The sequence below is a fragment of the Musca vetustissima genome, unplaced genomic scaffold, assembly GCF_032173495.1.
Source record: "Musca vetustissima isolate MV318-11 ecotype Yass unplaced genomic scaffold, APGP_CSIRO_Mvet_v1 utg22990, whole genome shotgun sequence".
NCBI lineage: Eukaryota > Metazoa > Arthropoda > Insecta > Diptera > Muscidae > Musca > Musca vetustissima.
The window spans coordinates 125849-197937 of NW_026883958.1; the positions used below are offsets into that span (position 1 = coordinate 125849).

The 72089-nt window shown below is 34.6% G+C and overlaps 1 protein-coding gene across 1 annotated transcript; it reads right to left on the reverse strand.

Annotated features, from left to right (window-relative positions):
• Positions 1 to 33946: 33946 nt before the first annotated feature.
• On the reverse strand, positions 33947 to 56165 carry LOC133330948 (WD repeat-containing protein DDB_G0292056). The gene is made up of 7 exons (XM_061539346.1): positions 55982 to 56165; positions 40755 to 40950; positions 37651 to 37909; positions 37369 to 37580; positions 37081 to 37305; positions 36143 to 36294; positions 33947 to 36073 (listed from the first exon to the last, which is right to left on the reverse strand). The coding sequence occupies exons 1-7, from the start codon at positions 56114 to 56116 to the stop codon at positions 33947 to 33949; spliced, it is 3306 nt and encodes a 1101-aa protein (XP_061395330.1). The 5' UTR covers positions 56117 to 56165.
• Between the last annotated feature and the right edge of the window lie 15924 nt (positions 56166 to 72089).

Consider the following 72089-nt stretch of genomic DNA (forward strand, 5'->3'; position numbering starts at 1 on the left):
TTTGCGCTTGTCCTTTCGTTCCTATTTTTTTGTAACACATACACATATGTGTGTGTCCTTTTTTGAGCGTGTGTTTATGTGTGTGTGTTTTATATATGATTTTTTTGTTTGAACATTTTTGCCTAATTTCTGCATATTTTCAGGTGATAATTGTTCAGCAAACATATGAGCTGCATACTAAATTTAATTTATTATTATTATAATTCATTTGTATTTTTGTTTTGTTTTGCCTATATGCTTGTGTGTGTGTAGATAATTGTATTTTGTTGGCAAATATCTTAACGGGAATATATATTATACATATGTGTATTTGTACTTTTTTTCTATTGCAATTTTCAGACGGCGTTTTTGTAATAAAGTTTTTTTTTGTTTTTGCATCATTTAAAAATCAAATTGCGATGAAAATGATATCAAGGTTATATGAGTATAACATCGAGTTGGAAATTTTATATACAAACTATATCAACCGACTTCAATTAATGTTTACACGTGTCAATCGGGTAGATTTAGGGCTTTGAAGTTTCATTTACATATAAATTTTTATAAAATTATATATGAGAGCTATGTATAAATCAGGATCGATTAAAAGCAAACTTGGCACACGTCTTTTGCAAATTACAGCACAACCCGCCATGAAAAAAATGTATCCCTCCCATCTAAATAGAGTGATAATGTTTTTGTAATTTTTCACACATAATTTTGGGCTAATTTTACATACTAAATATATTGACGACATTGGTTACAACCGAACCTACATGCAAAATGTCGGGACGATTAATCAATAACTGCTGTCTGTACTTGACGACGGAAAATGTTTAAGTATAGCTACATCATCTTTAAATACTGTACTCTAACCTCTTGTTGAGAACTATGTCAAAACATGGTCACATAATTAAAATATACCTGATCATAAAGCAGGCATGAATATTTTTTGCCTGATTCGCTTTTTCCATTTATTTTCCTAAAAACAAATCATATATGTTTCGTTAATTTTCCCTAATCGGAACTTAAGTTTAATTCCATGATCACATGGACAGATTCACGAATGTCCAGGCGCACATAGTATCTCGATTACATTTCGACTTTTTTTACAATTTTATTGATAGACTTTTGTTGTTACATATTTTAAGGGACATATCACAGATGGCGCCCAACGTGGTATAACTTCTTGGCACAATTTTGACTATTTAGGATTTTATTGAGATACTTTTTCCTTTGCAATTTTAAAAGTATAATGTAGACATTCATTCAGAAATACTTTCTGTATTTTGGAATCTTTAAGGATACGTGGCGCCCAAAGTTGTGCACATACATTTCGACTTCTTGTCTTTAATTTTCGTTCTTAGAATAATTAAAGTATTATACAGCTATTAATGATTACTTTTGTAATGTCAGCTGATTTTATTTTATGATCTCATCGCATTAGATTCATTTTACAGTGATTGAAATTATTTTTTTTTTAATAATGGCGCCCGACGTTTCGAACTGATATTTTTCAATGTCTTGCAATTTTTATAGAGTTTTCAACAAAACCACATTCATGGACCTAGAAGTCTATGCTTTCAAAAAATGTTATCTACCCAATCTATGCTGGCTATTCAAAAAATATTCTTTACCAGTGAGCGGAACAGTATAGTCGGACAGGGTCGACAATATCGCTCATTTGCTGCAAGACAGGCATAACTAAAAAAAAAAGATTTTGCAGAAAATGCATTTTAAATTTTTAATTTAATTACACTTTATATGGAACAGAGGAACTTTTACAGCTTCTCAATTGGGGTATGTATGAGATATTCATATGAATTTTTTACACAACATGAGGTCTTTTGTAGCGAACAATCGTGCATCATTAACTCGAAAATCACGTTTTTTGAGTTATGCCTCTCTTGCAGCAAATGAGCGACCAATTACTAGTTCAGATTCCCTTCACCGTGGCTTGTGTTGTGATGTTCGGCGTTCAATTGTGGAGTATAGATATCCTCCGCAGGTGAACTAATTACAACGCGGAACAAATCAGATAACTATTTTAATATAAAAAGGGGGTTATATGGGGACTACCCCTAAAAGGGGGTGAATATTAATAATTTTTGGTAGGGAGATTTGTTACCATGTACGACTACAAAATACCAAATTTCAGTGAATTCGGTTGAAAATCGAGCTCAAGAACCTCAAAATACTGAAATTTGGGGGTACCCTTATATCGGGGCTACCAGAAAAAAAGGACTTATATTTATAATTTCTAGTGGAGATATTTGGTACCCAATAAAAATCCAATGTACCAAATTTCAGCGAATTCGGTTGAAAAACGCGCTCAAGAACCCAAAAATACCAAAATCTGGGGGGTAACCTTATATGGGAGCTATCAGAAAAAATGGAGTTATATTTATAATTTTTAGTGGAGATATTTGTTACCCAACCGAAATTTGGGAGCTATGCCTAAAAGTTGACCGGTAAAGTCCATCTTCAAACTTGACCTGCCTGCACACAAAAGACGACTCCATGCTAAATTTTGGCGATCTATCTCAATTCGTTTAGAGGCTAGAGTGATTACAACTGACAGACGGACATGGCTATATCGTCACAGAATTACGCTGATCAAGAATATATATACTTTATAGGGTCGGAAATGATTATTTCGATGAGTTACAAACGAAAAAACAAAATTAATATACCCTCCATACTATGGTGGAGGGTATAAAAATGAGGATTTCGGTCCACCTCATACCAATATTAATATCTGAACATCACCGAAAATTATATGCGTTGTCCTTGATCATACCTGGATCCTCATGGATCAAAGCGATCAGCGCTATATTTCCGCCCTTTAGTGCGGTAATGGGTTACTAAATAATATCTGAATTTGTAAGCACCTGTAAATATTTAATTGTATCTCCCACATCCGAGTAAAAACGACAATATAATTGGTATCAATTTAAAGGCCAACCACTCCACTTTAAGTGACTGTCCTTCAGGAGTAAATATATACGCTATAGAATTCAAATTTTGTCATTTTTCACACAAAAGTTAGGGTCTATTTTACCCGCTAAATATTGACCGATCTTTGTCAAAACAGACATGCTTTGGCCCGATCCCCTTCTCCATGTTAATTTGTTCGGACCATAATTGGTCCATTTTATCCCCTAAATATTTTCCGATCTTTACCAAAAACAATAGGAGTCTTCACTGGCCAGAACCCATCCTACATTCGCGAAGATTGGCCCATAACTGTGGCCTGTATCGAGCTTACAAATTATAATGGACAGACGGACGGAGACACATGTCTAGATCGACTCAGCTAGTCGAGATATGACGATCGGTGTACTTAAAGGTGGGTGTACGACCAATATTTCGCGGCGTTACAAACTTTTGGGGCTGCACAAAGCTATAATACCCTGACAACCATTTTTTTTAAACATCAATCGCATACTCCATATTCGATATTTTGAAGTTTTAGAGAATTTGTTGTTTCTCTCATTCATATAATATACTTTTATGAATCTTGTAAAGATACAGTGTAAATCTTAGACTTCAAAATCATTTTTTAAAATAATAATAATATTAATAATTAAAAAAAATCTTTGATTTTCTGCTGAGTCTGCGGGTTATCGAAAAAATATTCGCAAATATTCCTTTAATACCTACTCCTTTAAAGAAAGACTTTTGAAGAGTTCTGAAAAATTATTTAAAAAATCAAAATGTGTCCTCGTTTATTTATTTATTTTTTATAGAAATTCATAAATTAGATCTCAGTTCAAGAAAATATTTCCAATAATAATAAATATGTACCAATCAATATTCCTAAATATTGCAATAATAAATGCAAATGAAAAAATATTTATTTTTAAAAAAATATATATGTACATAAATCGTTAGTTATGTTAATATGCCGAATTTCCAATAAATAACGAGCCGGAATAAATGATTTCTTTCGACAACAGATTAGGAATATCCCGTCCATGTAAAATTTTCCCTAAAAATATGGATTTGGTAAAAAGAAGACATTGATTGACTTGTTTCCTCTAAGGCAAATAGCAAACAAGGACTACGGCAGAAAAAAAAACGGAAGTCTTTTGGTGTGTCCAATACTCTCACCAGTAAACGATGGCCATCAGCAAATATTTGTTATTCTGATTGACACAAATAGATTGCCGGATAAGGAAATTAGTCATTGACATATTTACATTTTTTTCGACACAACGAAGGAAAATCGAAATCAAAATCGATGAATGTGTGTTTTGAGCAAACAAATACTAGTATTTGTTGAATTAGTAGTAGTTGTTGTAACACAAAATCTCAAATCCTCATCGAGTCATTTTTGTTTGTTAAAACATTTGTTTATGGTTTACAAGGATTTACAAGGAGGATATTTTGCCCAAACTAGGGCAACATGACAACAGAAAAACCACAAAGTCATGGTTGCTACAGTCAATCAGCTAAAACCCCACAAAACCGGTGGTGTATTTATCGTTTAATGAGCCCAAGGATTTACAACAGTTCGACAAACCGTAAATTTAACATTGATGCAAGCAACCCGAGCATATGTTGATGCCACATTAGATAAACATCGGTTAGCTTGCTGGCTAAGCTAAATACACACACCGTGAAAATTAATAGCTCACACCATTCAACAACCCACTTTTGAATTTGTATCTCTTACCCCCAACCCTCTTCTCCTTTGCTTGATTGCAATCAGCATTTAAGACCTGTCATTGTTTTTTGTGGCATCCAACAGGATTCAAATCAGATTCAGAAACATACGGCCCAACAAAACACAGTCGGTATTTAACACACATATGGTAACATTTTTTGTTGTTTTTGGTGTGTTCTTGTTGTTAGCCTCACTCGAAATAGTTTTTCGCCATTAACAAAGTGGAATTTCAAATCAGAAACTCGATTGTGGTTTGATTATAATTACCCGAGCACAAAAACCATACGATAAGCATGTTAGCATCCTTAATCATCCCTTGTTACTTATCGCCGTGGTAGAAAAGTTAACCATTCCGATCAGAAGATCTGCCATGGATGGTTGAATGTTGCATGTTTAACAAACAATGAATTGTTTTTGTTGTTTTGTTTTTTCTTTTTTTCGGCAATGTTTTCTTCTTTTGATGACAGAATATGCACAGATGTCCTGCCATTGTCCTGGATGTGGTGCATACGGAATATTTTTTGAAGTACTACTGCTGGTGGCGGTGGTGATGGTGCTGTTAATAGAGCTGCATTCAACCTCCTTCCATTAAAGGGTAGTTTTGATTACAACAACATTGTTCCTTGAAGGAAAACAACAACAACAAGGACGTCAAAACGATAATAAAACGTTTTAGTATTTAAGGCACAGTGGGCAACTTTTAAAATAATATTGTTTCAAGATAAAAATATTTTTTTAAGGACCAGACAAAGGAATGGATTTTTATACCCTACACAACTAGGTTATCAGGGTATTATAGCTTGTGCAGCCCCAAAAGTTTGTAACGCCGTGAAATATTGGTTCTAGACCCACCTTCAAGTACACCGATCGTCATATCTCGACTAGCTGAGTCGATCTGGACATGTGTGTCCGTCCGTCCATTATAATTTGTAAACACGATACAGGCCACAGTTATGGACCAATCTTCACGAAATTTTGCATGTAGGATGGGTTCTGGCCAATGAAGACCCCTATTGTAAAGATCGGTTAATATTTAGGGGATGAAATGGACCAAATACTTAATTTTTGTCAGTTTTTCTGGTCGCTCCAGAGGCCGCAATTATAGCCCAAACATCTCGAATTTTTACATGGAGAAGGGGAATGGGCCAAAAATTATTCTTTAAAGAATAATTTTTGGCGGAACAGGGACCAGAACAGGGCGTGGCTCCTTTAAAGAATATTTTTCAAGGGCCAGAACAAGGCGTGGCTTCTTTAAAGAATATTTTTCAAGGGCCAGAACAATGCGTGGCTTCTTTAAAGAATATTTTCAAAGGCCAGAACAAGGCGTGGCATCTTTAAAGAATGTTTTTCAAGGACCATAACAAGCCTTGGATTTTTTATAGCCGTATATTTTTTCAAAGACCAGAACAAGGCGTCGATTTTTTATAGGCGTATTTTTTTTCAAGGACCAGAACAAGGCGTGGATTTGTTATGGGCGTATATTTTTTCAAGAGCATGAACAGGCGTGGATTTTTAAATGATATTTAGTTAATATTATTTTCTCTTTTATCCCACTGTAACAGAAATAAAAACACACCAAAAACATCTGAAATTGAAAAAAATATTCCACAATAAACAAGATGGTCAAATAACAATGAGACAAAAGTTCTAATAAGATTTTCATGAGACCTGCTGATCTGATCGGTATGCATAGGGGCGGGCATTCATTCATTCCGTTCCAAGTCGAGTTCCTACTCATGTTACACAAAAGGCTCGTAAATGGAATTGTACAATATGTACATTCAGCGCTCTTGGGCGAGGAACACTTCAATTGTTTATCCGTCCGTCCGTTCATCCGCTGAGGGATTTCGCATTTAGCGACTGCATCATTTACACGCCAAAAACGTATTGTCAAGCTATTTACAAGGGTTGATTATGACTTACTTCGGGTGATAGATTGATTGTTAAGCGCGAGGATAAAACAAGGTGGTGGAAAAAGGTAGATACTGACATGAGGTTAACACTACATTGTCACACTGTGAGGGAACATTAAAGAGAATTCCTTATTCTGAACTTTGTTGAAAGCCTCTGCTGCCCTGTGTAGGGTATTCGCCTTTTCATGAATAGACGATTTAATACCCCGTAAACAGCTAGACAGAACATACGGTACGCTGACATTCCCCCCGTTTGTCAAGTGCAACAATGCCGGAGAGAATTCAATCGTCATTATTGTCGAGTATGCTCAGCAATATGCCGATTTTCTATTCCCTTCGTTTTTTGTTGATTATTTCTGTTCATTTCTGGCCACCGCAAAACCACCACAACATTAAGTGCGACCAATTATCTACGTATGCTCGAAAAACACCAAATTCAGGATATTTTTCTAACAATGCAATTGCAAGGATAACAACACCAGAAGATGGAAACAGGTTCTTTACTTAATTGTGAAGAATGTTTGAGGAAGGAGGGAGAGATGGCTTTTCAATTTCATCTATGTAAATATCGTTTTGACTTGTATTGAGGATTTGCTCCATAAATTATTTTAACTCTCTCCCTTACCTGTCCATACCATGCCCCCCCTTCCTCTCGTCTTCCGTACTCATAAATATTCACCTTCTTGGCATTTAGGAAACAAATTTACATTTGCACTGAAAAGGTGTGAAAAATCATTTAAACGGATATGACTTCAAGCGGAAACAAACCAGATAAGACACAGATCGACATTAATGTCGTTAGTCCTTGGCGCCAAGGTTTCATTTTATTTTTCCATTTGAGAATTGCTATTGTAATCCCATTTTGCAAATTGAACATTGATAGATTTCATTGGTGCGAAAGTAGGTAGATTTTGTTTTTTGTTTCTTCTTCTTCGATATTCGTTTATTAATAAAATACTTAAATGTGGAACGAAAATGGGATTACATTTCAATTGTGAAGATATCAATTGAAAACCTTGAAAAATATTCAACGGGAAATTTTGTTTTCAAGGACTAACAAGGAGTAGATTTTGAAAACAATATTTTTATGAAGGACCAAACAAGAATAGCTTTTTAAATTATTATGTTTTGGAATAAACAGCACAAGATTGAAGTTCAGAATATTTATACCCATTACCACTCTGTGGTATTATGTCTTTGTGCATATGTTTGTAACAGGCAAAAGGAAAAGAGATAGACACATGGTTCCTTTTGAGAATATGCATAGAATCACTTTCTGAGTCGATTTATGCATGTCCGTCCGTCCGTACGCCTATCCGTCTGTAGATGTTAAATTGTAAACAAAGTACAGGTCGCATTTATGATCCGATTTGGATAACATTTGGCAGAAGTCGCTTATTTGGCCCAAGGACGAACCCTATTGAAATTGGAAAAAATCGGTTCAGATTTAGATATAGCTCCCGAAGATTCGTATAGATTCGTCCGATTTAAGGTAAATGGGGCACAAAAGTCCCTATATATCGTTCGATTTGCACAACATTTGGCATAGAGTACTGAATTAGGTCCAGACTGATGTATAATAAGTTTCGTGAAAATCGGTTCAGATTTAGATATAGCTCCCATATATATTTTCGTCCGATTTTATGTAAATGGTGCAACAAAGTCCTTATATATCTTTCGATTTGTACGAAATTCAGCACAGGACACTCAATTGTGTGTAGAATGATGTGTGCCAAGTGTCATGAAAATCGGTTCAGATTTAGATATAGCTTCCACATATATCTTCGTCAGATTTTATGTAAATGGTTCACCAAAGTCCTTATATATCTTTCGATTTGCACGAAATTTGGCACAGCGCACCTAATTGAGTTTAGAATTATGTGTGCTAAGTTTCGTAAAAATCGGTTCCCATATATATTTTCGTCTGATATAACGGGATAGATTTTTTCATAGATTTCAGAATGGTATGGTTCAAATATCTATGTAAATCCCACATTTAATTTCACTCGATTCCATTTCACATGATATTGTGTATAGTATCATATAGTCGGCTCAATCCGACTTTAGATTCGATTTTTTCAATAATATTTTTCAAAGTCAATCAGAGCGCAAATTTCGAAAATAATATTTGCAGTTGAAGGTCGCGGATTTTTAAAATAATTTTTTTCCAGGGTCCTTCATTGCGTGAATTTTTAAAAGAATATTTTTTTCATGTCAATCAGAGGGTAAATTATTTCAGGCCCATCAGATGGTAAATTAGTCGATATACATCCAAGCACAGGTTTAAAAAAGAAATATTTGTGTATCAAGGTGTAGATTTTTCCAGGGCCATTTTCCTTGGCCTATCGGAGGGCCAATTTTTCTATGGTTCATCAGTGCTTGGATTTCAAAAAAAAAAAAAAAAAAAGAAAACATTAAAGAAAAATATTTTTCAAGGCCTATCAGAAGATAAAATAAAATTGTTCCATATGAGAGAATATTTTAAAAAGATTTTTTTCAGGACCATCACAACGTGGACTAAAATAATATTTTTTCGAAGTTCATCAGTATGGGATTTTTTAAATAATATTTTTCAGGTCCATAGGTCCATAAGGGCATACATTTTCAAAAGAATATTTTTCCATGACCCATAAGAGTGTAGATTTCGAAGAGAATAACGGATCGTGTATATTCCCGGTGCATTAGAACTTGGATTTTTAAAGAATTTTTTTCAAGGTCCATTACAGCGTGGGTTTTAAAAGAATATATTTGAAGGTCCATCAGAGTGTAGATTTTTAAAAGAATATTTTTTGAAGGTCCATAAGAGCGTACATTTTTAAAAGAATATTATATGAAGGTCAATAAGAGCGTGGATTTTTATGAGACTTTTTTCGAGTTCCATCAGAGCGTACATTTTTAACAGAATCTTTTTCGAAGGTCCATAAGAGCGTAGATTTTTAAACGAATATTTTTTGACACATTTTTAAAAGAATATTTTTTGATGGTCCATCAGAGCCTATATTTTTAAAAGTATATTATTTGAAGGTCCATAAGAACGTAGATTTTTAAAAGACTATTATTTGAAGGTCCATAAGAGCCTGGATTTTTATAAGAATATTTTTAAGGGTCCATCAGATCGTAGATTTTTAAAAAAGAAATGTTTTCAAGGTCCATAAGAGTGTGGGATTTTAAAACAATATTTGTTTCAATGTCCATTTTTTATTATAAGATTATTTTTTCAGGGTCCATCAGAAAAAAAATATTTTTTTAAGGTCCATCAGAAAAAGTATATTTTTGAAGGTCCATCAGAAAAGGCATATTTTTTGAAGGTCCATTATAGCGTAAATTTCTAAAAGAATATTTTTTGAAGGTCCATTAAAGCGTAAATTTTTAGAGGAATATTTTTTGATGTTATGGACCTTCAGACTTTCTACGCTCTATAAGAGCGTCTCTTTTTACTACCTGAGTCTGTATGTTGGCAGCAATTTTTTATGGCTTTGCCTTCATTATTATTTTGGTATGAACTATATGACTTCATTTAACATGCTTCGGAATGTCCGATTTGCGCCAAATATGCACCTTTTTGTTGTATGATTTGTTGCCATTTTAAAGGTAACTTCATAAAGTCTTTCCCATAGGAGTCCTGCTCTTTATTTGTAAAATCCTCCCTAAATATAAATTTTATCATTAAAGAAATTTTGCAATGCAAGAAAATAATGATAATCGCTTGGTGTCAAGTCCGAAGTGTACGTCGGATGCATTAAAACTTCCCAACGAAGCTTCCGAAGTTTCTGGTGAGTCACTGTAGATGTGTGTGGCCTAGCGTTGTCCTGGTGGAACACCGCACTTCTCTTGTTGGCCAATTCTGGTCGTCAATTGCTATGTTGTGAAATGGTTTAAAACTGTTTTATGGTCCATTTTTAGCTCCTGGGCAATGTTACGACTGCTAACATGCCGGTCAACTTCGATCATTTCTCCGATTTTAGCGACTTTCCGACGACCGGTCTACCTGTGCGAGGTGCTTCTTTAACATTAAAAATTCCTGAACGGAATCTGGGAAACAAAAAATGACACATAATTGGCTGTTACAGTATCGGAACCATAAACACCATTCACAATTTTAGCTGATATATCGATTTTTTGTAATTCCATTTTTAACACTCACAACTGAATGCTCCAAACAAAAAGCAGCAAAATAATATTTTTTTTCACTGCGAAATGTCACCCTTCCAACGAGCATAAATCTGAAATTGTTTGATCGATACTTTACGAGAATTCTATCAGTATTGCCGTCTGCCGTAAAAATAATGGATTTCTTAATCCCCAATCTAATATATTAAAGTACCGGCTGATTTTAGGTATTTTGAAAACCCACCTCATGTTGGAGAGCCGAACTTAATGGCATTAAAAATCCAGTGAGCGGAGTAGTATAGTCGGACGGTGCCGACCATATGATACCCTACACAACTTCTAACTTTATGTAGTTCTATATTCTGCACATGGGCAATATTTCACGGTATTTGCACCCTCTTGACCGACTAGAGCCCTTCTAATTACTTGTCCAGATTCCATTCACTGTGAGTTGTGTTGTGATTTTCGGCTTTCAGTCGAGTCGAAAAAAAAAAACAAAAAATTAGTTATCGTTCCACTTTATACCAATATTGTTATCTGATCATCACCGAACATTATAGGCGTCGTCCTTGACCATACCTGGGTCCGCATGGAAAATTTCAAAGTGATCAGTGATCTAGTGTGGTAATGGGTTACTTAATAATATCTCAGTACGCAAGCACCTGTAAATATTTATGTGTAACTCGCACATCTGAGTACTTACGACCATATAAATGGTATCAATTTAAAGGTCAACCACTCCTCTTGGATATACTATGCACTTTCGGGTGCAGGCCATTCAGGGGTAAATACATATGCCACAGAATACAAATTTTGTAATTTTCCACACAAAAGTCAGAGTGCATTTGACCCATCCTACATGCAAAATTTCGTGAAGATTGGTACATAACTGTGGCCTGTATCGTGTTTACAAATTATAATGGACGGACGGACGGACGGAAGGTTGGTCTACGACCAATTTTTCGCGGGACTGCACATAGCTATAATACCCTGACAACATTGTTGGGTAAGGTATATATTTTATTCAATCATCAACAGTGTGAAGATATTTCAAGGATCTACATGATTTTTTTCGTACCAATGTTAATCGAAAACTGTCGATATAGCCCCAACGAGTACTCGGTGTAATAATTTACAGGGAGTAATAACCTGCCAAAAATTGATAAATTTCAAACAGGTTTATTAAACAAATTGCTTGGGATTAAGGTCTTTCAGGGAAAATATTAATTTTCTATTGACAGATTTTTCTGATTTACCAAAAACTAATGAGAAATTTAATGCAAAAGACAACTAAGAAAAGACAACTATTTATTTTCTATTCCCAATCCTTAAATTTTCCCAATCAAAAACGTAGCCAATATGTGTGCTGGCAGCATGAATGTCATTCAATCAATTGTGGTAAGAAGAAGATGGAGGGGTAGTCAATCAAACATCAGTGACAGTTGTCAAAGGCGAACAGGCGTGAAATTACTTTTGTGTCAACTGATGATGATGATAGTTTGCGTGCAGACTCATTCCAAGATGTTGTCGTTGTTGTAACATCCTTACACAAGACAAGACCTTGCCCTAACAAGGCAAATCCTTAAAGACAACGATGTTGCTGAATAATAATTATGAGAAAACTCGTAAAACACTACAACCACACACATTAAAAATAACAACATTTATGATGCCACTGAAAAAAGGAAAACGTAAATAATGAGAAACTAGAAACTAGATTCCTCACCACCACCACCATTAAATGTGAAATAAAAACCGCTTATAATAAATGTTGTCATATTTAAGGAAATATCTTATGGCCGTAAAGTCTTAATTAGTTTGGGTAGTAGTACATTACGTTAACGCACTTATTTTTTACCCCATCCCCATCCATTTCATTTTCATCTTTTACTTCATTCAAGGATAATGACTGTTGCCACGGAAACGTACATTTGGAATCAATTACACAATGCCAAGATAAGACACTGGGAAACATTATGCAAATGTGATTTCCTAACGTCGCGTTTCATTTCGTTTCGTTTTTAACATTCGGTTTTGATAAGAAACATCTTTGAACGGTTGTTACCACCAACAAAAAATAAAATAATAGATTCCCTTGGAATTTTTGTCTATTTTTGTAATGTAAATTATTTTATTCGCCAACATTTATATTCTGTTCGGTTTCGCTTCTTTTTAAATAACGATATCTAATACAACTGATTGTACTGGCTGACTGGTAATATGAGTAGGACGTGTACTTGAAGTATTGTCTATCATAAAGTTGGTATCCTTTGCATATCTTTATGACTACATAAAATATGTGTGAGTGTATTGATTTTCATTTAGCCTCGTTATGTGATTGGAAGTGTTATAATATGATCCAATTATTATTATTTCCTTCTTTCTGCTTTATGTTTTTTGCATATGGTGGAAAGAAAAGATAAAAATGGCAAATGGAATATTTATTTTTTCAAATCGTTGCGATATGTTAATTTTTTCCATTTCGTTCTCTTTACTATAACTCTTATTTATGTCGATCAGTAAATAAGGAAATCATTATGCACCCATACCCATAAAAGGTTTGGTTAAAAATTTTAAGTTTTTTATAGACCTGTAGAGAAATATTTTGAAACAAATCATGTTTTATGTAGACCCCTAGAGAAATACTGTTCAAACATCCATGCCTCTTGTACATCATTAGATACATGTTTTAAAAAATGTATGTAGATGCCAAGAAAAACATTTTTAAGTCAGTAAGGAAAGTAGTAAAGTCGGACTGGGTTGACTAAATGATATACCCTTCAGCACCTTGGGTATATTGTACATATGCATCCTTACAATTGTATTTTAATGTTCCCTCGAATGATCATACTTGTTCCATGGTATGCAGACGACTCTGCACATGGAAAACGATGTATAGCTAAATTGATACAAGCTATTCGGTACGCCGCACTGTTAAAAATTTCATTTCAATCAGACACCTGTTCGAAATACATATGGAAACTATGACTGCATCTGCATCAGCAAAACCCAATAACGTCACTCAAGTCTTAATTTGATACGTTGTGCTAAATTTCGTGTTAGGAGTTTGGTGCAGAATTTAGGTAAAATCGGACGAAAATATATATGGGAGCTATATCAAAATCTGAACGAATCCAGACTCAATTCAGTACGACATGCCAAATTTCGGTATTTGATACACCATTAACATTAAATCGAACGAAAATATATATGGGAGCTATATCTAAATCTGAACCGATTTTCACGAAACTTAGCATACATCATTCTAGGCTTAATTCAGTACGCTGTGACAAATTTCGTGCAAATCGAAAGATATTTAGGGACTTTGGTGCACCATTTACCTTAAATCGAACGAAAATATATATGGGAGCTATATCTAAATCTGAACCTATTTTCACGAAACTTAGCACATATCATTTTAGGCTTAATTCTGTACGCTGTGCCAAATTTCGTGCAAATCTGAGGATATTTAGGGTCTTTTGTGGTCCATTTATCCCATTCTCGGTTTCAAAAAAATTTCATTTTGTATTTTGATTTAATTTGAACCTATGCTAATTCAAGAATGTTCCTATAAATTTTCAAGTGAAAGAATGTCCCTATAAAATGTCCATTAAATAGTGCCGATTTATTATGTTAGCATCCAGTGACAGCAAGAGGGCTTCTCAAACTTTTAACTCGTTTTTCTCCAAACCGTGTTTTTGCGAATGGCGGGCACGAGAACTCAAAAGCTAATAACCCAATCGATTTCAAATCTTGGGACGTTTCTCTGTGAGTGTATAGCTATCGTATGAACTAGGATAAAGCCAATCCGTGAAGATCTTCCTTATTTTTTAACTTAGTTTGTGGTCAAAAATAGTCGATTTTCAAAAATTTTTTCAATGTTCCGCCATTTTGTTAATTGTTGTGCGAAGTCAATAATCCTAGACGGACATGTTCTCTTTCTAACACCGTTGGAATTTTTGGATTCCGATGTTCCAGTGAGGAGTTATCATGCCCGCCATCAAAAATAAGGACTTTTCTTTGATCACTAAAAACAAGAACAAACATTTTTTGTAAATTATTTTTCTTCCTTTTTAAATCTTCAAGCATTGGTATTCATTTACCAGCCCATTTAAAATCTTAAAAATAAAAAAACGTGAATTGGGGGGGTCAAATCAAGAGATATTAACCCTTTGTGGCCCAATGTTGCCCACAGGCAACAAAATGTTTTAGAGCTTATATTTTATATGCAGCTAGTAGATATGTATTATTTGGATTTCATATGTGAAGACCTAATTATGGACGACACATATCAAAAGAAAAATCAAAAAAATTCAAAAATTTGGTAAAGTTATGAGCTTTTCAATATAGAGAAGAGGGTAAATTTGTGTATAGTACTAATTTGTGTATACAGTCCAAATTATTTAAATCGCTTCTTATTCAAATTGTACAAATTCTACCCTCAGAATTATTTTTGATTCTTGTAAAATTGAATACAGAGAATAATTTAAAATGATTTTTCTGACGATTTTGCATTTGGTTTTCTTGATATTGGACTGTAATTTTTCCGAAAGAATGTACTGTATCTCCCGAATGCAAGGATATATCGATGTCAAATTTTGTGCCTATCCTATTTAGGATAGTTGCATTAAATCTGTGAACAGAAATTTGTCCTAAGATTGCTGGAAAAAATTCGGGGCTCAAAGGGTTAAGGGACTTTGGTGCAACATTTTCCTTAAATCGGACGAAAATATATATGGAAGCTATATCTAAATCTGAACCGATTTTTCCCAATTTCAATAGGGTTCGTCCTTGGGCCAAATAAATGCGCTGTGCCAAATTTCATCCAATTCGAATCTTAAATGCGACCTGCACTTTGTTTACAATTTAACATGGACAGACGGACGGACAGACATGCATAAGTCCACTGTTTTTTCTTTTGAGCCCTTGAAAAAATATTTAAAAAAATACCGTCTCTTTTGAGCCCTGCAAAAACTTTTTTTAAATGCGCGCCCCTAGAATAGAGGCCTGGAAAAATATTCAAAAACCGTCATGAAACCCCCCGCCCTTTGTAGAACCCCTTTGTAGTTTAATAAAAACCCCGCCCCTTGCAGACACTCGACTCTTTTAAACCCTTGAAAACTATTAAAAAATCCTCGCCTCTTGTGGCCCCTTAGAAAAACAATTTTAAAAAATTGTTCAATGTTATATGAACACCATTAAGTGGAGCAATATAATCGAACAGTTCGTCATTTCTTTCTATCCGGCTGTAAAAAGCGTTCAAATATTCCACATATTAGTTTAGGCATATTTTCGCAGATGAAATACTGTACGGATTCTTGGAGGGTGAAAACATAGTTCATTACTTTACATAACCCACATATAAAATTCCCGGCGTCCGTTTTCGAATTTTACATCCTGAATGCCGTCATGGGAGCGAAGTTTCTACTTTTTTACCTTATCTCTAATGAGAGTGTATACACTTTGATTCGGCAAGAATATGCCTCATCAAAATATTGTTTTAAAAACCTATGTTTCTTTGGACGAAATTCGTTTCAGACTATTTGGACTTCAACTCTTCAGAACATAACTTTTATTATACATTTTTCTTATTTCAATTTGTTTCTAAATATTTTTTATAAAGTTTTTTTTTAATTATACCCTACACAACTATGTTGTCAGGGTATTATAGCTTTGTGCAGCCCCAAGAGTTTGTAACGCCGCGAAATATTGGTCCTAGACCCACCTTTAAGTATACCGATCGTCATATCTCGACTTGCTGAGTCGATCTAGACATGTGTGTCCGTCCGTCCGTCTGTCCATTATAATTTGTAAACACGAGGATCGGGCCAAAGAATTAGCATGCTTGTTTTGATAAAGATCGGTCAATATTTAGCGGGTCAAATGGACCCTGACTTTTGTGTGACAAATTACAAAATTGTTATTCTATGGCGTATATATTTTCCCCTGAAGGGCATAGACCCGAGAGGTTGATAGTATAGCCAAGAGGAGTGGCTGACCTTTAAACTGATACCAATTATATTGTCGTATGTATTCGGATGTGGGAGTTATACATAATAAGGTATATGTGACTATGTGCATGGTCTTACTATTACTCCATTAGAGGACGAAAATGTCTCGCTGATCCCTTTGAAATTGTAAAGGAAGTTCCGATTGTGGTCAAGGACGAAGCCTATAGTTTTCGGTGAAGTTGAGATTTCATTCAGGGAGTGCAATGAATGAAAATCTTGATTTTCTAGTCGCTCTAGAGCGAATTATTATATGCAGAACATCGCATATTTTATAAGGTGAAGGGGATGTGACCAAATACTTAGAGCGGCTGTTCAACCAAAACCTAAAGTGACCAGTTTTTTATTTTATGGCGTAAAAATTCACTTCAAGAAAAAAATGGAAAATATGTCAGGGTTAGGAAGTGGAAATATTGCCCATTTTCAGAATATAGAACACAGTCGGGCGAAGCACCGCACGCGTGCACTCTCGCGAGAGTAAGTATCGCTATTCTCTCACACACATTCAACTGAACCAATTGAAAAACCATTGACACACACACAAAGACAAGTGCGTGAGAACAGAATTTTTTATGCTCTGCCCGTGCCTGATATAGAACCTCAGAAAGTTAGAGTTGCGTGGTAGTAGTGTAGCCCCGTCCGACTATACTGCCCCGCTCACTGGTTTTTTTATATACATTTGCAATCACATTGTTATTCCATTTCAGATGTCTTTGTTATTTAAGGGAACCCCCCCCATTCTCGATTTGAATTTTTTAAGATTTTCAATGGGCTGGTAAATCAATACCAATGCTTGTTAAGGTTTGTAACTTTGCACATATATAATTGAAGATTTAAAAAAGAAGAAAAATAATTTACAAAAAATGTTTGTTATTGTTTTGTTGTTGTTTTTTGTAATTAAAGAAAAGTCCTTATTTTTGATGGCGGGCATGATAACTCCTCACTGGAACATCGGAATCCGAAAATTCCAACGGTGTTAGAAAGAGTACATGTCTGGCTCTCGTATGAACTAGGATTATTGACTTCGCTCTAAAATTAACAAAATGGTGGACCTTTGAAAAAATATTTTTGGAAAATCGCCGATTTTTGACCAAAAACCAAATTAAAAAATAAGGAAGATCTTCACCGATTGGCTTTATCCTAGTTCATACGAGAGCTATACACTCCCAGAGAAACGATGCAAAATTTGGAACCGATTGGATTATTAGTTTTTGAGTTATCGTGCCCGCCATTCGCAAAAAAATGTTTAGAGAAAAACGCGTTTAAAGTTTGAGAAACCCTTTAGCCGTCACTTGATGCTGACACACTAAATCGGATATATCTTCAAGAGTTCTTGAGATTTTCACTTGAAATTTTGTAGAGACATTCTTAATTCAGTGTAGATTCGAATTATATCAACAAAAATTTTGACCCCGAGAATGAGGGGGGGGAGTCCCCTTAAATACAAATTTAGAAGCTTTCGAAATTTTTGCAAACTCAGAAAACTGCTTTAAATTTGAACAGTTGTTTTAAAACTCCAATAACATTATTCATTTTCAATACATTTCAAATTGCAAAATTCCATTCCGCCCGCAAACAACACTAGCCATTAGAATTATTAAAATCGTATTCGGATATATAAGTATTTGCCAATAATTAATGACGTAAATCCATTAATTTTGCATAAATGTGGTCTAATAGCCCAGCTAAGCCGTTTAAAAGCAAAAACAACTGTCAGCTTTGGCCCGAACTAAATAAAACTTTGCCAATAAACGAATGCGAAAAATTAAATCCCACATATGAATGAATTCAATACAATATTTATTTGTCTCCCCAAATACACACGCACTCCCTATCTCTCTCTCTCTCTCTCCGGCACACATATGAATATTCTTTGTAAATTTATTTTTATGATTATTGTTACATATGGTTATATAAATAGTTTGTTCAAGTGTCATTGTATTGCTGCAAAAAAGGTTCGGTCACATAAGTCGAAGGATATCTGCTGATAAGACTGCGAAATCTCGAAATCTGTGTGGACGACAAACGAACCATAATGATGTTATGGTATTAATTGAAAATTGTCATTAATACTCTATGCTTGGATGCGAAAGTAATGTAATTTATTCATACATGTGTGTGTATGGGTGAGGGTTTGTGTGTGTGTGTGTGTCAGTACGGCTGATTTTGTAAATCTGTTGTTGTTCTGCCTTATAATTTATGTTTCTTTCCATTTGAGTCCTGCAACAAATTTCTGTTGTTATTGTAATCAAAACCATCCCCTGTGTATGCCGATGTGGCTGATAATATACCCGTTAATCGGCAAACAACAACGAACATTGAAATCCTTGCCTAAGGAGGAAAGGGGAAGAGAGAGCGAGATATCCATTCATAAATACTTTCAGTTCATATCCACCAAGCCAAAAAAATAGTATCTTTTGAATTTTTGTGGTAATAGATTGAATACATTTAAAATAGCAACAACAACAACAAACAAACACTCAACCATTGAACAGTGTCGGAAAATATTCATATCGGGTCAATTTATGACCTCATATTTTATAACATGGCCAGTCAACCATCCAGCCAGCCATACCATCGCCATACCATCGCCATCAGCTTCAACATCATCAACATGCCAAACTTGCCACCATAATAAACACCATTAAATGAACAAAAACAAGTGGATTCGTTTGGGTGTGTGTGTGCGTGTGTTTGGATGTTTGTCTCTCTTTCTGAGGCGGGTTGTCCTTCGTTTCCTTGGCATTTGGTGTGGGGTCATTGCATGGAAATGGGGGAAATATTGTGGTAGTATTTTGTGGCACATTTAAAATGGCAAAAGTATCAATGTGCCACAGTCACCATCATCTTCACCACTTCATTCATTCAGCCCCCCAACCCCTCCGTCAATCGCATTGGGTTCATTTGTTTTTATGATTATTGTCATCATCTTCATAATCGTTGTTTTCGTTTCTCATACTTTTTCACACTGTTTCAAATTTCGTAGAATGGTTTGTTCTGTTGTGGAACAGTGGTTCTGTAGGGCCTGAGATCTACAAATAGTTATAAAAGACCTACATACGGGGGACCAATCATAGAAGGTCTTTTGTCAACAGAAAGGTTTTTTACAAATATTAAAAAAATACGCGAATTTAGTTGGCCCTCCAAAAAAAAATTAAATAAATAAAATCCACGCCTTCAAAAAATAGTTAAAAAAATCCACGCCTTCAAAAAAATAGTTTAAAAAAATCCACGCCTTTAAAAAATAGTTAAAAAAATCCACGCCTTCAAAAAATAGTTAAAAAATCCACGACTTCAAAAAATAGTTTAAAAAATCCACGACTTCAAACAATAGTTAAAAAAAATCCACGCCTTTAAAAAATAGTTAAAAAAATCCACGCCTTCAAAAAATAGTTAAAAATATCCACGCCTTCAAAAAATAGTTTAAAAAAACCACGCCATCAAAAAATAGTTAAAAAAATCCTCGCCTTCAAAAAATAGTTTAAAAAATCCGCGCCTTCAAAAAATAGTTTAAAAAATCCACGCCTTCAAAAAATAGTTTAAAAAAATCCACGCCTTCAAAAAATAGTTTAAAAAAATCCACGACTTCAAACAATAGTTAAAAAAATCCACGCCTTCAAAAAATAGTTTAAAAAATCCACGCCTTCAAAAAATAGTTTAAAAAATCCACGCCTTCAAAAAATAGTTTAAAAAATCCACGCCTTCAAAAAATAATTTAAAAAATCCACGCCTTCAAAAAATAGTTAAACAAATCCACGCCTTCAAAAAATAGTTTAAAAAATCCACGCCTTCAAAAAATATTTAAAAAAAATTCACGCCTTCAAAAAATAGTTAAAAAAATTCACGCCTTCAAAAAATAGTTAAAAAAATCCACGCCTTCAAAAAATAGTTAAAAAAATTCACGCCTTCAAAAAATAGTTAAAACAATCCACGCCTTCAAAAAATAGTTAAAAAAATCCACGCCTTCAAAAAATAGTTAAAAAAATCCACGCCTTCAAAAAATAGTTAAAAAAAATTCACGCCTTCAAAAAATAGTTAAAACAATCCACGCCTTCAAAAAATAGTTAAAAAAATCCACGCCTTCAAAAAATAGTTAAAAAAATCCACGCCTTCAAAAAATAGTTAAAAAAATCCACGCCTTCAAAAAATAGTTTAAAAAATCCACGCCTTCAAAAAATAGTTAAAAAAATCCACGCCTTCAAAAAATAGTTAAAAAAATCCACGCCTTCAAAAAATAGTTAAAAAAAATCCACGCCTTCAAAAAATAGTTTAAAAAATCCACGCCTTCAAAAAATAGTTAAAAATATCCACGCCTTCAAAAAATAGTTTAAAAAATCCACGCCTTCAAAAAATAGTTTAAAAAATCCACGCCTTCAAAAAATAGTTAAAAAAATCCACGCCTTCAAAAAATAGTTAAAAAAATCCTCGCTTTCAAAAAATAGTTTAAAAAAATCCACGCCTTCAAAAAATAGTTAAAAAAATCCACGCCTTCAAAAAATAGTTAAAAAAAAATCCACGCCTTCAAAAAATAGTTTAAAAAAATCCACGCCTTCGAAAAATAGCTTAAAACCAGTGAGCGGAGCAGTATAGACGGACGGGGCCGACCATACGATACCCTACACAACTATCACGGAAATCTAACTCTCTGCGGATTTTTATTCCGAGCCCGGCAATATTTCGTGATAGTTGCACCCTCTTGCCCGATTATAGGTCAACAGCACCTCTTCCTGACACTGACATATTTTCCGAATATTACTAATATTCAGTACAGTCCTTCTAATTACTTGTCCAGATTCCCTTGGTCGTGGGTTGTGTTGTGATAATCGGTTTATAATTGTGGCCTATAGATCGACTCCAAAAAAAAATTTACGGTCCACTTCATCCCAAAATTATTTTCTGATCATCACCGAAAATTATAGTCGTTGTCCTTGATCATACCTGGAACCTTATGGAAAATTTCAAAGCGATCAGCTCTACATTTCCGCCCTCCAGTGAGGGCCACCTGCAAATATTTTAATGTCACTCCCACATCTGATTACATACGACCATCAATTAAAAGGTCAACCACTCCTCTTGGATATGGGTCTTTGTTCTTCAGGGGTAAATATATACGCTATAGAATACAAATTTTGTAATTTTTCACACAAAAGTCAGGGTCCATTTGACCCGCTAAATATTGACCGATCTTTATCAAAAAATGCATGCTTATTCTCTGGCCCCCTTCCACATGCAAAAATTCGCGGACCAGAAAAACCGACAAAAATTAAGTATTTGGTCCATTTCCTCCCCTAAATATTAATCGGGCAGAACCCATCCTACATACAAAATTTCGTGAAGATTGGTCCATAACTGTGGTCTGTATCGTGTTTACAAATTATAATGGACAGACGGACGCACAAAAACCAGCTAGTCGAGATAAAAATAAATTAGGACCCACAAAGCACGACAACATAATTGTGTAGGGTATAACAATAAAAACCTATAGTTAGACTTTCTACAAATTATTTGAAAAAATCTCTCCTGTATTTCGACCATCAAAAACTATTTTTCTCCGCCTATAGTTGGGGCTTAATCACCGCCTATAATTTGGCATACAAAATATTTTTAAAGAATACCCGCCAATAGAAATCAATTTAAAAATCCTCGCCTATACTTGGGCCTACAAGAAATGCATTAAAAAACCACGCCTTCAGTTGGATCTTAAAGAAATATTAAAAAAAATCACGCCTATAATTAGACCTTCAAAAAATCCACGCCTTCAAAAAATTAGTAAAAAATATATTTTTTTTTTTTCAAAAAATATGTTTGGTACGCCTATTTCTGGTCCTTGAAAAAGTTTAACACTACTTTTTTCAAGGTCCACAAAAAGGCGTAGTCTCTTTTAAACCTCTATTTTTTAATATTTTTTAGAGATTACCCGAGCAGTCATAGTGATTTTTTACAGAAATCATCTTTCTTCAAGGACTAATTTTTGGAATCTACTTCCAGATACGAGCCCAAAAATGTGATTCCAGTTTTTAATCCTGATACATGTTACGGAGCTGAAAGCCTGCAGTTTGTCAATTAGTTGAGTTTTCTAACTACCTGTTCTGAAAGCCTGGTACATTTGAGCAAAAAATAAAATACCGAAATAAAAATCTGAAAAAATACCCACTCCCAAAACTGATTAAAAAATTTTATTAAGTAAATATTTTTTATGTACTTCATTTTTTGATTATTTTTTGAAATAAAACAAATAACCATTTTTGAAGACAAATAAAAATGGTGTTTTATTTAATAATTGTGGACGTCTAAACAACTGTTAGTGGGGGTTCTCAGTATTAGCTTCTTAAAATAAATTGCAAAACAATCCTGACCCACAATGAATTTTACAAGAATTACCAAAAATACATATCTTATGTGATGACGTCACACTTTTTCTTTCACCTGGTTTTATGCATTTTTTGGCAAATGTCACAAAAATACCAGGCGCCCAGAATACAGAATAAAATAGCAAGCTGCCCGCCAAAACAAATCTAAAAATTTTTGATCTGGCAACACCCTACCCGCGAAAAAATTTCGAGCGCCTAAAAGTATGCTACAAATTTTGCAATTTCATAGTACGGTGTTGCCAGATACAAAATTTTCCTACATTTTGTATTTTTGGCGGGCTACTTTCTATGTAATTCTGGGCGCCTGGTATTTTTGTGAAATTTGCCCAAAAATGCACAAAACCAGGGCAAAGAAGAAAATTGTGACGTCATCACATAAAATATGTGGCATATATACTTACCAAATTTGAATCCGTAAATAAAAACAAACAGTATTTTTAGTATTTTTTTAATTTTTATTAAAATATTCTTTGTAAAAAATATTTAAATACATTTGAACAAAAAATATATAAAATAATAATTTAAAGAAATAATTTTCTTAACATTTAATCGGCTGATTTGATCCCTATTGTATGACAATTCTTCCTTGAAGAATTTTATGAATAAGAGAACATTATAATTCCAAAAGATATAATTATCCTTATAGGCGGTCCTGCCACATGTTTAACGTATTTAAAGATCGTTTTCGTTTGTCATCATATCTGATCATTTACAATTCACAACAACCTGGAATGAAAAATAAAATATAAATTTACATATATTTTTAAATATAAGAAAGAAGTCTACTGTTTAATTTTGAATAATAACGGGCGAAAATTACGCCAGACCAAAGGGAGGAGCATCTTTTTTTAATCCACGCCTAAGGGGGAGCTTAATTTTTCTTTAAATTCACGCTAATGGAAAGTTTTTCTTAATACACACCTATGGGAGGAGCTTAATTTTTTTTTTAAATCGACGCTAATGGGAAGTTCCTCTTAATCCACGCTCGAGAGAGGCTTAATATTTTTTTCAAAAATTCACAACTATGGGAGACTTACTTTTTTTTTCAAAAAATCCACACCAATGGGAGACTTAATTATACCCTTCATTACACTGTGGTACAGGGTATTATGTCTTTGTACATATGTTTGTAACAGGCAAAAGGAACCGAGATAGACACATGGTTCCTTTTGAGAATATGCATAGAATCACTTTCTGAGTCGATTTATGCATGTCCGTCCGTCTGTCTATGTTAAATTGTAAACAAAGTACAGGTCGCATTTATAAACCGATTTGGATGAAATTTGGTACAGCTCATTTGTTTGACCCAAGGACGTGAAAATCGGTTCAGATTTAGATATGCTCCTATATATAGTTTCGTCCGATTTTATGTAAGTGGTACACCAAAGTCCTATATATCTTTCGATTTGCTCAAAATTTGGCACAGCGTACTGAATTAGGTTTACAATGATGTGTGCTAAGTTTCGTGAAAATCGGTTCAGATTTAGATATAGCTCCCATATATATTTTTGTCCGATTTTAGGTAAATGGTGCACCAAAGTCCCTATATATCTTTCGATTTGCACAAAATTTAGCATAGTCTACTGAACTAAGTGCGTAATGACCTGTGTTAAGTTTCGTAAAAATCGGTTCAGATTTAGATATAGCTCCCATATATAGTTTCGTCCGATTTTATGTAAATGGTGTACCAAAGTACTTATATATCTTTCGATCTGCACAAAATTTGGGATAGCGTACTGAGGTGCGCCTGGAGTGATGTGCGCCAAGTTTCGTGACAATTCGTTTCAGATTTAGATATAGCTCCCATATATATTTTCGTGCGATTTAATGCAAATGGTTGCACCAAAGTCCCTATATTTATTTCGTTTTGCACGAAATTTAGCATAGCGTAAAATTGCGCCAGGAATGATGTGCGCCAATTTTCATGAAAATCGGTTCAGATTTAGATATAGCTCCCATATATATTTTCGTCCGATTTAATGTAAATGGTTGCACCAAAGTCACTATATTTATTTCGATTTGCACGAAATTTGGCATAGCGTACTAAATTGCGACAGGAGTGATGAGTGCCAAGTTTCGTGAAAATCGGTGAAGATTTAGTTGTAGCTTCTATATAGTTTCGTTCGATTTTAGGTAAATGTGGCACCAAACTTCCAATATTATTCAGATTGAGACAAAATTTTGCACAGCGTACTAGATTAGGAAGTTTTGATGAAATCGGTTCAGTTTGAGATATATTTCTCCCGTATATAGTTTATCCGATTGGGAGTCCACTAAACTCCCAATATTTGTTAGAGACAACATTTTGCACAGCCTACTAAATTAGGTCCTGATTGATATATATGAAGTTTTGTTCAAATCCGTTCAGATTTACATATAGCTCCCATATATATAGTTTCGTCCGATTTTAGGTAAATTGTGCACCAAGCTTTTTATATATATTTCTATTGGGACAACATTTTGCAGATCTTATTAAAATAGGTCCACATTGATGTATACGAAGTATTGCGAAAATCGGTTTAGATTTGGATATAGTTCCCCTATACCGATTTTATGTTAAATGGTTGTCCGAGGATTTTCCGATTACAAAATTTGGCACAGCGTATTGAGATAGGTCCATATTAATGTGTACGACGATTTCTGATAGTTTTCGATGTAGTTGCGTCCGATTTTTGGTAAATGGTGCACCGAAGAGCCTATGTCTGTTCCATATACACGAGATAACATTGTGGGCAGCGCTCTGTGCTGCAGCATACCAAACGGTATATGCCACGGTTGCTCAATTAGGTCCAGATTTGCATATAGGTTCACATACAATATTTTGATCTATTTCATACAAATGTTGCACAAAAGAATCCGATTGACATACAGTTTTTCATAGATTTTAGAATGGTTCAAATATGTATGTAGATCACACATTTAGTTTCACCCAATTCGTTTTCAATGGTCCTGTAGTGGTGAAGGGTATCATACAGTCGGCTCCGTCCGACTTTTGAACTTTCCTTACAGTTTTTTTTTAACTTAATTAATAAATTTTGAAATTTTTTTTAAAATACGACGCCTTTGGAAAGCTTAATATTTGTTTTTAAAAAATCCACGCTTTGGCAGGCATAAAAATTAGTTTTTCAAAAAAATCCACGCATATGGGTGTCTTTAAATTTGGGAGGCTTATTATTATTTTTTAATTCACACCTTTGGGAGGCAACTTTTTTTTCTTAAATCCACGCTTTTTTAACTTTTTAACTTTTATTTTTAAATCCAGGTGCTTCAAAATTATTTTTAAAAATCCACGCCTAATTGGGGAGCTTCAAAAAATATGTAAAAATCGGCTATTGTAGGAACTTAAGAATATCTTTTTAAATCTAAGATCCAAAAAATATTAAAAAAGGCGCCTAAGAGGTGCTTCAAAAATATTTTTAAAAAATCCACACCCAAAGGATGAGCTTCAAAAATATTTATTGTAAGAGCTTCAAAAAATATTTTTTTTAAAAATCCACGCCTAAGGGAAGAGCATCAAAAATATTTTTAAAAACTCCACGTCTAGTGATACACCTATACCTGGGCCTACAATAAAGCCCAAGTTATAGATGGACCTACTAACCGAACTCAACATCCATTCAAATGTTAGCTTCGCAATACATTTATTTCCCTCTTCGATTTTTGCTACCACAAACCACTGTATTGTGCATATTCCGTAACGATTACTTCTCCTAATCAGCGAAATGCGTTTTGCCTTGTCAGTTGAATTGATTTCTACGTTTGTTTCTCCATTGGGGAATGGTGACCATAATTAAATCACTACTGCCAGCCAGCCTGACTAACTGACGACTGTTCAGTTTTGTACGCTTCCATGAACACCCTATGTTCGCTTGACTACTGGCATTCTCATTCACCACGTTCAACTGGTTTGAGTTGAGGATATGGAGGGATTGGAGACATTTAACCATCCATAGAGTTTGTGTGTCCTTGGAAGATGTGTTTGGGGTCCCCAAAACGAAAAAAAATAGATGCCATTTTGCTTTTACTTGAAAAGCAGTTGTTTGCGATTATCATTTTGACAGTTTGCCGAGTGTCCTGTTTTTTTCTGCTTGTCGTTTTTTTCAACTTGTCGTCGTCTTTATGTGCGGATTGTTGTTGTTGTTGCTACTACTGTTGTTTGCTTCGTGGTGGCTATGATTTATGCATTTTTAAGAGTTGCTTATTGTTTCTAGCAATAAATCGTTTGTGAGCTCAGTTTTTCATAGTTGGTGACTCCAATGGGACAAGCAGCCCTTTTTGGTGAAACTACAATGAGCAGCAGCAGCACCAAACCCAAACCCAATGATGATGATGTTTGTCATCATCATCATTATTATCCTCTTGAACAGTTATAATGATTTATGCTTCTTTAAATTCAACCTGCTGCTGTGGTATGGGTTTTCTTGAAATTAAAGTCCTTTTCATTATTCTCTGTGTTTATCTCGGCCTCAACTTCTTTCGATTTCGATTTGCTTGGCTTGTCCTTTTCTTGGGAGCTGTAATTAAATCACCGGCAAACACTTAATCAAGTTTTCTCAAGTTTCTAAATCACTTTCGTTCAGTTGTTGTTGTTCTTGTTGTTGCTGTTTTTCACAATGGACTCTGGCGAGAGATAATTTGTTTCCTTTTGAATGCTTCAACGCTTTTGCAATGTTTTGCCTGACACATTTGCAGATGTCACACCAACACCAAGGCACAGCAACTTTCAACACACACACGCGCGCATACACACATTCGAGGCTTACATGAAGCCCAACACGTACGAGGACAAGGATCCATGACAGTCTTCAATGGATGTCTGATTGAAGTGTGGGTCGGGAGGAAAAGGATACTTTGAAATACGTTGCTTATCACACATGTATGTATATATATATGTGTGTGTGTCCTTTTCTACATGTATGTTAAAGTATGTCTTCACAGCTGCTAATGTAGCAATGATGGTCTTAAATAAATTGTGTATGTATGTATAAAAAATATATGTTTGTATGTATATGTGTTTGTTTCGGTGTGAGAAAATTAAATTGAAAACGTGCTGAAGCGTTAGACTGTTTGTTTTTGTCAACTCTCTCTCTGGTGTCAATCCATGGACATATGAAAATTAGTAACCTCAGCAAGATGTCCACAGTTGTTAGTATCTCAGTCCAGCTAGCCAGTCGACGTGATTGTAATACCAATAAGAATAATAATCATTACATACATATCTAACATAGAGAAAATAAACAAATAATCACTTGAAAATAAAAAAAGGATATCAACTAGTTCACATGTATGGAAATACACATCATTAGTTCAGTGATAAAGTGTAAAAATTGTGTGATAATTGATTTCCATTTATGAGGACAATTTAAAATGATATCAAATGGGGAAAATTACACACATCAGAGTGGAAAATAAATAAAATATTTAGGGGCTACAAAGACAGAGGTAGGCGAAACAAATCGCTTGTGTTATTGAATAAAAAAATATATAAATGCCGTTCGACCGGCCAAACTTTTTATACGCTCCAGGTGCCAATTTACAAAAAAATAAAATAAAATCGATCGAGATTTATATATATATATATGGGTCCTATGCCATCGCTGACTAAAGAATCTCAACTTGGAAAATCCAATGGTAACTTAAAATAGAAAATCAGAGCCATTTCGATTGAAAACGTACCCAAAATACCGAAATATGGAAGGTATATCCAAACCAGTGAGAGGAGCATTAAAGTAGGACGGGCCGACCATACGATATCCTACACAACTACCACGGAACACCAACTTTCTGCGGATGTTTATTTCGAACCTGGGCAATATATCGTGATATTTGCACCCTCTTGACCGATTAGAGGCAGAGGTGCTGCCTTACACTGACATATTTTCCAAATATTACTAATATATAATTCAGCCCTTTTAATTACTTGTCCAGATTCCCCTCTCCGTGGGTTGTGTTGTGATGTTCGGCTTATAATTGACTCGACTCGAAAAAACACAAAATATCAAGGTTTTGGTCCACTTCATACCAATATTATTATCTGATCATCACCGAAGGTCCACTTCACACCAATATTGTTATCTGATCATCACCGAAAATTGTAGGTGTTGTCCTTGACCATACCTGGATCCTCATGGAAAATTTCAAAACCATCAGCGTTATATTTTCGCCCCCTAATGTGGCAATGGGTCACTAAATAATATATGAATACGTAAGTACCTGCAAATATTTAAGTGTAACTCCCACATCCGAGTACATACAACCATATAATTGGTATCGGTTAAAACGTCAACCACTCCTCTTGGATATATTATCAACTTCTCGGGTCTATGTCCTTCAGGGGGAAATCTATAATCTATAGAGTACAAATTTTGTCATTTTTCACACAAAAGTCAAGATCCATTAGACTCGCTAAATATTGACAGATTTTTATCAAAACAGACATGCTTATTTTTTGGACCGATCCCCTCTCCATGAAAAATATATGTACTTTATGGGGTTTGCGGTGAATATTTCGAGCTGTTATTAACAGAATGACAAATTTAAGGTAAACTCCCTCTTATAGTGGATGGTATACAAATCTACGCAAATGTTATTTAATGAAAATAACCCATAAAAGATTGTTTTTTTAATCTACCCTTGTCCATGATATTTTTTGTTTTTGACTGATACGTGTTTCTTAGATAAAAAATTTGAATATTTACAAAAAATTTTCTCCGCTTTCTATAGTCGATTTTTTTTTAAAATGTAAATATTTAACGATTTCAGTACTGATTGGCAATCTTGAAAATTAAAAGCAAACTGAACATATCTCTTGCCACACTAGGGACATCTATATATCATCCGTGCAATTAATAACATATCGCATTACCAACCACATTCACTGCACCTGTGTTCAGTTGGTACAAAAAACGTAGATATATTGGTTAATATATTCGCTGAGATGGTATTCATAGTAGCGACTAGAACCAACTGAAATGCAGTTATTATAATATCTCAGTAGATGGCGCTTAGCGTTTAAAAACATCAGGAATATCTAACAAAGACATAAAAGAATAAAGACAAAGACATAGAAACCGTAAAGACTCGACAAAATGCATTGACAAAATAGTTTATGAACCAGTAAGGAAAGTAGTAAAGTCGGACGGGGCCGACTATATGATACCCTTCACCACTATGGGTATATTAAACAGGACTATTAGCAAGAAATTGGATGAAATAAAATATGTGATATAAATCTAAATGTGAATCTACCTAGATCTATCCATGAAGTATGTAAATCGACTTCAAACAAATATAAATAGGTCATCCGTAGGGTTATGTCTGTAATTCTAGAAAACGCAACTATATAATTTTATGCTCAATTTTGTACGATGTGCAAACTTTGATGTCAATCTGTCTAACATGAGGAGTTTGATGCCCAATTTACTTGAAATCGGGCGAAAATATATATGGTGCGTTAATTACTTAAAATCAATCTATAATAAAAGGGACTATATCTATCTAAATCTAGACCGATTTTCACGAAACTTGGCAGACATCATTCTAGACCTAAATGATTAGGCTGTACCAAATTTCGTGCAAATCGAAAGATATATAGGGACTTTGGGGCACCATTTACATGAAATCGGATGAAACTATATATGGGAGATATATCTAAATCAGGACCGATTTTCATGAAACTTGGCAGACATCATTCTAGGCTCAATTATGTACGTTATGCCAAATTTCGTGCAAATCGAAGGATATATAGGGACTTTGGTGCACCATTTACATGAAATCGGACGAAACTATATATGGGAGCTATATCTAAATCTGGACCGATTTTCTCGACAGTTGGCAGACATCATTCTAGGCTCAATTCAGTACGTTATGCCAAATTGCGTGCAAATCGAAAGATATATAGGGACTTTGGGGCACCATTTACATAAAATCGGACGAAACTATATATGTGAGCTATATCTAAATCTGGACCGATTTTCTCGAAACTTGGCAGACATCACTCTAGGCTTAATTCAGTACGTTATGCCAAATTTCGTGCAAATCGAAGGATATATAGGGACTTTGGTGCACCATTTACATGAAATCGGTCGAAACTATATATGGGAGCTATATCTAAATCTTAACCGATTTTCATCAAACTTGGCAGACATCACTCTAGGCTTAATTCAGTACGTTATGCCAAATTTCGTGCAAATCAAAAGATATATAGGGACTTTGGGGCACCATTTACATGAAATCGGACGAAACTATATAGGGGAGCTATATCTAAATCTGAACCGATTTTTACGAAACTTGGCGTTTACATTAAATCGGTTAAATATATACATATATATATATATATATATATGGGAGCTATATCTAAATCTGAACCGATTTTTCCCAATTTCAATAGGGTTCGTCCTTGGACCGAATAAGCGACCTATGCCAAATTTCATCCAATTCGGAGCATAAATGCGACCTGTACTTTGTTTACAATTTAACATGGACAGACGGACGGACGGACGGACATGCATAAATCGACTTAGAAAGTGATTCTATGTATATTCTCAAAAGGAACCATGGGTATATCTCGATTATTTTTGCCTGTTACAAACATATGCACAAAGACATAATACCCTGTACCACAGTGTGGTGAAGGGTATAAAAATATCCAGGGGGAATCAGGCATAACAGAGGCATGTTAACAATAAAAACGCAAATACGCGATAATGTGTGTATAAAATATAAATAAAATCAGAGATCTGCACTCCAAATTTATTTTTTATTTAATAAATATACTTTCTGCTCGGTGCTGGGCGCCTATTACCTGAAAATGAAAATCTCTCAAAAATCGGTCTCTCAAAAATAATGTAATGTAATAAAACTTCAGAATCTTCTCTAACCATTGCTGCAACATTTGTGAAAATCGGTGAAGTATTTCCTGAGTTATTAGAATTTGAATTGTACCATATTCCGAAATATACTTCCTGCTCGATTCTGGGCGCCTATTACCTAAAAATTAAATACACCACAAAAATCGATCTTGTAAAAATGGATTTTTTCACAACAGCTATGTAAGTATATTTTACATTACAAGATTTACAATAATGTTGGCTACTCCTTGTTTAGGAACTACTTCCAGCTTATGATCTAGTCCATCAACTTGGGCAAGCGTGGGTAATGATCTGAAGCCTTCAGTGTTCGCTAAACGATTTAGAGCCGGATGGTCCAGGACTCGAAGTGTAGCTGATTTTATTAAAATTAAATTGAGCTTAAGTACTACTTATGAGAAGCAAGATCCTCGTCTAGTATTGGTTATATGATAAGGTGTTAATATCAGTTATGTAGTTTTTCGTACTATTTACAAAAATATTTACATAGTTAACCGTTAATTTCAAATGTTTAAAACAGAGTTGCATTTTAGCATTTAAATGATCAATAAAACGTATGTGTTTATACTATAGTAATTAAAATAAGACTAGAGTTGATCCGCTTCAGGTTTTATTTTACGTAGAGTTACGATTCTAGTTTAGAATGGCCACTTATGCGTACATACGAAATTTTGCCACTATCTATGCTGGAGGGCCGCGATGCGGCTGTATACAAATATAGGTTTTATTTTACATAGCTTAGCTTCTATTTCAATCAGCATTAACATTTTGTATGTCCTGTTTACTGCAGATAATAGTTGCGGGATCAATGGTTGGCTTATCCATGGAATTATCGAGAAACCTCAATAACTATCGTTGTTTTCTACAATTTATTTTTAATTATCACCTCATTGTCATCCCCTTTTATATAAAAAAACACACACACAAATGTTCTCTATAAAATGTTTTTTTTTTAATATATTTTTTTTTTCTTTTATAATAATATTCGATATTGTAATGCAAGCATTATAACTAGATTTTCGATATATGGATAGTATATATGTCGTTATATATAAGTATGTAAATATATACAATAAACTATTTAATAATTGGTACAAAATACCACAATTTTGGGGATTATAAATTATACAAATTTTATTTAAAAAAAATTACTACAATTCTAAATATATAAAATAAACAAAAAATTACATACAAAATTCCTACAATAATAATTATTATTATGATTAATTATTTTAAAAATATAATATATTTTTTTTAGTATCAACTGGCTCTAGGTTATTGTCGTCCAATATATATAAGAAACATATATTTTCTATGAATATATATTGATGATAATGCTCCTTGGTTTTCTCGATGAGGAGGGGGATTAGACAAAGTATTGGGATTGTTGGCAATCCTTCCTTTAAGTGCATTTAAGAAAAAATCTTATAAATTCCTGAGTCTAATTATTATTTATGTGGGGGACGTAATGATTTGTGGAAACAGGGATTTCCACATGGGGAGTTCCTAAGGGGAGAGGCTTTACTTTCCTATTATTAAATGTTTTTTTAATAGTTAATTTTGATTAGTAATGTTTGTTCTATGGAACTCTAAAATATTGCATGGGTTATTGTTATAATAACTAAGATTCTATTGCTATTTTGAACTAAACATATTTTGGCACTAGATTTTCACAAAATAAAAAAATAGTTTTACACATTTTATCAAGAACTTCGTGTTTGGGAAGTTCCGTTTTGTGCCAAAATACAGTGGTGTGTGATTGGTATATTGCTTTCGGTCCATACATATTTATTGTTTAAATTTTTATATACTGCATAAGATTCTGGTAAGGTTTAAAGTGGCAAGTTATAGGGATTTTACATGGTGGATCTTATAGTCTTCCTTATATATTATTTTCTTGAAGGCTATTTAGCGAAGGTTATTCGAAAATCGAAAATTTTCCGAAAATCCATATTTATCTTTTCACATTTTCTTTAAAACCATGTATTCCCCTTTATTTGCCTACCCTTTCCATTCCCCGTTTTACCCTTCAAACCATACCAAAATCCGTACAAACGGCTGTCGTTTGATTATTTTGCGGCTTCTCCAGGGCAGTGGTAGCTGCAGCTGATGAATTGGCAGCCGCCGCCGCGGCAGCAGCTGCTGCAGCGGCCATATTCAACTCCACCAATGTATCAATACTATTTAAACTAACACCCTGCAAGATTTTCTGAGCAGCCAATGAGGTAAAATTAAACGATAAATCGGTTAGACTGGGGAAATTATAAATGTCCTCTGCTTCGGCTTGATGGTCCTTCGACAAACTCAGACGGCGATCGAGAGTATCTTTGCGTATAGATTTATCCACCGAGCTAAGGCAATTTGTATCCTTTTGAGCCAAATTCGGCTCACTGCCAATGGAGTTGAGATTTTTTTGCAGGATCTGTGCCAAACTACCACCATTTGGATTACCACCTCCTCCTAGTCCTCCACCACCACCACTTAACGATGTATTGGAATTAAGCAGATTATCATTTTTGGCCAGCAATGTTGACGAGTCATAGCGTAAATTATTTAATTCACAATTGGAATTGATGGTCTTATTTAGGGTATCCTTGGAGGATTTTTCATAAAATCTTAAATTACCCACCGAACCGGTCATTTCCAATTTCGATTTCGTCAAATCAATGCCCGTTATTAGTTTGACATCATCACAGGGTGTTGTGGGTTGGGAATCACTGTTCTTGAGAACATTATTTTTATAAATTAGTTGCCCACCATTAGAGGGTTGTACCGACAGACTTAGTTTACGATTATTATTCATGGGAGTGGTGGTGGTGTTGGTTGAGCTATTGCTGCTGTCCACGAGATTCTTTGTGGAAACCTTGGGAAATTCAATGGAATCATGAGGTTTATCTGAGGACAAAGAACTTAAATATGACATAGAATCATAGGTCTCTGTGTCAGAACCACGATTTGAACCACTTTCGGCATGCATTTGGTTTTCTGGGGTAACGGGTAACTCTGGTGTTTGACTGGGTTCTTTTACGCTATGCCTTAGCTTGTGACTGGCCTGACCGGGCATATGCTGCTTGGACAGAGTCTTCTTAATGATTTCTCCCCGCTCATTCATTGTGGTCTCATTGTTGAAGATGAACACATTCGAATTCTCATTCAGTTTGCTGTTCTCGAATGTTATAACACTTTGGGCCGGCGTATTTTGCACCACAATTTTGGTATTTGGTAAACAATGTTGGCCATCATTTGAGGTGGTCAGCTTCAGTGTAATTGAATTACTCGAAGGTGAATTGGCAATTGCTGTAGCATTTTCCGAACTTTCTTGTTGGCCATTGAGGCGGGATTCCAATGAAGGTTGGGTGCCACTGGAGGTTTTATTCGAGGAATTTGTATTGTTAGCCGAGGTGGTGGTTGTGGTGGATGCCTGATTTCTCATCATTTGCTCGGCATTACGCGCCCTCAATGCCTGATGCCGTGGTGTGCCCCTTGGCGAACCATTCAGCATTATTATGGATCGTGGCTGTATAACTGTGGAACTTGTTGAACGTTGCGATTCCAGACTAGAATGACCACTTGTGCGTACATACGAAACTTTACCACTATCAATGCTGGAGGGTCCCGATGTGGCTGCATACAATGAAGTTTTTCCCGACTCCAAACTCGAAGGACCACTTTGCCACATACGATAATCGGGTCGTGTCTCAGAACTTCGATTGGCAGGTGTTAATTTGTTGATTGTTGTTGTATTCCTCGATGGTGAATGCTCCAGCATGTGGCGAGCCACCGAACCACTGTGTATGGATTTTTGTGAGCTACGATAGGGCGTACTGGCTCGTGCGGTTAGAGTATTTGCATGGCCATTGGTGGTGGTTGTAGTAGCGACACCTCCTCCGCTGCCTCCACCACCACCACCTCCACAATTGGTTTTATTATTTAAATGCGATGTGGCAGGTATGGATTGTGTGGAACGGGGTAAAGAGCTACTACTGTATACCGGCGAACGTCTTCGTATTGGCGAACAATCTCGCGATGATATCACAAATGTTGATTCACTTGACAAGTTGCGGCGATGCCGACGTGGCAGGGTCAAGGAACGTTGGCTTAGCTCTGAACCATCATAGAAGGTGGAATTTGATAGAGTGTGTACTGTGGGCATGTCCTGCAAGCGAATAAGAAGAAAATTATTTAATTATGGAATTATTTGAGTGGAACCATGTTGAAGACTTACATGATCTTGGGTTTGTGTACCCACACTATGTAAATGTACCGCCTTGGAATTAAACCATTCCGCTGGCGGAAACTGGGCAGAGTAGGTTTCAAGTTGACGTGACTTATTTCGTCCACTACGACGAAATAGACGCGATAACAAAGATCCTTTTTCTGGAAAAAATAAAACAAAAAACGAAATTACAAAAAGTAAAAAAGCAAAAGGGCTTGAAAAATGCAGAAAATCGAATGGAACTATTATAGGCATAGAATGAAACTTTTATGGCAGGAGGTCCCTTATCATCTACAATTTCTAAAATGGCGTTTTAATCCCGAATTGCGAATTCGCAGCTACTTCTAATAAAAATGCCGCTGGTACTTTCAAAACTCAAAAGTCGGAAAAGTCTCTTACATGGGGTCTATGACAAAATATGGACCTGTATTGAAAATTCCATGTCAGGATATATTTTTCTTTGGGTAAGCCAAAAACAAAATTGTAGAAATTGATAATTTAGGCAACGATCTTAAAAATACCGACAATCAGACGGGACCAACATATTGGGTCTATGTCAAAGTAAGGGCTTATATTGGGACCTTCATAAAAATATAATGCAACATTTCTGGCGGAGGTCCCTTATCATCTGCACCTTCTAAAATAACGTTTTTATCCCGATATGCTACTTCGAATAAAAAATGCTGCTGAGACTTTCAAAAATCATGTCAGGATATATATAACGAGTGTAGAAGAAGCCTCTTACATGGGGTCTATGACAAAATATGGACCTATATTGAACATTTCATGTCAGGATATATATTTCACTGGGGAACCCTGAGCAAAAAAAAAAAAAAAAAAAAACTGTTTTCTCCCGAATTTCATGGCTATTAAACAATGGATATTGGCTATTCCTGACAATTTCTTCTCATCCTCCACAACTCTCTCTATGTCTTTCTTCAACTCACTTGGTGATGAGGAATCTGTGCTTTGGTACTCCGAACTACTGCTATCCGTGTTTAGTGTCTGAGCATAGGTTTTCGATAGGCTACGCGTTGAGGCACATCGCTGTAAACGTTTCGATGAACCAAACAGTCGTAAGCTATGCCTTCGTTCCAGACTTCGGGGTGTGGGAAATGATGAACTGCGTCGTTTTGAGGTTCGTGGATAGAGAATTTTATCACTTGGGTTGCCTAGAAAGCAAACAAAAAAAGAATAAATAAGGTTTTCAAAAATTATAATTCCGGATAGCATACCGCCACATATAACATCCGCCAAATTCGTTTGTATACACTGATGTGTCAAATCTCCATCGCGTTCGGTGGAAATTTCACCATACAACGAGTGTAGGGCCTCCTCGTTGGTCATCAACATGGTACGCGGTTCGCTGGGTACACTTTCAGCTGATTCATTTAAATCTTCATAGCCGTTGTGATGACTGCGCGGACGAGAGCGGGAACGTCGTCGTCTATAAAAAAATACCAACAAATATTAATGGGAATTCAGAATATAAATTATAGCGAAATTAGAGAACTTACTCTGGCGTCAATATAAAATAACCCTTTGCCGTTTGATAGATTTTCTGATCCTGCATTAACTGGGCCAATGAATCATAGATCACCTCCACCGATGGTGCTGTCATATGGGGAAATCGTATCTGTATTTTTGTGCGTATATTTTCTATGGTTGCTGAATGACCTTCGGCCGTTAAGTCCATAATTACATCACATAATGCTTCGGGTAGCGGGGTAAATTGCCCTTGCATAATTGGCGTTACAATACAGTCCTCAATATCACCTGGAATAAATAAAAAATACATAAATGATTGGTAATTAAAAAATAGGGGATCGAACCTATAAGCATGGGGTTTTTAATAAATATATTTAGTGACCCCGGTCGATATTTTTTTATATAGAAAAAAATTCGTGAGACCTCTGGTCGATTGTTTTTTTCTATAGACCTCTGGTCGATTGTTTTTTTCTATAGAAAAAAATTCGTGAGACCTCTGGTCGATTGTTTTTTTCTATAGAAAAAAATTCGTCAGGCCTCTGGTCGATTGTTTTTTTCTATAGAAAAAAATTCGTGAGACCTCTGGTCGATTATTTTTTTCTATAGAAAAAAATTCGTGAGACCTCTGGTCGATTATTTTTTTCTATAGAAAAAAATTCGTGAGACCTCTGGTCGATTATTTTTTTCTATAGAAAAAAATTCGTGAGACCTCTGGTCGAATATTTTTTTCTATAGAAAAAAATTCGTGACACCTCTGGTCGATTATTTTTTTCTATAGAAAAAAATTCGTGAGACCTCTGGTCGATTATTTTTTTCTATAGAAAAAAATTCGTGAGACCTCTGGTCGATTATTTTTTTCTATAGAAAAAAATTCGTGAGACCTCTGGTCGATTATTTTTTTCTATAGAAAAAAATTCGTCAGATGACCTCTGAGGTGATTATTTTTTTCTATAGAAAAAAATTCGTGAGACCTCTGGTCGATTATTTTTTTCTATAGAAAAAAATTCGTGAGACCTCTGGTCGATTATTTTTTTCTATAGAAAAAAATTCGTGAGACCTCTGGTCGATTATTTTTTTCTATAGAAAAAAATTCGTGAGACCTCTGGTCGATTAGTATTTTTTTCTATAGAAAAAAATCAGTGCTGAAGGCCAGGCGTATTTTTTTCTATAGAAAAAAAACTCTGGTTCGTAGTGACCTCGTGAGACCTCTGGTCGATTATTTTTTCTATAGAAAAAAATCGTGAGACCTCTGGTCGATTATTTTTTTTCTATAGATTATTTTTTTCTATAGAAAAAAAGTCGTGAACCCTCTGGTCGATTATTTTTTTCTATAGAAAAAAATACACAGACCCTCTGGTCGATTATTTTTTTCTATAGAAAAAAATCGTGAGACCTCTGATCGATTCTTCTTTTTTTCAATAAAAAAAATTTCGTGGGACCTCTGGCTCACGTTTTTTCTACGTGAGACCTCTGGTCCAAGTTTTTTCTCAAATAAAATCCAAACACTTTTAAAATTTAGAAGATATATTTAAAAAATACATGTTGGTTTTCAAAAATCCAATCTCCTTGGTCTGTATCCTCTGGTGTTAATTGGAGCTCCTGCCGGTGTCTTGCTCGTACTCTGATTCATTACACATTGGGGTGGTGGTGATGATGGTTGTGGCGAGGAAGTAGAAATTGGCGTAGACGTAGGAATTGGAGGTCCTTCCGGTGTAATGCTAATACTTTGTGGCCATGAAGTGGGGATTGAACGATTTGGGCTCTTCGTAGCTCTTGGATTAACAGGCAATGGAACATTTGACATATTAAAAGTACCATTGCCACCCATCACAGCACGCGGTATATCAAGAGTTGTATTACCAGCTGTACTTCCCGTGGGTAAGGTATAGCTGCGCGATGAGGCACGTATCACCCCAGAGTTTTCATTGTACTTTTCAATGGAAACACTATTGGCTGATTCTTCGGTACCCTGAGGACTGTAGGCTATGGAATAATCAGTAAAGTTACGAATCGAAGGTGGTGTGGTATTAAAGGTTTGATTCATTGTGGAACTTGGACCAACACCGGCCGTAAATGAATTGGGGTTGATTGAAGAGGAATTAAATTTTGAATTATTTATAGACTGTGACTTTTCGTGGGAGGTATTCATAAATGCCATCGATTGTGGTGACCATTGTTGTGCCGAAGAGGATTCATTGTGTCCTGCTGGAGGTAATTTAAATGATTCATTTGTCCTAGGGCACTGACGAGTGCTGTAGGTACTATTCATGGGACATTGTCGGGTGGTAAAGGTGGTATTTGTTGATTGATTGGGCGCCACTTGATATGTGTGATTTATTGGCGGTACATCATATGTTTCATTGTTGGCTAATCGGCGAGGACATCGTGGAGTTGAGGCCAAATTGGGACTTATTTGAAATGAATCCTCGAAGGTACTTTCAAATGTGGGCTCCTCATCACTTAACGTATAGGTGAGATCTTCACGAAATGGACAGGAGTTACTGGTATTGTAAGTCCTGGAAGCCATTGTGCTGTCACCATAATCCTCCGAATCGAGGCTGTCATAGGCACCTTGTTCATAATGTGCCGAATCTCCATACATTGCTTCAATTTGATTGGCAGCCTCTGCCAAAATTTCATAAATGGTGCGGCCAGCCCCACCTTTTAAACGATTCGCAATTTTTTGTTTCTCCACAAGTTGCTCTTTCATTTGGGTCATTTGTTCCCAACGTTCGTAGAGCTGCTGGCGTTCCTCCGCACTCTTTTTGCGTATTTCTTTTGTAAAACCTCCTCCATACGTTTATTTAAATCATCCTTGGGTAGGAGGAAAAGCTGTGAAGGAGCTATTTCCAAATTTCGAGACCACCAGAGAATTTCTTTTTTTGTCACATCCGAAAAATCATTATCTTCTAAGGGATTGGGTAGTACTGAGGATTTTGTAGCCATATCTTTGGCCATATTTCAAAATGGGTTTCAATATTTATTTTTTTAACTCAAAATTTTGTAATTCACTTATCAAAAATATATTTTTTGAAGACTTTTTCTTTAATTTTTGACAAATCTTTTTAAAAATATTTGTACAGAGTTGCCAACCATTTCCAAAATACTGATATTATTACTATTTCCTACTCACCCACAGAACTGATGATATATGTGGCCGGTGGTTTGAGGACACTGCGTGCATAGGCCCCTCGTACTACCTCCAGGGCACAAGGCTCACCACATACCAACAGCATACCCGGCGCCACATGACCAGCATAACGTAAAGCCCGAGTAGCAGCTGTTAGCGGTGCGTTCCACCAACACTGTGCATTGGCCGATAAGAAATTCTGCAAAAAAATGAATGGAAAAATAAAATAATCAGCAAAAATGTAAAACAAAGACAATTGTCATAAATTGTTAACGGTGCATTAAAGCAAAAACATAAAAAATAAATGAAAACTAGGTCTTCCGCACAAGTGTTCCTTCCTCCGTCTATTTATATTTTTTGTTTATTATTACGCAAAATTCACAGCGTTAAGAAAATAGCACGTTACTCACGTACACCCAAAAGCCAATGAATGAAATGGAAAATGCATCGGATAAAAAAATATATAATGGGTCATATCTGATTTTATAGGTAACTGGGTGTCTTATATAATTAAAAAAACAAAACTTAATGAGGTTAAATGAAATTAATTAGAATAGCAATTTGTTTTATGAAAAAAAATATAGACTATTTTTTCTATAGAAAAAAATCACCAGAATTCTCACGAATTTTTTTCTGTAGAAAAAAATAATCGACCAGAGGCCTCACGAATTTTTTTCTATAGAAAAAAATAATCGACCAGAGGCCTCACGAATTTTTTTCTATAGAAAAAAATAATCGACCAGAGGCCTCACGAATTTTTTTCTATAGAAAAAAATGGACCAAGAGGCCTCACGAATTTTTTTCTATAGAAAAAAATAATCGACCAGAGGTCTCACGAATTTTTTTTATAGAAAAAAACAATCGACCAGAGGTCTCACGAATTTTTTTCTATAGAGAAAAATAATCGACCAGAGGTCTCACGAATTTTTTTCTATAGAGAAAAATAACCGACCAGAGGTCTCACAAATTTTTTTCTATAGAGAAAAATAATCGACCAGAGGCCTAAAGAATTTTTTTCTATAGAAAAAAATAATCGACCAGATGTCTCACGAATTTTTTTCTATAGAAAAAAATAATCGACCAGAGGTCTCACGAATTTTTTTCTATAGAAAAAAATAATCGACCAGAGGTCTCACGAATTTTTTTCTATAGAAAAAAATAATCGACCAGAGGTCTCACGAATTTTTTTCTATAGAAAAAAATAATCGACCAGAGGTCTCACGAATTTTTTTTCCACGAATTTTTTTCCATAGAAAAAAATAATCGACCAGAAAAAAATATCGACCAGAGGTCTTACGAATTTTTTTTTATAGAAAAAAGTCATCGACCAGAGGTCTCACGAATTTTTTTCTATAGAAAAAAAGTCATCGACCAGAGGTCTCACGAATTTTTTTCTATAGAAAAAAAGTCATCGACCAGAGGTCTCACGAATTTTTTCTATAGAAAAAACTTCGACCAGAGGTCTCACGAATTTTTTCTATAGAAAAAAAGTCATCGACCAGAGGTCTCACGAATTTTTTTCTATAGAAAAAAAGTCATCGACCAGAGGTCTCACGAATTTTTTTCTATAGAAAAAACTAATCGACCAGAGGTCTCACGAATTTTTTTCTATAGAAAAAACTAATCGACCAGAGGTCTCACGAATTTTTTTCTATAGAAAAAACTAATCGACCAGAGGTCTCACGAATTTTTTTCTATAGAAAAAACTAATCGACCAGAGGTCTCACGAATTTTTTTCTATAGAAAAAACTAATCGACCAGAGGTCTCACGAATTTTTTTCTATAGAAAAAACTAATCGACCAGAGGTCTCACGAATTTTTTTCTATAGAAAAAACTAATCGACCAGAGGTCTCACGAATTTTTTTCTATAGAAAAAACTAATCGACCAGAGGTCTCACGAATTTTTTTCTATAGAAAAAACTAATCGACCAGAGGTCTCACGAATTTTTTTCTATAGAAAAAACTAATCGACCAGAGGTCTCACGAATTTTTTTCTATAGAAAAAACTTGGAACAGAGGTCTCACGAATTTTTTTCTATAGGAAAATAATCGACCAGAGGTCTCACGAATTTTTTTCTATAGAAAAAAAGTCATCGACCAGAGGTCTCACGAATTTTTTTCTATAGAAAAAAAGTCATCGACCAGAGGTCTCACGAATTTTTTTCTATAGAAAAAAAGTCATCGACCAGAGGTCTCACGAATTTTTTTCTATAGAAAAAAAGTCATCGACCAGAGGTCTCACGAATTTTTTTCTATAGAAAAAAAGTCATCGACCAGAGGTCTCACGAATTTTTTTCTATAGAAAAAAAGTCATCGACCAGAGGTCTCACGAATTTTTTCTATAGATTTGATTTTTCTCTGGTTGATTTTTCTCTATAGAAAAAAGTTCGTGAGACCTCTGGTCGATAATATTTCTATAGAAAACCAGTGAGCGTATCAGTATAGTCGGACGGGGCCGACCATACGATACCCTACACAACTACGACGGAGTTCTAACTTTCTAAAGAAGTTTATTCCGAGCCTGGAAAATATTTCGTGACATTTGCACCCTCTTGCCCGATTAGAGTTCAACAGCACATCTTCCATACACTGACATATTTTCCGAATATTACTAATATTCAGTACAGTCCTTCTTATTACTTGTCCAGATTGACTTCAGCGTGGGTTGTATGGTGATGATCGGCTTATAATTCTCGGTCCAAAATTATTATCTGATCATCATCGAAAATTACAAGCGCTGTCCTTGACCATAACTGGAACCCCATGGAACATTTCAAATCGATCAGCGTTATATTTCCGCCCTCTAGTGTGGTAAGGGTTACTATATAATATCTGAATACGAAAGCACCTGTAAATATTTAAATGTAACTCCCACATCCGAGAACATACGACAATATAATTGGCATCAATTTAAAGGTCAGTCACTCCTCTTGAATATACTATCAACTTTTCGGGTATATGTCCTTTAGGAGTAAATATATACGCCATAGAATCCAAATTTTGTCATTTTTCACACGAAAGTCAGGATCCATTTGACCCGCTAAATATTGGCCGATCTTTATCAAAACAGGCATGCCTTTTCTTTGGCCCGATCCCCTTCTCACGATGTTCGGGCCATAATTGCGGCCTATGGAGCGACCAGAAAAACCGACAAAAATTTAGTATTTGGTCCATTTCATCCCCTGAATATTAACCGATCTTTACCAAAAACAATAGGGGTCTTCATTGGCCAGAACCCATGCTACACGCAAAATTTCATGAAGATTGGTCCATAACTGTGGCCTGTATCGTGTTTACAAATTATAATGGACAGACGGACGGACACACATGTCTAGATCGACTCAGCTAGTCGAAATATGACGATCTGTATACCTAAAGGTAGGTCTAGGGCCAATATTTCGTGGCGTTACAAACTCTTGGGGCTGCACAAAGCTATAATACCCTGACAACATAGTTGTGTAGGGTATACAAAATTCGTGAGAGCTGTGGTCAATATTTTTTTTTCCAAGAAAAAAATGTGTTAGATCTCTTGTCGATATTTTTTCTAAAGAAAAAAATTCTTGAGATAAAATTCCGCAAAGTTTTTTTCTATAGAAAAATATCTATCAGAAGTCTGACGACTTTATATAGAACCAAATAGATCTGTTATATTTTTATTGTTTTCTATAACAAAATAAATCCGTGATTTGGTTTTTCTAGAGAAAAAAGTAGACCTGATATATTATGAACTTTATTCTATAGAAAAAAATATACCTGCAGTCTACTGGGATATTTTGGGACAAATTTTGTTATAGGCCCCACATATAACAAATTTGATCTGAAACTCTGGTGACATCACGATAAACATGTTATTTATTATATCCATGTCTCAGCTGCAAATAAAACAGCAAAAAAACGTAAAAAAAAGTTTGAAAACTTTTCATAACATGTTTGCCTTGTTTACAGAACAATAAAAACAATGTTTCAATGTTTTATTTTATTTTTATTGTTCTCTACATACTTCGTGATGCATTTATCATGTGTTTCATTGCATTCTAAACTTGTGTTGACATGTGCGTATTAAAAAAACAACAACATTATGTTTACAAATAATAGACCAAAACTTTTAACAAGGTTTTGAAATGCATTCAAATTGCAAAAAAAATTGGTTCATTGACTTGGCAGCTGACATGACAAGTATGAGTAATTTTGCGTTTTTTTTTTATTAAGTATACGGTTATGGAGGCGTATATATGATTTTTGGTCAGGTGGATATAATGAAGAATAATATTTATATTCTTCTTATGAAATATTCATGTTGAACAAAAATAATTGTTTTTTTTTTAATATTAAAAAATAATTAATTATTTCAATTTCTTGAAGTAAATTGTGAATGCATAGTCGGTAACTGAGATGTTTCGAAATTTAATTGAAATCCCCAATTAATTTTGCTTCAATTTTCATCGAACAACAAAAAAACTAACCCAATTCCCAAAGATATGTCTACAACAATTTAATGCACGGTAATCTCCTATTTCCGATCACATTTAATTCGATCTAATTGGTTGCCACCATTTTTTTTAATTTTCTCAAATAAATTTTCAAATCAGATACTTGTTAGAAGTGTTACATAGAAAGTTGCCATTAAAAAAACACAATAATTTCAAATAATTCACATTATTTTAAAGTTTTTTTTTTTTAATTTTCTATGCATCACTCCAGTTATTTATAGTTTCCTTTAGATGCAGACGTCAGATACCCACACACATACACATATACAGAGATACATAGAAAGATACATTTATTAACTGAATTCGAGAAGCACGTCCCACTATTTTGCTAGGGACGTGGCCGTTACAAATACGTACAAAATTAATTTGTTCAAATAAATAGATTTAATGTTGTTCGAAATAGAAAAAAAAAACAACAACACAACACTACAACAAAAATAAAACAATAACAATTTAATTGAACGTGCTTCAAACGTTAGATGTATCAAACGGAAGTTCAAATCCAGTAGTACTTTTTTCGATGTTTTCATTTTTTTTGGCTGTGTTTTTGATTTGAAACGAAATAATTTCACATGAGTGTTGAATGACTGAGATTGTGTGTGAAATGTGCAACGTAATGACATTCATTTGCAATAAAATAGAAAAAAATATATTGTAATTATAAAACAATATAACGATTCATATAACCTAATTATAAAATGTTAGCAATTTGTATTTTACTAAGATATTTTATTCGAAATGAATTTATAATTAGTTATCGATTTAATTAATCATAATAAAAGATAACAACAAAACAGAGCAGACATCTTACGATACATTTCTATAGAAAAAATAATGGGGGTTGTACGAATTAGTTTTCTATCGAAAAAAAACATCTACAGAAAAGAATCAGAGACCAGAGTTATCCTCAATTTTTTCCTATAGAAAACAGTAGAGACCAGAGGTCTTACGAATTTCTTTCTATACGAAAAAATTATACCAGAGGTCTCACCCATTTTTCTTATAGAAAAAAAATCGACGAGATGACTTAAGCATGTTTATCTTTAAAACAAACGACCAGATGTCTCACGATATTTGGTACAGAAAAAAAAACAGTTAGAAAAGTAGTAAAATCGGACGAGGCCGACTATATTATACCCTTCACCACTTTGGGTATATTCAACAGATGAATCCTAACAGACGTTGAAGGACCATTAACACGAAAATGGATCAATGGTCAGATATAGGGTTGCTTCTTACAATGGGACAAAATTATGTAAATCAATATATATATATATATATATATATATATGTCAAAATATGAACCAATTTCTATGATACTTGCCAGAGATTAACTTATATTAACTACAGTTCATTGTACCAAATTGTGTGGCAATCGGATAAACTGTGGGTATTTAGTGCACGAAACTTAACACACAACATTCTAGACCTAATTTAATACACTATGCCAAATTTCGTGCAAATCGAAAGATATATAGGGACTTTGGTACACCATTTACATTAAATCGGCTGTATCTAAATCTGAACCGATTTTTCGGTTCGATTGGGGTTCGTCCTTGGGCCAAATAAGTGATCTATGCCAAATTTCATCCGATTCGGATCATAAATAAATATGGACCAGAAGTTTCAAACTTTTTTTTTAGAGGTCCCACGCATTTTTTCTACAGAGAAAACAGAAAACAGGGCTTTAGTTTTTATAGAAAAAAATCAACGTCGTTATCAAAAAATGCATTTAAATAGAAAAAGGATCGCTCAATCTATAGAAATAACAATCGATCCGAGGACACACGATTTTTTTTATAGAAAAAAATATGAATCAGAGGTCTAACGAAATTTTTCTATTGGCAAAAGTAGAGACCAGAGGTCTAAAGATTTTTTTCTATACAAAAAACATGGGCCAGAAGTCTCACGAAATGTTTTCTATAGAAAATATGTTGACCAGAGGTCTCATGATTTTATTATAGATAAAATATATACTAGAGGTCTCATGATTTTATTATAGATAAAATATATACTAGAGGTCTCATGATTTTTTTTTATAGAAAAAAATATATACTAGAGGTCTCATGAATTTTTTCTATAGAAAAAAATCGACCAGAGGCTTCATGAATTTTTTTTCTATAGAAAAAAACGACCAGAGGTCTCACAAATATTTTTGTATACACCAGAGATCTTAAGATTTGTTTCTATAGAAAAACATCAGAGAGAGTATGACGTCTTTTTTCCTATAGAATAATGTCGACCCGGCTCTGCTTTTTTCCTATAGAAAAGAATTTTCTGATTTGAAAAATTAACGCTTTGTTTAAAAATATACACTGGAAAAATATTCTTTCCTAATCTCTGAAAAAATATTCTTTTAAAATCCAAGCTGGTTGTGGGTTTCTAGAAAATATTAAAAAACCAGTGAGCGGAGCCGAATAGTCGGACGGGGCCGACCATACGATACCCTAACAACTACCATGGAACTCTAACTTTCTTCGGATTTTTATTCCGAGCCTGGGCAATATTTCGCGGTAGTTCCACCCTATTACCCTATTAGAGGTCAAAAGCACCTCTTCCTTACACTAACATATTTTCCGAATATTACTAATATTCAGTACAGCCCTTCTAATTACTTGTCCAGATTCCCTTCACAATGGGTTGTGTTATGATGTTCTGCTTTCAATTGTGCCCTATAGATCGACTCGAAAAACACAATATTATATCATCCCAATATTATTATCTAATCATCACCGAAAATTATAGGCGTTGTCCTTGACCATACCTGGATCCTCGTGGAACATTTCAAAGCGAGCAGATCTATATTTCCGCCCTCTAGTAATACGTAAGCACGTGTAAAGTGTATCCGAGTACATACGACAATATATTTGGTATCAATTTAAAGGATATACTATCATCTTCTCGGGTGTATACCTTCAGGAGTAAATATATACGCTATAGAATATAAATGTTGTCATTTTTAACACAAAAGTCAGGGTCGATTTGACCCGCTAAATATTTACCGATCTTAATCAAAACAAGCATGCTTATTCTTTGGCCCGATCCCCTTCTCCATGTAAAAATTCTGGAGCGACCATAAACACCGACAAAAATTAAGTATTTGGTCCATTTTATCCCCTAAATATTATCCGATCTTTACCAAAAACAATAGGGGTCTTCATTGGCCAGAACCCAACCTACATGTAACATTTCGTGAAGATTGGTACATAACTGTGGACTGTATCGTATTTACAAATTATAATGGGGACTCAGCTAGTCGATATATGATGATCGCGGCGTTACAAACCTTTGGGGCTGCACAAAGCTATAATACCCTGACAACATAGTTGCCACATAACTGAAAACATATTCTCTAAAATTAACTTGTTTTTTTTTTGACCCTGAAAAAATATTTAAAAATCCACTCTAATTTTGGAATCCTTAAAAACTACTGTTTAAAAAGCTATGCTTATGTGGGTCCTTAAAAAACTAGTCTTTAAAAATACCACGCCTGTTCTAATCCCTGCAAAAATATTCTTTAAAAAATCACATTTATTGAGAGTCCTAGAAAAAAGTATTGCTTTTTTTAATGTTCGTTGTTATTAGTCCTTGAAAAAAAAACGCTTGCTTTGCTAGTCTCAACAAAATTATTTTCAATATCCATTAATCATCAATTTCCGCTTTATGTCAATTCCGTCAGTTTTAACACTCCTTATTATTGTTAATTATTGTGTTTTTTTTTTCGTTTCAATATTTTCTATCATACGGAAATAATTTAAAATCGATACTGTAACCTATCCTTGTGAATGACTTTCAAAACTCAATTCTAAACTCCTAGAACCACCTCTCATCCATTTCGAAACTATCACATTTCCTAATCACAAATAAAAAACGTAACCTTGGCATTTTCAAAATTAATTGAAACCAACCCATATTCGCTGATGTGAATAAAATGAAACTGAAATTAATTTGATTTCATATTCACCGAAAAAACTCAAAACAGTGACACAACAATTATCCCACGATAATCGTGGAAGGTGAGAATTGTAGTCAAATAAAAAATAAACGAAAAATAGAAGTTGGAAGCACAAAAAAGCGGATTCAATAAAATAAAGCAATTCTCTGTGACATTGTATTTGAGTCGAAATATATTTTTGACGCTTTAAAAAAATCATTAAATCTGTTTGTTTGCTTGTTAATTTGAAATTCGTTATGAAACAAACGAGAACAACTAAAAAAAAGAGTTATTATTACCGAACATAAAAAAACAAAAACAACAACAAACCGATTGTGTCGATTGTTTTGCCTCACAATGAACTGGGGTTGTGTGGAAAATAAAAGTGTTTCGGTCTGTTGGTCGGTATCCATAGCTCAAAGTCCCTGGCCCCTGCGCCACACACGACGAAGCTGTAGCTCCGGCTGCTGATGCTGTTTTCTATTTACTTTCAAAATCTAAATTGGCTTTTAATGATTTTCTATAGAACACCTCGAATTGGTAGCGCCATTTGCGGCGACTCACAAATGACAGTTCATTAACGAATTCAAGTTGAAGCTCAAAGTTCAAAACTCTCAACAGAAAACGCAACGTAACGCAGGCAGCCAAGCAGTCAGCCTCTAAGGCGGCTAAGCTATGATTATGAAATTAATACTTGGCTTTAAGAAGATCTGTTGCTATGTTTGTATGGTTGTGTGTCTGAGTGTGTGTGCAAAAAATAAATATTGTTCATTCATCTTCTCCAGTCATGTATTCTGAAAGCATGATATTTTTTTTTTGAAAATTTGGCTCATGCAAATAAACATTTTTCAGGCCATTAACAGTTACACCTGTTTGCATGTTGGCTTAAAACATTTTTTTGTTTGTTTCCCATCTGACTCAACCTCACACCTTAGCCGTAGTCACAACTCATACAATGGCAAGCAAAAGTTAACACACACACGGAGTCATGTGAATATTGTTGCCATTACTTGTGTAATGGTTGGAAAGACCAAACCCATGATAGAATGGCATAACTTTGCCACGGGTCAGTGTAAAATTCAATGTCACAGTCAAAACAATTCCACATCCCATTGAGTAGTTTTCCGACACCAAATTTATTACACTTGGCGTCAGGGCAATTGTCAAAAAATTGCTTCATGGCCTAATTAATTAACAAGTGGTGGGATTGAAGGCGACAGACACATTTTTAGAATTTAGAATATCAAACCAATAATTGATTCAATAATAACAAATAAATATTTGTGAATAAATAATTGAATATTAGAAAAATCAACGTTTTCAAATCAGGCGCGGAGTTTTTATACCCTTCACAACTATGTTGTCAGGGTATTATAGATTTGTGCAGCCCCAAGAGTTTGTAACGCCGCGATCATCATATCTCGACTAGCTGAGTCAATCTAGACATGTTTGTCCATCCGTCCGTCTCTCCATTATAATTTGTAAACACGAAACAGGCCACAGTTATGGACCAATCTTCACGAAATGTTACATGTAGGTTGGGTTCTGGCCAATGAAGACCCCTATTGTTTTTGGTAAAGATCGGATAATATTTAGGGGATAAAATGGACCAAATACTTAATTATTGTCGGTTTTTCTGGTCGCTCTAGAGGCCGCAATTATGGCCCAAACATCGCGAATTTTTACATGGAGAAGGGGAGCGGGCCAAAGAATAAGCATAACTGTTTTGATAAAGATCTGTAAATATATATCGGTTCAAATGGCGGAAGTATAGATCTGCTCGCTTTGAAATTTTCCATGAGGATCCAGGTATGGTCAAGGACAACGTCCATGTAGTGGACCGAAAACTTATTTTTTTGTGTTTTTTCGACTCGATCTATAGGCCACAATTGAAAGCCGAACATCACAACACAACCCACGGTGAAGGGCATCTGGACAAGTAATTAGAAGGGCTGTACTGAATATATGTAATATTCGGAAAATATGTTAGTGTAAGGAAAAGGTGCTTTCGAAAAGCGTCAATTTTTCAAATCAGAAATTGAAAAATAATATTTCTTTTCTCTACTCTTTTCTAGAGAAAAAAAAAACAGAGCCCTGGGTCGATATTTTTCTATAGGAAAAAATTCGTGATACTCTCTCTGATGTTTTTCTATAGAAACAAATTTTAAGATTTCTGGTGTATAGAAACAAATTCGTGAGACCTCTGGTAGATTATATTTTTCTATAGAAAAAAATTCGTGAGACCTCTGGTCCAAGTTGTTTCAGACAAAAAATCGTGAGACCTCTGGCTCAAGTTTTTTCTATAGAAAAAAATTCGTGAGACCTCTGGCTCAAGTTTTTTCTATAGAAAAAAATTCGTGAGACCTCTGGCTCAAGTTTTTTCTATAGAAAAAAATTCGTGAGACCTCTGGTCCAAGTTTTTTCTATAGAAAAAAATTCGGGAGGCCTCTGGTCCAAGTTTTTTCCATAGAAAAAAATTCGTGGTCCATGTTTTTTCCTATAGAAAAAAATTTGTGAGACCTCTGGTCCAAGTTTTTTCTATAGAAAAAAATTCGTGAGACCTCTGGTCCAAGTTTTTTCTATAGAAAAAAATTCGTGAGACCTCTGGTCCAAGTTTTTTCTATAGAAAAAAATTCGTGAGACCTCTGGTCCAAGTTTTTTCTATAGAAAAAAATTTGAGGACCTCTGGTCCAAGTTTTTTTTTTTATAGAAAAAAATTCTGAGGACCTCTGGTCCAAGTTTTTCTATAGAAAAAAAATTCTGAGACCCTCTGGTCCAAGTTTTTAGAAAAAAATTCGTGAGATCCAAGAAAAAAAATCGTGAGACCTCTGGCTCAAGTTTTTTCTATAGAAAAAAATTCGTGAGACCTCTGGCTCAAGTTTTTTCTATAAAAAAAATTCGTGAGACCTCTGGTCTAAGTTTTTTCTATAGAAAAAAAATTCGTGAGACCTCTGGTCCAAGTTTTTTCTATAGAAAAAAATTCGTGAGACCTCTGGTCCAAGTTTTTTCTATAGAAAAAAATTCGTGAGACCTCTGGTCCAAGTTTTTTCTATAGAAAAAAATTCGTGAGACCTCTGGTTTTTTCCTATAGAAAAAAATTTGTGAGACCTCTGGTCCAAGTTTTTTCTATAGAAAAAAATTCGTGAGACCTCTGGTCCAAGCTTAGAAAAAAATTTTCTGGTCCAAGACTATAGAAAAAAATTCGTTCCAAGTTTTTTCTATAGAAAAAAATTCGTGAGACCTCTGGTCCAAGTTTTTTCTATAGAAAAAAATTCGTGAGAAAAAACCTCTGGTCCAAGTTTTTTCTATAGAAAAAAATTCGTGAGACCTCTGGTCCAAGTTTTTTCTATAGAAAAAAATTCGTGAGACCTCTGGTCCAAGTTTTTTCTATAGAAAAAAATTCGTGAGACCTCTGGTCCAAGTTTTTTCTATAGAAAAAAATTCGTGAGACCTCTGATCCAAGTTTTTTCTATAGAAAAAAATTCGTGAGACCTCTGGTCCAAGTTTTTTCATTAGAACAAATCGTTACACCTCTGATCCAAGTTTTTTTCTACAGAAAAATTTGTGAGACCTCAGTTCTCGATTTGAAGTCTACGGCTCTTAATTCCAAAAATGTTGACAGTAATTTTAGTAGGACCTTGCGTTGCCGACTTTATTAACATTACATAATGCGTATTCCTTTGTTTCATTGTTTATATAAAGCTAAAAATAAACTCGCAATCGCCTTTTCAATCAATAAACATTTAAAGACGCAAATATTGATATGTATTCAGGTTGGATGTTGTTGGGCTCCATTTAAATGTTGATAATTACAGAGAGCCCCACAACTTTAATTGGAATTTATGACCGTAATTAAGGCAATGTTATCAGAGAAAGGTATTCAGTGGACCATTGAACTACATATTGAATTTCCGACTTTGATGTAATCATTTTCTAAGTCTGAGCTTTAGAAGTTAAATGAAGGATATTAAAATTCGAATAGCAATTTTTTCCATTAACAAACAGCGACAGGTGTTATAATCCCCTCCCTCACGTTAATCAAATAAAAAAACAAAATTCCAAATTACGTCAATTTTTATTTTGAGCCGGTATTCCAAACTTGAAAACTTTATTTTTTATTACCGGCTTTTATTTCGCTCTTTAAGTATACCCTCCCCCCATTGCTATTAAGAAATCGTTTGCGATTTAATTGAGTTTTTGTTTTTTTTTTATTTTCGCAAAGTGTTATATGGGGAGTGGTTGGTGTGATACCGAAACCTATTGATTTAAATCACTTTACAATATTTGTCAGACAATTAAATCCAAACTAAATACATTTCATTAAAGACAAAAGACAGCAAAAAACCCCCAACCGAACATTACGAAATGGTAGCCAGTAAATTATCAATAAAATGCTACATGTTTGGATTTTGAAAAAAAAAAAATCTGCAAAGTGTTGATTATCCCGGGACCACGATCACTGTTACGCGTGAGTCTACAACAACAGCAGAAACCTGCAAATCTGGTATAACTTTTACTTCGTGTGTCACATTTGTGTTTTTTTCGAGTCGTTGGAATGTTTCGAAGTAATTGAATTCCAATGGTTTTATTGCTTTCAGACAGGTTGAAATAAAGTCGATTTATTTTTTATGACTTGAAAAAAGAGATAACGAAAGTGTCCAGTTTGAGTATTTCAATATTTAATGTCATTCTATGGGTGTGGGAGTGTTCTTTGTTAAAGAACAAAAAGTTTTTTATTTGTTTGGTATTCTAAAACATAAATCTTAGATCTAAATTTTGGCATGAGTAAAAGGCTGAAGATAGCCAGACAAGACTTTTTTCTAAGAAAAAAAAATACCGACCAAAGGTCCCACGAATTTTTGTCTATAGAAAAATCTTGAACCAGAGGTCTCACACATTTTTTTCTATAGAAAAAAATGGGACCAGAGGTTTCACGAATTTTTTCTATAGAAAAAACATGGACCTGAGGTCTCACGCATTTTTTTTATCGAAAAAACTTGGGTCATAGGTCTCACGATTTTTTTTCTATAGAAAAAATTTTGACCTGAGGTCTCACGCATTTTTTCTATAGAAAAAATTTGGACCAGAGGTCTCACGCATTTTTTCTATAGAAAAAATTTGGGTCATAGGTCTCACGAATTTTTTTCTATAGAAAAAACTTGGACCAGAGGTCTCACGAATTTTTTTCTATAGAAAAAACTTGGACCAGAGGTCTCACGAATTTTTTTCTATAGAAAAAATTGGACCAGAGGTCTCACGATTTTTTTTTCTATAGCAAAAAATAATCGACCAAAAAACTATAGTAAAAAATAATCGACCAGAGGACTCACGAATTTTTTCTATAGAAAAAAAAAAAAATTTTTTTATATAGCAAAAAATAATCGACCAGAGGCCTCACGATTTTTTTCTATAGGAAAAAATATCGACCAGAGAAAAAAATAAAAAAATAGAGACCGGAGGTCTCACGAACTTTTTTCTATAGAAAAAAATATCGACCAAATGTTTCACGATTTTTTTTTTCTATAGAAAAAATACCGACAAAAGGTCTCACGAATTTATTCTATAGAAAAAAATATCGACTAGAGGTCTCAAGAATTTTTTCTATAGAAAAAAATATCGACCAGAGGTCTCACAAATTTTTTTTCTATAGAAAAAACTTAGACCAGAGTTCTCACGAATTTTTTTCTATAGAAAAAACTTAGATCAGAGGTCTCACGAATTTTTTCTATAGAAAAAACATGGACCAGAAGTGTCACGATTTTTTAATAGAAAAAAATAACCAAGCAGAGGTCTCACGAATTTGTTTTCTTTGGAAAAAAAATCGAACTGAGGTCCAACATATTTTTCTATAGAAAAAACAATGGACCACAATTCTCACGATTGTGGGCGCCTTTAAAATATCCATTGAAAAAATAGGCCTTCTATGGTCTCTGAAAAAATACGGCTTAAAAAATTATGGTCCCTGAAGTGTTCCTTAGAACATCTACGCGTTGTCTATTCCTGGAAAAATGTCTCTTAGAAAATCCGTGTCCTATTATTATATTTCTTGAAAAATACAGGTCTGGATTTTTGAAACTTTTAAAAATATTTTTTACAAATTCCTGATCTGTTCTAGTCCCTACAAAAATATTATTTAAAAAATCCGTACATGTTTTAATCCTGAAATAAATTTCTCTGAAAAAAATTCTTTTAAAAATGCACACCTGTAAAATTTTCTGTATTTATTTTTTACCCCTGAATATTTATTTTTTTTTTTAAATAATAATATGTTTTTATAGAATAATATTCCAAATGTCTTCCATAGGAAAAACTGAACCTAAGTTCTTTTGATTGTCTTAAATTAATTGCTTTTTTGCTTCAACATGTTTTTTTTTCTATGTAACCAATTAAATAGCAAAGCTTTAATCATCGATTAAAGTCCAATAAAAATAGTAATTTTCTGTTCTTGGAAAAAACGCAAAACTTTTTATGGTTCAGAGTGTAATTGTTCCTACACGTAAACGACAATAATTACTGACGCACCTCACTGAATAATCAAATGCTTTGGCAGTCAGTGTAAACACTCACACATACACACACACACATATTTACATGCACACACCTGAAACACTAATCAAAACTCGGCAAATTAATGTGAGAACCTAACCTTGCCCACCAAAACGACAAGAAGTTCGAGGTGCGCAGGCGCACTCACACTCAAAGAATCGATTGCAACTAACTGTTTTGCCACGACCGAATTAATGGTGTGACTGACTGGCGCCCATAGTGTCACCTAACCACCCACATCCCATTATGCGAAACTTACCTGAAAAATCATATAGCCTGAATCATACATCCAGAAATCGTCGAGCGTATGGCCGGGCTTCGACAGCTGTATAGCCAGGCATTGTTTCAGAATCAAACGGCAGCGTTGAGGTCCACCCGGTGATTTGGTGCCCATGGTTGGGGAATTCTTTTTCGTCGATTTCAAGTTTAATCCGAAAGAGCGACAATGTTGAATCTCGTTGCGTTGTGTTGGCTGGCTGGCGTTCAGTCCGGTTTAAGCCGGTCCTATTAATATTTTAATGTGTTCAGTAGCTGAATCGTTGGTTGGTTGGCTGGCTGATTAACTGGCTTGTTTGCCGGTGGCTAATTTTATTCTATTCTTGGATTTTTTCTTTATTACTTTGTTTTCTATTTTTTCTTTGGATTTTCCTTTTGTGGTGTTATTTTTTTCTTCTTCTTTTTTGCTTTGTTGTTTTCTTTACCGGGCGTTAAAACGTTCAACAATAAAATTTATCATTCTTCCGGGGTTATGTTGAAATACAACTTGTCAAACGGGTGATCTTTAATTTTTTTCGTGTGATTTTTATGTTATGGTTGCACACACACACACACAACAAAACACTCAACACTAACTTTTTTATACTCTACACTACACACTCACACGACAGGCATTATCACCAAAATGCTGCCGTTGCTTCTTCTTACTGCCGTTGTGGTATTATTACACATGCATACACACGTTCGCATCACCTTGACATCGGTCGGTCGCGCGTACTCAGCAGACGCGTTTGGCGACGACGACTATAACCCACACTCAACGGATTTGTTTTCGCAAAACAACACACGACAACGACGGCGGACGGTAATCAACTGACGAAGCCAGTTTGGATGGATTTCCTTTGAGCCAAGTTGTTGGTTTGGCAGTTCGCAATCGTGTTGTGTGTGGAGCTCGTCGAAAACCACTTCGTTTTCTTCTCCGATTGTCGTCGTTGTTGACGACTTCGTTCGCTCTGTTCTTCTCAGTGGGTAAAACTTTAATAGTTGTCAAACGATGGCGTTTCGATTGCCGTTGTCTTTGCCACTCGTTGTGGTAACTTCGTCTGGTCTTTCTTCACTTTCTGCGCTCAACAGCATGTCTGTCGTAAATTGATATTCTTATTGTTGTTGGTTGGGGCCTGCAATGAGATTTAGAAGACAAAGAGAATATGGATGAGTGGTGTTTTTTTATTTTTGGTTATTAAAAGCATTGGTGAGAAAACATTTACATACAGTGTGACACATAAACCTTTGCATAGTAAAATTTACAGAAAAAATATCGACCAGAGGTCTCACGATTTTTTTCTATAGAAAAAAAGTGTGGACGATAGGTCTCCACGAATTTTTTTCTATAGAAAAAATATCGACCAGAGATCTCACGAATTTTTTCTATAGAAAAAAAAACAATCGACCAGAGGTCTCACGAATTTTTTTCTATAGAAAAAAAAACAATCGACCAGAGGTCTCACGAATTTTTTTCTATAGAAAAAAAAACAATCGACCAGAGGTCTCACGAATTTTTTTCTATAGAAAAAAATATCGACCAGAGGTCTCACGAATTTTTTTCGACCAGAGGTCTCACGACTTTTTTTCTATAGAAAAAAATATCGACCAGAGAAAAAAATATCGACCAGAGGTCTCACGAATTTTTTTCTATAGAAAAAAATATCGACCAGAGGTCTCACGAATTTTTTTCTATAGAAAAAAATAATCGACCAGAGGTCTCACGAATTTTTTTCTATAGAAAAAAATAATCGACCAGAGGTCTCTCAATTTTTTTCTATAGAAAAAAATAATCGACCAGAGGTCTCACGAATATAGAAAAAAATAATCGACAGAGGTCTCACGAATTTTTTTCTATAGAAAAAAATAATCGACCAGAGGTCTCACGAATTTTTTTATATAGAAAAAAATAATCGACCAGAGGTCTCACGAATTTTTTTCTATAGAAAAAAATCGTCGACCAGAGGTCTCACGAATTTTTTTTTCTAGGTCTCTCAAATAGAAAAAAATAATCGACCAGAGGTCTCACGATTTTTTTCTATAGAAAAAAATAATCGACCAGAGGTCTCACGAATTTTTTTCTATAGAAAAAAAATAATCGACCAGAGGTCTCACGAATTTTTTTCTATAGAAAAAAATAATCGACCAGAGGTCTCACGATTTTTTTCTATAGAAAAAAATAATCGACCAGAGGTCTCACGATTTTTTTCTTTCTATAGAAAAAAATAATCGACCAGAGGTCTCACGATTTTTTTCTATAGAAAAAAAGTCATCGACCAGAGGTCTCACGATTTTTTTCTATAGAAAAAAAGTCATCGACCAGAGGTCTCACGATTTTTTTCTATAGAAAAAAAGTCATCGACTAGAGGTCTCACGAATTTTTTTCTATAGAAAAAAAGTCATCGACCAGAGGTCTCACAAATTTTTTTCTATAGAAAAAAGTCATCGACCAGAGGTCTCACAAATTTTTTCTATAGAAACGAAAGGTAGTAAAGTCAAACGGGGCCGACTATATGATACCCTTCATCACTTTGAGTATATTCATCAGATGGAATCCTAACAGACCTCGCATTTTTGACGGACCATCAACATGTCATTCTGCAACCTATACTAAATTTTGGTCAGATATAGAGTTGCTTCTTACTAGACTTAATTCATACGTTATGCCAAATTTCATGCAAATCGAAGGATATATAGGGAGTTTCGTGCACTATTTACCTAAAATCGGACGAAAATATATATAGGAGCTATATTTAAATCTGAACCGATTTTTCCCAATTTCAGTAGGGTTCGTCTTTGTGCCAAATAAATGAGCTGTGCCAAATTTCATCCAATTCAAATCAAAAGTGCGACCTGCACTTTGTTTACAATTCAACATGGGCAGACGGACATGCATAAATCGACTTAAAAAGTGATTCTATGCATATTCTCAAAATGATCCATGTGTCTATCTCGTTTCCTTTTGCCTGTTACAAACATATACACAAAGACATAATAACCTGTACCACAGTGTGGTGAAGGGTATAAAAATATCGACTAGAGGTCTCACGAATTTTTTTCTATAAAAAAAACGTCGAAAAAATATCGACGTGAGACCTCTGGTATATGTTTTTTTTATAGAAAAAAAATCGTGAGACCTCTGGTCTAAGTTTTTTCTACAGAAAAAAATCGTGAGACCTCTGGTCTAAGTTTTTTCTATAGAAAAAAAATCGTGAGACCTCTGGTCTAAGTTTTTTCTATAGAAAAAAATCGTGAGACATCGGGTCTAAGTATTTTTGTATAGAAAAGATTCGTGAGACATCGGGTCTAAGTATTTTTCTATAGAAAAAAAATCGTGAGATCTCTGGTACAATGTTTTTCTATTATTAAGATTTTTTAAATAAAAAAATCTGTGTATATTATTTTTGGGTACACTGTACCACTACACACCTCACACTTCAACTCCAGTGGAAGAGAATAAATATTTGAAATGTAAACACATACACAGACACATTTGTTTGAAGTGCCTGAGATTTATTATACACTCTGAATTCTTCGCTTGTATGGGCCTCTCCACATTGCCATTGTCGGCATTTAAAGGGTTATTTCTCAGCCGGCAAATATAAACAATATTTTATTCACTAATTAAGAATTAAAGTATTCAGTGGTGAATTCATTGTGCCGACAACGATAATGATGATGATGGAGATACAAATAAAAATTAGGTTAATTTTATGACGAACCACAGACAAAACAGAAGTGGAACTGATTAATTAGTTGATATTTTAGGAGTTAATGATGTAAATTGATGGATTTATTACTCGGGGAACAAATATTGTACAGAAGTAAATTTTTTGTTTAAATTAAAAATAAATTGGAGCAAGTCTTCCAAAATCTTCTCTGTAAAAAATCAAGTGAGGAAAATCACCTATATGTTGCAAATAAAAAACTAATTGTCTTGAGGTCTTTCAATATATGTTTTCCAAAGGAAATAATTCACATGAGGTCCTTCGACTTTTTTTCTTATGGAACTGCCCATATTGGACACCATATTTTAATACATAAATACATATCTAATAAAACCTCAAGTAAAATGATTTGTGATCGTTACAAAAAAAATATTTTTTTCTAGAGTACGCAAATATGTAACCTCAGTAATAATTTGTTGATGTTGTTGCCAATTTTAATTTTGCCGGTAATATGAGAACATTTTGACAACTATCTACTTGGCAGTCATGAACCGCTCACTCACTGAGTAGACCCATTTAGACATGGCTACAATAACAAAACCCCCTATGGCATTACAATATGTATTATTGTTGTTGATTGTGTGCGTGTGTGTGTGTTTAAATGTAAATGCCTCATTGTAAACAATAACATTTAAATGTTATTAATATTTAATTATAATTTTATATACAATAATGACAAAACCAAAAATGTAAAGTAGACAACAACAACAAAACTTGGCTAAACTATTTAAGCCATTTAGAAGATAGAAATGATGATGACAACAACAACGACGCATCAGAATGAGGAAATCGATATTTTATAGAGAAATGCGATTCCTCCCTTTTATGTAAAACTGCCAGACTGCTATTATGACTGCTAATTAGATTGACAGAAAGTTGAACGGGTTAAATGGAAATGAGGGAAGAATTTCAAATTTCAATCGTCATGCCTAAGTGACATGTGGTTTTTCGGAGCAGACAAAAGTAATAGAAGAATACAAAATAATAATATTAGAAAAAAAAAATACAAAATATTTTTAGTGGCTACTAGAAAAATATTTTTTTAAATGCACGCCACTTATAAGCGGCTGCTTAAAAAACAAAATAATAAATCCACGACTGAAAGGCAACTTTCTACAGTGGCTTAAAAAAATATTTTTGTAAAAAAAATCCAACACGTGATGGATAAGGAAAGTAGTAAACTCGGACTGGGCCGACCTTCACCACTTTGGGTATATATGGTACATATGTATCCTTACAATTACATGTCAATGTTCATTCGAAGGAACATACTCATCTCTTTCTGAAACCTATGATAAGTTTAATTTCATTCGAGAATCGTCTGCCTTCCAATGGACAATTTTATGGAAAACGATATATTGCAAAATTTAATTTCTATCAGACACCCGTTAGAAATTCATATGGAAGCTATGGCTGCATCTGCAGCTGTTTGCAGCACAACGCAATAACTTCATTCAAGTCTCATTTTTATACGTTGAACAAAATTTCGTGTTAATCGGGCAAACATTAGGAGTATGGTTCACCAATTATGTAAAATCGGTCGAATATATATGTATATGTGGGAGCTATATCGAAATCTGAACCGATCCGAAACTTACCACACATCATTCTATGCTAAATATCGTGCAAATCGAAGGATGTATATGGACTTTGGTGCACTATTTACATAAAATCGGACGAAAATATATATGGGGGCTATATCTAAATCGGAACCGATTTTCACGAAACTTAATACACATCACTCTAGACTTCATTTAGTACGCTATGCTGTATTTCGTGCAAATCGAAGAATATATATGGACTTTGGTGCACTATTTACATAAAATCGGACGAAAATATATATGGGAGCTATATCTAAATCTGAACCGATTTTCAGGAAACTTAACACACATCATTCTACACCTAATTTAGTACGCTGCACCAAATTTCGTACAAATCGAAAGATATTTAGGGACTATGGTACACCATTTACATTAAATCAGACGAAAATATATATGTGAGCTATATCTAAATCTGGACCGGTTTTCAGGAAATTTAGCACACATCATTCTAGACCAAATTCATTACGCCATGCTAAATTTCGTGCAAATCGAAAGATATTTAGGGACTTTGGTACACTATTTACATTAAATCGGACGAAAATATATATGGGAGCTATATGGAAATCTGGACCGATTTTCAGGAAACTTAACACACATCATTCTAGACCCAAATCATTACGCTGTGCCAAATTTCGTCCAAATCTAAGGATATATAGGGACTTTGGTACACTATTTACATTAAATCGGACGAAAATATATATGGGAGCTATATCTTAATCTGGACCGATTTTCAGGAAACTTAGCACACATCATTCTAGACCTAAATCATTACGCTATGCCAAATTTCGTGCAAATCGAAGAATATATATGGACTTTGGTGCACTATTTATCTAAATCGGAACCGATTTTCACGAAACTTAATACACATCACTCTAGACTTCATTCAGTACGCTATGCCAAATTTCGTGCAAATCGAAGGATATATGGACTTTGGTGCACCATTTACGAAAATATATATCGGAGCTATATCGAAATCTGAACCGATTTTCAGGAAACTTAACACACATCATTCTTCACCTAATTTAGTACTCTGTACCAAATTTCGTACAAATCGAACCATATATAGGGAAATTGGTACCCCGTTTACATTAATTCGGACGAAAATATATATAAGCTATATGTAAATCTGGACCTATTTTTCCCAATTTCAATAGGGTTCGTCCTTGGGCCAATATATATATATATATATATATAAATATACTTTCCTGGATTTAAAAAATATATATTTTTAGTGGCTATTTTTTTATTAAAAAACCACATCTTGCTGGCTACTTCAAAAATATATATTTTTTAAAATCCAGAAAAGGATCTCGAATTTTTGTGGTCCTTCAAAAAAATTATTAATGTTATATATTCTGTCCGTTCTACCTTAATGTTGTTAGCATTGTTTTTTTTTTCTAATTTTGAATTATAAGTTTTCATCACTTTTGTGCCATTGTCGCCAATTCCGGCTAATGACAAGGGATTGGTCAACAATTCTCGATTTCTTTCTTTTTCGGTTTTGGCATTTGTGAAAAAAGTTTTCTGTTGCTGAACAATGAAGAAGTTTGGGAAATGTTCTGATTCTTCTTGTCCGAAGATGAGACAAAAGGTATGAATCGAGCGTACAAAAAAAAATCCACCCATGTTTTGAAAGACGTAGAATTGTTGTTTTGTTGCTGTTGTTGTCAAAATACCATAACAAATTTCACTTTAGAATTAATGTGAGATTCTGGCATTTTTTTTTTGTTTTCTGTCAGAAGATTTCTTTTTCAGACTTTTGTCTTTTTTTTTTTTTGCTGAAGTTTTGTTTTCATTTCTGGTATTCTTTATACATTTTTTTCTGATGTTTTGATTTTATTATTTATAAATTGGCTTAACTTTGGCTCAAAAGAATGATGGGGACCCAGAAAAAGATGTAAAAGAATAAAAACAACAACAACAAAGAAAATATGACGAACAAGCAGAAAAAAGAACCGTACTTTTGTGGCCACTAATATTTCACACAAAATTCCGACTTTTGTTGGGAGTGTTTTGTTTGGTTTGGTTCGTTTCGCCAACTTTGCAGAAAGATTGTGGCAGAATGACTGGTTGGGTTCGATGGCTGGCTGGCTGGGTGTCTGGTTTATTTGGTCATTTAGGGTCTGGTCTTTGGTCTTTATTCTTCTTTTTCTTTAGCATTTCTGGGTTTTGCTGATTTACCTTATAATGTATGTTTGTGGAAAACAACAAAAATGAATGAAAAGATACCGACAACGACCATCAGATAAAGGTATGCGATGGTGGAACAAAAGGACAGACTAAGAGCTTGGTATAAAAAGCTGGTACCATATGCACACACATCCAAATATAAGTTAATACCACAAAATGATATGGATGTGGTGTGTGGTGGTCAAATAAAAAATATTTGTATAAAAAAAGAAAAAAATAATAAATAAGTTAGGGCCAACTCTAACTCGTGTGTAGGTGATGAGATCATACTTAGCCACAGCAGCAGTTATTTTAAGCCATATTCTCATATCAATCTACAAAATTAAAATCTTTTGCAAGATTTCTGTTTTTATTTCTGATGATTTCACAATGGATCGAATTCCGTTAGAAATATGCGGGTTGACCTGGTCAATATTTTTAAAGAGCCATCATGGTTTCTATTATGTTAATGAATTATTCGATTTTTGCAAATGGAGATTTTCAATTGTTTAAATGAAAAAAAAAATTGTTAAATATTTTTAAATATATTTTGAAGGCCTTTATCTACCCCGTTTTTATTTTTGTCAGAAGTTAATTTGTAAAGTCCAACACACGTGTGAAAATAAACACCAGTAAGGAAAATAGTAAAGTCGGACTGGGCCGACTATATGATACCCTTCACCACTTTTGGTACATATGTATCCTTACACTTGTATGCCAATGTTCCCTCGAAGGATGTCTTTCTGCAACCTATGATAAATTTAATTTCATTCGGGCAGATTTAGAGTCGTCTGCGTACCATGGGACAAATTTATGGAAAACGAATTTCAACAAAACCCAATAACGTCATTCAAGTCTCAGTTTCAAACGTTGTGCAAAATTTCGTGTTAATCGGACAAACATTAGGAGTATGGAGCACCATTTATGTAAAAATGGGACGAAAATATATATGGGGGCTATATCGAAATCTTAACGGATCTTCACGAAATTTAGCACACATCATTCTAGACTCAATTCAGTACGCTGTTCCAATTTTCATGCAATTCGAAAGATATATAGGGTCTTTGGTCCACCATTTACCTTAAATCTGTACCGATTTTTACGAAACTTAACACACATCATTCTAGGCTTAATTCAGTACGCTGTGCCAAATTTCGTGCAAATCGAATGATATGTAGGGACTTTGATGCACCGTTTGTCTTACAAGGGACGAAAATATATATGGAAGCTATATCTAAATCTGTACCGATTTTCACGAAACTTAGCACATATCATTCTAGGCTTAATTCAGTACGCGGTGCCAAATGTCGTGCATATCGAGAGATATATAGGTTTTCACGAAACTTGGCACACATCATTCTAGGCTTAATTCAGTACCTTGTACCGAATTTTGTGCAAATCGAAAGAAATTTAGGGACTTTAGTACACCATTTACCTTAAATCGGTCGAAAATATATATGGGAGCTATATCTAAATCTGAACCGATTTTCATGAAACTAAGCACACATATTTCTAGGCTTAATTCAGTACGCTGTGCCAAATTTCGTGCAAATCGAAGGATACATAGGGACTTTGGTGCCTATATCGGAGGAAATATATATGGAAGCTATATCTAAATCTGAACCGATTTTCACCAATTCCAATAGGGTTCGTCCTTGGGCCAAATAAGTGACTTGTGCCAAATTTCATAAAAATCGGATCATTTGTTTACAATTTAACATCTACAGACGGACATGCATAAATCGACTCCGAAAGTGATTCTATGCATATTCTCAAAAGGAACCATGTGTCTATCTCGTTTTCTTTTGCGTGTTACAAACATATGCACAAAGACATAATACCCTGACCACAGTGTGGTGAAGGGTATAAACAGAAGTAAGTTTAAATATTTTTTTTTGAAGGCTTTAGCATTACGTATATATTTCAAGGCAATTTTGTATACTATTTTTGTCAGAAATTATTTTGAAAACTCCAAGACACGTATGAAAATAAATAAATATTTTTTTAATCCTCGCCATAGTGGCTACTTGAAAAAATATTTTTAAAAAAAACACGCCTCAGTGGTTACTTGAAAAAAAATATTTTTTTTAAATGCATGCATTAGTGGTTTTAAAACAATAGTCCTGAATTTTTTAAAACATTTTTTTGTCATATTTTTTTTATTCTGTTTTCAGTTATATATTTATATATTTTTTTTTCACTTTAATGTCGCCAATAAATGTCAACACTGATGATGAGGCACATCACCTAAAAATTTAGCTCAAAGCCTACGGACAAGATTTGCATGGTTTTTCTTTAGTTTTTTTTTCTTTCTTTGTGTTTAGCAAAAGCGTACACCGCAACGTGCTGAAAGTAACTGTCGTCAGACTACTTAGTGTACTTACTGCATGTGGCAAACTGGCAGGCAGGCAGGCTAGCTAGCTGGCTGGCAGTCAGATCAGACCAAGCCAGGCCAGGCCAACAACTGCTGCTGCTTATTTTGCGGACAGACGATACTCCGACAATTAACGTGTGCGTTCAAGTAGTGTCACTATGCAATGTAGGTTAAGATGTTTTACACTAAAAATGTAAATTAACACTTTTCATATTTATTTGCAACAAAAACAACAACAAAAATAAACAAAGCCATCACAACAACAACAATAAAGATAAATAAAAATAAATAACCACAACAAAGCAACATTGTATGACAAAAATAGAAGTAAATGATTATGACGAAGTTTGTAATGATGATGATGATGACGTTACGCCAGCTTTTGCAAAATGACAAAGTGGCCCAAAATGTAAACATTTCACCATGGTTAAGAACGTAGTTTCTTTTTAAGTGGCATTCTTTTTGTGGCAGATGAGTCATGTGGTTGCATACATTTATTCCAGTGTAATGCTCTTCTCCACACAAGAAAAAGGAGTCTCGACCTCTGTCAGACCGTTACTGGCGAATTCTTCGCATAACTTCCGCATTATTTTCATTTCTTGGATGCATTCATCTCACCCATCCGTATCAGTATTTGAAAATATGTTAATGGAATGTTCTGGGAACTCCTTTCCTCTTCTTATTCTTTTGGAATTTCAGGGAAAAGAAAATAAACGATTTTAGTAATGCAAATATATACATATAAATGTATATGACACACATGCCCACATGATGGCTTCCTAACGGTGCGCTTAGTAAGAATGCTGAGGTGGCGAACTTTTTACTATATTTTATGCAAAGGATTCCGTGGAAGTCTGTTAGTTTTTCAACATGACTAAACTTTCTTTGGAAAAAGGGCACGACAAAGTATACCCTACACAACTATAACACGATACAGGCCACAGTTATGAACCAATCGTCACGAAATTTTGCATGTAGGATGGGTTCGGCACAATGAAGACCCCTATTGTTTTTGGAAAAGATCGGTTAATATTTATGGGATTAAATGGACCAAAAACTTTATTTTTGTCGGTTTTTCTAGTCGCTCCAGAGGCCGCAATTATGGCCCAAACACAGTGAATTTTTACATGGGCCAAAGAATAAGCATGCCTGTTTTGATAAAGATCGGTCAGTATTTAGCGGGTCAAATGGACCCTGACTTTTGTGTGAAAAATGACCAAATTTGTATTATATTGCGTATATATTTACTCCTGAAGGACATAGACCCGAGAAGCTGATAGTATATTCAAGAGGAGTGGTTGACCTTTTAATTGATACCAATTATATTGTCGTATGTATTTGGATGTTGGAGTTACACTTAAATATGTGCAGGTGCTTACGTATTCATATATTATCTAGAGGGCGGAAATTTTCCTTGAGGATCCAGTTATGATCAAGGACAACGCCTATAATTTTCGGTGATGATCAGATTATAATATTGGAATGACATGGTTCGAAAACTTATTTTTGTGCGTTTTTTTTTCGTCGAAGTTGTGTAGGGTATCATATGGTCAACCCCGTCCGACTATACTGCTCCGCTCACTGGTTTTTAATTGAAGATATAGCTACTATTTATACCCTTCACCACACTTTGGTACAGGGTATTATGTCATTGTCCATATGTTTGTAATAGGCAAAAGGAAACGAGATAGACCCATGGTTCCATTTGAGAATATGCATAGAATCACTTTCTAAGTCGATTTATGCATGTCGGTCTGTCTGTCCATGTTAAATTATAAACAAAGAACAGGTCGCATTTATAATCCGAATTGGATGAAAGTTGGCATAGGCCACTTATTTCGCCTAAGGACGAACCTTATTGAAATTGGTTTCGTCCAATTTAGTGTATTTTCGTCCAATTTAGTGTAAAAGGTCCCTATATATCATTCGATTTGCACGAAATTTGGTACAGCGTAATGAATTAGGTCTAGAATAATGTGTGTCAAGTTTCACTCAAATCGGTTCAGATTTGGATATAGCTCCCATATATATTTTCGTTCGATTTAAGGTAAATGGTGTACCAAAGTCCCTATATATATTTCGATTTGCACGAAATTTGGCAAAGCGTACTGAATTAAGCCTAGAATGGTGTGTGCTACGTTTTGTAAATATCTGTTCAGATTTAGATATAGCTCCCATATATATTTTCGTCCGATTTAAAGTAAATGTTGCACCAAAATACCTAAATACATTTCGATTTGCACGAAATTTGGCACAGCGTAATGAAATAGGTCTAGCATGATGTGTGCCAATTTTCCTGAAAATCGGTTCAGATTCGAATATAGCTCTCATATATATTTTCGTCCCTATATATCTTTCGATTTGCACGAAATTTGGCACAAAGTACTGAATTAAGTCTAGAATGATGTGTGCTAAGTTTTGTAAAAATCGGTTCAGATTTGGATAAAGCTCCCATATACATTTTCGTCCGATTTAAGGCAAATGTTGCACCAATGTCCCTAAATATCTTTCGATAAGCATGGAATTTGGCATAGAGTTCTGAATAAGGTTCAGAATGATGTGTGCTAAGTTTCGTGAAAATCGGTTAAGATTTAGATATAGCTCCCATATATAGGTTTGTCTGATTATATGTAAATGGTGCACGAAAGCCCCTATATATCTTTCGATTTGCACGAAATTTTCGTCGGATTTAAGGTAAATGTGGCAGCAAAGTCCCTATGTATCTTTCTGGTTATATTTACATTTAAATCGGGTTAGATTTAGATTTAAGTTGCATGTCAATGTTCCTTTGAGAACACTACGTATTTTAAGATACATATGTAGAATATACCCAAAGTGGTGAAAGGTATCATATAGTTGGCCCAATCGGACTTTACTACTTTCCTTACTGTTTTTGTGAAAATCCACGTCTTAAAAAAGTATTTTTTTTAATCCCCTCAATGGTTACTTGAACAAATTTGTTGTTAAAAATCTAAGCCTCAGTGGTTCAGATCACCTCGCCACCTCATGGTGAGACGTTCAAAAATAAAATATTTTTTTTTAAATGTTGGTATTTGCAAGAATTTTTATACATTTTCTCTCTCTTTTTACTAGGCCATTTATTACGCTTGCCATGTCATAAAACGTGTCCGTTGATAATGTGAAAATTTAAGGCTACAGCTTAAAAAGTAACTCGCCCACCAGCCATAATATATATTTGTTGCCTTGCAATATTAGTTGGACCATTTATGAAATGATTTAAAAGTGTCAGTTTGTATCGGTGGTGACTTTCTCGAAATTTTTTTTATATTTTATGCCGTTTTTGGCCAAACTAATATTTTACAAGTGATAATGAATTCAACAACAAACAACACCAACATTTCAAAACAAAAAAAAAAAAAAAAGAAACAACAAAACATCCAACAAAAACAATTACATTTTCAAAATATCACCCCACAACACCAAAACGATCTTCATCACAAAAAAAAAACAAAAACAATAACTCTCTGTTTGCTACTGGCCATAATTATTTGGCCATAAAACGGGTGGCTAGGTGGCTGGCTGGATGGCTACCTCACTGGCTGACAGTGGAACTCGTTAGAGGGAGCCTACAACAAGTTAGGCCATTTCATTTGCCGCACACAAAAGAAGAAAGTTGCAAATATTTTATGTACGCCAATTGTAACGTAAAGTTTTCTATTTTTTCTTCATTTTTTTTCAGAGTAACCAAGATGTCAATGAACGACCTTCCGTCGTTGGCGGCAGCAGCAGCAAAAAATGTTGAACACCAAAAAGACCTTATGAAGTACTCCTTCCAAAACTAAGCAACACTAAGCAAGTTGGGAAACAGGTCCATCAACCATCAGCATCAGTTGTTGGCGTTGTTGTTGGTGGTAGAGTTGACGGTGGCGGCAATAACAGCCACCACCAACAGCAAGTCAGCCCCCGCATAATTTAGCCAATTGAATTGTAAATGCAGTCAAAAACATCGGCGCATTGAAAGGTGCACAACATACGAGGGTAGGAGAAGAAGTTCGAAGCTTCGAGTAAAAAAAAAAATATTTTCTGCAACGTCCCAAAGAGAGTTTTTTTATACCCTTCACCACACTGCGGTACAGGGTATTATGTCTTTGTGCATATGTTTGTAACAGGCCAAAGGAAACGAGATAGACACATGGTTCCTTTTGAGAATATCCATAGAATCACTTTCTAAGTCGATTTATGCATATCCGTCCGTCCGTTTGACTGTCCATGTGAAATTGTAAACAAAGTACAGGTCGTATTAATTATTCGAATTGGATGAAATTGGGCACAGCTCATACATTTGGCTCAAGGACGAACCCTATTGAAATTGGGAAAAATCGGTTCAGATTTGGATATAGCTCCCATATATATTTTTGTCCGATTTTAGGTAAATGGTGCACCAAAATCCCTAAATATCCTTCGATTTGCACGAAATTTGCCACAGCGTACTGAATAGAGCCTAGAATGATGCATGCTAAGTTTCGTGAAAATCGGTTTTGATTTAGATATAGCTCCTATATATATTTTTGTCCGATTTTAGGTAAATGGCGCACCAAAGTCCCTCAAAATCTTTCGATTTGCACTAAATTTGACACAGCGTACTGAATTAAGCCTAGAATGATGTGTGGTAAGTTTCGTGAAAATCGGTTCAGATTTGGATATAGCTCCAATATATATGTTCGTCCGATTTAAGGTAAATGGTGCACCAAAATCCCTAAATATTTTTCGATTTGCACGAAATTTGGCACAGCGTACTGAATTAAGCCTAGACTAATGTGTGCAAAGCTTCATGAAAATCGGTTCAGATATAGATATAGCTCCTACATATATTTTCGTCCGATTTTAGGTAAATGGTGTGCTAAGTTTGTCCGAATGAAATTAAGTTTATCATAGGTTGTAGAAAGACATGAGTATGTTCCTTCGAGGGAAACATTGACATACAATTGTAAGGATATTTTAAGGATATATATGTGAATTAAACGAAACAATTCATTGTCAATTCACGCCTATATTTTGGTTAGAAAAAACATTTTCAAAATCTACGCCAATATTTGTGGCAAAAAATAATTTTTAAAACCAGTGAACGGAATAATATAGTCGGACGGGGCCGACCATACGATATCCTACACAACTACCACGGAACTCTACCTTTCTATGGATTTTTATTCCGCGTCTATGCCCTTCAGTGGAAAATTCATACACTATAGAATACAAATTTTGTTATTTTTCACCAAAAGTCAGGGTCCATTTGACCCGCTAAATATTGACCGATCTTTATCAAAACAGGCATGCCTATTCTTTGGCCCAACCCACTTCACCATGAAAAAATGCGAGATGTTTGGGCCATAATTGCGGCCTCTGGAGCGGCCAGAAAAACCATCAAAAATTATGTATTTGGTCCAATATTAACCGAACTTTACCAAAAACAATAGGGGTTTTCATTGAGCCGAAATTTCGTGATGATTGGTCCATAACTGTGGCCTGTATCGTGTTTACAAATTATAATGGACAGACGGACGGACGGATGGACACACATGTCTAGATTGACTCAGCAAGTCGAGATATGACGATCGGTATACTTAAAGGTGGGTCTAGGACCAATATTTCGCTGCGTTACAAACTTTTGGGGTTGCACAAAGCTATAATACCCTGACAACATAGTTGTGTACGATATAAAAATTGTCGTCTATATTTTTAGCTTGACAAATAATTTTAATCCACGCCTTTATTTTTTTGTGGTTCCCTGTCAATTTTTTTCCCTCCTCCCTCGTCGAATTTCTCAAGCTAATCACTCACTCAACAATACAACAATAAATATCGGTTGGCAAATAATCAAAGACGCTGATGTTGTTGTTATTATTGTAAATTGAATTTGGAATGAGGAAATTCTAATTTGTACAAGAGCAAATGCATGTAAGTTTTATTCGCAATTATGCTGCTGCTGCCTTGATTAGGTCGTATCATAGAAAGTGGTGAATGATTGCTGGGATGTTGCATGAATGGAGGCAATAGACAAAGTACTGCCATATATGTTCATGTGAATGGGATGGAGGTTGATGGAGGTGGCATGCTGCAAGTTCCAAACGGTAGTACCTCCTCAACAACGCCAACAACAACCTCAAAAAGAAATAAACAAACAAGGTACTTTCATTTTCATAGGAATCTGTCGGATTTTCGCATCATATGTGATGTACGTTAATAGATAACATCGCCATCATCGTTGTCATCATCTGC

What these genes read in the sequence shown, in the direction of transcription:
- LOC133330948 (XM_061539346.1), bottom strand. Translation starts at nt 56,116, where the DNA reads ATGGGCACCAAATCACCGGGTGGACCTCAACGCTGCCGTTTGATTCTG. An exon ending in CAGGCTATATGATTTTTCAG is followed by an intron (nt 40,951 to 55,981) that starts GTAAGTTTCGCA and finishes ATTTTTTTGCAG; the next exon opens with AATTTCTTATCGGCCAATGC. An exon ending in ATATATCATCAGTTCTGTGG is followed by an intron (nt 37,910 to 40,754) that starts GTGAGTAGGAAA and finishes TATTTATTCCAG; the next exon opens with GTGATATTGAGGACTGTATT.